Here is a 72089-nt window from a genome sequence, read left to right as displayed (position 1 = left end):
GAAATAGCCTTCATGACGGCTTTAGCAAAGATTCCTGATTATAAAATAAATCAATTTAAAAACATAAATTAAGAAATATTTATATCTTCAAACAATAAGATGAAAAACGAACTACAATTGATAAACAACATATAATTGTCACCATCAAATGTATAATTTCCTTTCTGAAAATTCCTTTCATCTACACATGACCGGAGCAACCAGCGCACGAGTATATGTCGGGTATTTCCATTTCAAGTTTTATGTTAAATTAAACCTACCTGAGTTGCAGATCGTCCGCAGAGTTCACAAAGGGTCACTTAATAGCAGCAGGAAAAATAAAAATCGCTTTTATGATGGTCGACAGAGTCAAGTTTGTAACGGGCAAAATTGGCGGTGGCAGCAGTGAGGATTAAAAATTCGAAGAACACGAAAACGCTAAAAGGTGCACCTGTCGACTATACTGTGAATCTTCTGTTTTAAAATCTGTCATTGTATGGATATTATCTTCTTTTATACCGTTCATACCAGGTGAACCGTGACAAGTGGGCCCACACAGTTAAAAAATAGTCTAATTTTAGCAAAATAATTGAGAGGTCGTGCAGAGATTAGACCTATCCTAAGTAAACAACAGTTTGGGGCACAATGGCACGGCATGACCAGTGCTAACATGTTGCTATTTAACTACACGTGGGTATCAGGATCGGGGCCAGTGGGGTTTCCGTGGGCGTTCATAAGATATAAACGTTTCTTGACATGCTTTCACCTACTATGAATAACAATTCAAGTTCTGTTTATTCGTAATCTTTGAGGCGTTTCATAAAGGCTATAAATATAAAGAGCTACTGTATCTAATTTATCTGGCCTACATATACCTGGTTACGCTGTAGCTTGTGGTCACCTTGATATGGTCGATGGTCGCCATGTCCTGTCAACAAGTGACGTAGATTGACTGGGAAAATGAGTAACGTAACTGTAATAAATTTTAAGCTGTAGGTGTGACATAGTGACGTCAAATTAGAAAAGAATGAAAAGACGTACTATTGCAAAATTATGATCATTAATCTAACAGTTTGCGAAAGGGTAGGGATTGTTTAGATAGTTGCGCAAACGCTAAAAATAGTTTCGGAAATATGAGTATTGGCGACATTCTTTAATTTCAAGTTAATAATGTAGAACAAATATTTCTTTCTGAATATTATTGAACGAGATTTTAATCAGAAATGTGCCTAGCAGTCAGTGTGCAAAATGTTCTACTATACCAGACTTTGGGTATTGTTTTAATTTTTAATCTCAAGAGACGATCGTTTGTTATCTTGGTCAGTTACGCTAAAACTACTCAGAAAATGTGCCTTTGGAGTTCAACATTATTATTTTTGTAATAATAATAATAACCATAAGACGAAGAAGGAAATGCTCATAAATATTAGCAAAGAGGTGTATGACTTTAAATGCCATATAAAAATCGACAAAATCTAAAATGTAAATGCACGATGATAATCCCTGGAAAGCAGGCAAGGCGAGGAACACAGATGGTTTGACCGTCTAGAACTGGCAGCTTTGGCGCGTTGGTTAGAATAATTTCGTTAAAAAGGACATTACCTAGCCAAAACAATTTGGCGATGTCACAATATAAAATGCCAGTCGTCTATGGAGCGTCCGATAAGCGTGCTGACCCTGACGTGTGAAAGATAAATAAAGGAAGAGCGGGTCAGTGTAGTCTAGGATGATCTTGGAAGATGGACCATGAACCGTGACAAATGGGGTGACACAGTGTTATTTGTGTAAATAATTGTATAATTTCGCAATTTAATGCGCATGGTCTAGTTTTAAAACAAGACTGTTTACAGAATTCCACATGCAAGTATCCTCAGTATGACGTTTTATTTCTTTATTAAAATGTTGGAATATTAATGTGGAGTAAATTCCATAAGCCATCTTAATCAAAGGCCCTGTCCCACTATAGCATATAGCGCCAACGTATGGGAAAAATTACACGTATGCAGACAAACGTAAGGGGTATGTTCGTCTTACGTCGCATACCTTCCGCGTACCCAAGTAACACTGGTGTACGTTCGCAATCGCAGAGGCTGAAAGAATATTTTGAGAATGTTCAAAATTTTAAAATTACACGAGCGTTTGAGTCGTACGTTACTCATACGTTTGGCATACGATAGGGTGACCGCGAACGAGCAACATATCCCTGCGCTTTAGCATCTGCAGAATAAATAAAGTGCTATTTTCACAGTTTTAGGCTACACTTACGTACCTCTTTTGTGCATGGTGTGAAAGTGTCTTTAGCAATCATCGGGCTTCCGTTGGGCGTCCAACGACGACCTGGTCAATTTCATGATCGCACAAAGGTCGCACGAGGGATGTAAATGGGATTTAACTCGTCACTGGGAGCTGTTAGAAAATTTATAAAGATTAAATTCCTTCCTGAAAATCACAGTCCTTTAACACCGTTTGAAAGCATGACTCCGTCTTTTATTTAAGTTTGTTACCTTTTCCTGAGATTTCCCTCTTTTAATTGGTATCGAATGGTATCAGGGTTTGATTTTCTGGCGCCTCTGGCATAAAATTGATCCATAGATTATTTTGCGTTATATCAAATTCAAATGAGATACTCAAAAGCACAACACGTTACTGTAACCGTACCATAAATATGTGGAAACGTTATGGTAAAGTTATAAAACGTTCTGTCTTTGGTGTGTTTGGTTGGTAAAGAAACCTCTTATGAAGATAGCCACTTGTATTATGTCAAATTATCGTATTTCAAATTGCCTGAAGTGATTATTCAATAAAGATAGAAATCGTGTTATGGACAGTTGCATGGTGCCTTTAACTAACTGCTGCTTACTGTCTCAGAGTTTAAGTACTAATTTGTGCCAACATTACACATTTTTACTCTTGTTCAACTTATTCATTTGAGTTTAGTTTACTTGGTTACTATGGTTCCTTAAATATAGGTGTAATTGTATGTCAAATGGTTTGTCAAAGCAAGACCTTGACTTACTAAATCTTAACTGTGTGGTATCAAATGAATTGATAAAAAGTAGAGAGCATCCATACAGCGACTGACCTTTGAACAGAAGAGTCACAGACTCAGTCAGATACCCTCTATCACTTTGGCTTTTTCCGTTTTAGCTGATCTCTACTGTTTTCTGTCAGCCCACTGAGCACCATTATACCTGTAGCTATTTGAACACCCTCATACATAAAAGATGTATTTAGACACCAAGAACACGAAGCAGCAATTAATCTTGAATGAATGAATATTTTATCTCTGGTCAATGATTGAAATGACCATGTTAATCAATCCTTTCCAAGAAGAATGTGTCTTTTGATAACGCTTCCTTATTCTTTATGCAAAGCAGTACTATAAGTTCCTTGGTGGACCAAATAAAAACGTTTGTTTTCAGGAGCAGCTACATATCAGCCACACACGAGACGACTAAGTGACGTGAACTTCCTATGAGGACGAGCCACGCCTCAGGTATGTTTTATTCTCAATAGTCATGTGTAAACTTGTTTTTTAAGATTTTCCAGATACTAGCAACTTAGTTTTAGAAGAAAAACAGAATGGATCTGTTTTAAGGCATTGTTATTGTTTGCATTAAAAATTTACATATGAGAGTTATCCAAAAATGTGTCCATATAGCTGACCTGTGGAGACATACGGTAGATTTAACTTGCAGATACAGATATCTCTTTTCAAGATTTATAACAGCGAGCTAGAGAGGGGGAAATACGAGTATATATAATGTTTTACTTATTCATATACCTAAAAAATCTATCAAAACACCTTATAGGAAAAATACCAAAATTAATCTTGCTTTCAATAAATCAATGCTATTCGATAAAAGTAGTGACATCCCCTTGGTGAAGCATTTGGCGGTCTACGGTGACCCCGTAAAACATGCTCATTCTGAATTTTATGCGATACAAACCATCAGATTGTTGAATGAATATGAAAAATAAAAATTTAAACATGTCATAACAACATATCCCGAATGTGTATTTGATAATTCATTCGAAAATTTCTATCTATTTATTTACACACACACACACACACACACACACACACACACACACATATATATATATATATATATATATATATATATATATATATATGTGTGTGTGTGTGTGAAGTTAAACTTCATTTTTCTCATGAATCAGGGATACGCTGTTGACATTGTCATGAAGGCCATATCATCTCTTCGTTCCGTGTTCCACCAATCTATCCATGTCCACCGACGACCCCTGTCTCTTACTACGACAGTTAACAGATGGATGGGAGGCCAGGTACCAGGGCAACACTCCCAGGAGTTAGCCGCAAGGACCAAGGCGGCTTACTCTCCGTTTGAAACATTAAACAAATACGAGAACCACGTGGATATGTTTTCCTTGGACTATCTTGGACTTGGTCAAAACGAGGAACTTAACCGGGTGCACGCCGACGCGATTCTCCGTCACGGTATGGACCGAATCTGTTCCTGCGTTGTCTCACATCCAGTCGATTCTCCCGTTAAGGATACAGAGAGGGCCTTGGCACGGTGGCTGAAGAGCAAAAGTGCTGCCCTCACCTACTCCTGCACAGCAGCAAACATTGGAGCCATGGAGATATTGCTCAAAGGAAACAAGCGACCAGTCTTTGTTGATCACTTTGCTCATGCAACATTAAAACTCGGGGTGACCGTTGCTGGTGCTGCGTCGAGATTGCAGGTGTTTCAACACAATGATCTGGATCACCTCCGATCACTGATAACAAAAACAGGGAGCGGAGTGGTAGTCGTGGACTCGATTTACAGCACTAACGGGGAAGAAGCACCGATGGCCGACTTGGTAGACTTGTGCCACGACCTTGGTTGCATCCTCGTCGTAGACGAGAGCCATGCACTTGGCATAATAGGGGAGCAAGGTGAAGGTTTAGTCGCCCATCTTGGTCTCGAAGACGGCGTTCATGTAAGAACCACATCCTTATATATAAGCCTTACCTGTGAAAACGGCATCATTGCCAGCACCCGTAACGTCACTGAATGTTTCAACCACGCTACAACGTTAGGCATATTCAGCAACACTATTCAAATTTCGGGCGCCGTCAGAGTGAAAAAAGCAATGGAGTTGGCAATGGAGGCAACTGAACAGAGAGAGAATTTGCGAAACCTGTCTAAATCATTTCGACAACAGCTTATAGAAGCTGGGTTCCCAGTTAGGACCGACATCGACCACCCCATAGTATCTGTTGTTGTCGGTGAGATGGAGAGGGCGGTAGAAATACACCACTATCTGTGCTCTAAGGGGATATACCCTTGGGTTTTCTTTTATCCGGCGACCCCAAATGAGGGAGCCATGGTGAGATTTGTTATCAACCAATATTTGACCCCAGAAAAACTCGCCTACACCGTTGAAACAATGAAAAATCTCAGAGACGACCTGAAGTCGGCCACTTGGATAGGCACGCCAAATACTATCCAGGAAAAAGAAGAAAAATAGTTTCACCAAAGCCTATAATACATGGCACAGTGTCAGTGTAAATCTATACATTTACAAGTCAATGTACTGCCCAAGAACTGAACAGTTTATAGGGTTATAGAATAGGAAATTGCTGATACGTTACCGTGCGGGGTTGAGTGTTTTGCATACCTGTCCGACCATTAATCATTTTCTTAATGCTCGAAATACTGCACATACATTTAATGCAGATAACCTTTTCCCTCTTTGTAAATAAGATCCGTTCTCCGTTAGATTCACATACGTTAAGGGAGAAGTGACATATGCGTGGGTTAGTACATGGCTCTTTCTTAGACTAATGAATGCCTAGATCGATTCATCTGGATCGGTTTAACTCCCTGGGGTGTCTCACTAAATTGCTATCAACTAAATCGGCCGTGTGTCACGCCTACCGAATCAGCTTGGGGGTAAAAATAATTACACCCTAACAGCTATTCTGGGCGTGATAGGCATTTAAGCCGATTACGTTTATAGCAATTTAGTGAGACTACCCAGGGAGAAAGATCGATCCAAATATCTGTGGGAATAGTCCCTTATTTTAAGTTGTCCGAACTAACTATTTCGGAAAGACATGCAAAGGCCACCTGCATTTCGCAATTTTTTTGCAAATAATCTTGTTTGCCCCGATCCTTTACCTCATGCTATAAACCTATTAAATGCTTGTGGGTCAGAGCTTGTTTGTCTGCAGCTTTCCACAATCAAAATATTATATAATATGATAATTGCAGCTATGTTTGTAAATGACGCTATTTTTCTGACTGGCGTATCTAGAAAAGCAGTCATATGATAAAGGACACCATATTAGCATGCACACGACCAGTGCTTGAGTAAGAGACAACAGAGGCGTACAATGTGCATCAGAAACATGGCATAGGTAAATATAAGGAAGCAACATTGCGTTTGTTGAGATCAATTTCACGTATAGATGTCGCTATTATACAAAGCGAGCTCTATGATATTTGTTGTAAGGTTGGTTGATCTAATCGGGTTGGAGCTTTACATTTTTGTGTAACTTTGACAGTCATGGTAAGGTATACAAGGGGGTTCAATGAAATAAATCAGTCTCTGGGTCGTTTTTTTTTCTCAACCAGGACTCTTAATATTGGATGATGAAGTGCCTCTTTTGTGGTTCAAGTACGCTTTTGCTAAAATGATGGGCTGTTTTGGAGATTAGATTCACACTTTAAAAGAAATTGACTTTATTGGATTACCTAAGATTAACATTCCTTCGATTTTAAACGCATTTTGCAATAACATTTTCACTATCGCACATGTAGTGTTTTGTTTTATATAGTTGGGGAGGGGTCTGGGATTCCCATGGAGTGTTATTTAGGCTATCACTTAATACAAAGGTAATCCCCTTACAATATAGCTAAAGTAAACTCGCCTACACTGTAGAAACAATTAGAAATAACAGACATGACCTAAAGTTATGCACTTGGACAGGCAGAGAGAAGAATAGAGGGGGACAATAGCAACTACTTTAGCTAAAGCCTAAAATGCAGGCCGAATTTTCAATGTTTATTTACAGCATGTCCAATTTAATATACTGCTTCACAAATGACGTGTTTTTAAGGTTACCCAAATGAAATTATTGAATAATGTCAATTTAATTGATTAGTAACGTAAATTATTTGAGCGTAATGCAAAATCAGTTTCATAGATTTTTGTTGTATTTTATTTAGTAAGAAGGAGGCGGGGGGGGGGGGGGAATTAAAGACTGTTAAAGACACACATGTTCTACTATAAAGAGGCCAGGATGCAATGATCTCAGTGTAAATTATGTCGAATAAGTGTCTCTCAACGGCCATCGGCAGCGGAAGTTGGAAGACTTATACAAAACAGTTTTACGGATTTTGAAGACGAGGCTCCAGGTACTTATTTGATTGTTTTACTATAGGAAAACTTGTAACAGAATTGGCGTGATCGATGCTGATAGGTTAATAAAGTTTTTATATATAGAATATTTGATACACATTAAATGGAACAAAAAGTCGAGAGTCACATGCCACAGTGTTTAACTATGGCAGGTTGCCAAGTAGCTTTGGAGATGTTCTTTTAAAAAAGTATTCAGTAAATTAACTAATGCTAGGAAAGCATAACAAACAAAAGTGGACGTATTTGACGCATTTGGATCATAAAACAAATAAAAAAGGATTGCTGTAAAATGTTTTAATAAGAATAAATGAATAAACACAACAGATTGTAACATAGTTTCAATAAATCTGATATCAGTTACAAATTACACTTTGTTCTTGATACATTTATAACAAGGTTACCCAGTGATAAATTAAATCACTAAACTTTGGTTCTTCTTCATATGCCATCACCCATGCGGTGTTTGACGAACGTTGATATTATCCGGAAGGTTTTTGTTTCTCGCCCATGACTAAAGGTGTTTAGTTGGTAATTCAAAACTGTCAAGTAAGGTCATTCGTTTTCTGCCTCGGGTACTTTTGCCAGCTATTCTACTACTAAGGCTAAGATTCTCCAATCCCTCTTTTTCTGATGGAATGGCCCAATAACTCGCAAAGGAGCTCATCCGCCCTTTGACAGGTTTGTTTTTATTGCTGCTGGGTGTTTACGCACCATCCCTACTGGGTAAGCCCAGTGGGGGAGCCGGTTTAGTCGCCGACAATCCAACCATGGGACAGGTAGTACTGGTTTACATGTTACCAGTAGCAGGCGAGACCCACCCTGAGCTTCAGAGCTAACTTGACACTAACCTCTTCACTGTAGCCTATCTTCATCGTGTCAAGTAACCTCTGACGAAAATAGTTTGACCTAGTTTATATAAGCCAATCAAATCCATGTTTCAAAATTTTTCACCAAAGTTTGGTGAAAACGCTGATTGGTTGACCGTCAATCGGCAATCCTCGGCTGATTCCGCAAGCTCCATACTAACAACAAAGTTATTGTCGAGTGCGGAGACATCCGAGTAGTTCCGAGTGTATTACCGTACACAAAGAAAGCAAGGCGAGTGACTACGAAAAAGAATGTGTTAAGTTATCTCTTGATTCTTTGCGAAATATGAGTAAATCGGAATTGAAACCATAGGGTCTAGCAGTTTGAGGCCCTGCATCATTATCTACTGAGAGACGATGTTATTTGCGTGCTGCCCACAGGTTACGGCAAGACACTGATATTCAGCCTTATCTTTGATTGGTCCGGATTTGAACAAAGGGCGCTTTGACTCGTTCGCGTTCATTGGCTAGATCGTTTAATGAGTCATTGAGTGCGGGCTTTTAAATTTGATTGGCGGGCGGCGGAGGCAATCGAATCTGGTCAGAGGTTACTTGACACGATGAAGATAGGCTACAGTGAATAGGTTAGTGTCAAGTTAGCTCTGAAGCTCAGGGTGGCGAGACCTGACCTGACTATAATATTATATATTAACACGTTTATCCGAAATAAAATCGTTCCTTATTATCGACGACACTGCGACATATAGGGCATGTAGATAAATTTGGCGCACATGACTCGCACACGACGTGGTTGCAACGTTTGAGTAGAGTATTGACTTCCCGGTCAATGCATACTGGACACCTCACTTTTCTCAAAGCTTCGTCGTGTTGGATCTGAAGACTGCTTATTGATCCTGCCATTTCTGCAATTTCGTTCTGTAATTTTGTAATTTTTCCTGTAACAATGTGAGAGATGAAATATACCAGCAGAAGGCGCCTTAACAAAATTGACGAAGATGTATACCAATGCAGGTTGAGATTGATGATGTACTGATTAATTGACCCTTAATGTCAATGCATCAGAAAAATAATCAAAACTGACGCAGTCAAATATGAAAGTCAAATATGCCATTTGGTCTCAGAGGAGAAACGATAAAGAAAACTAAGCTTATGCTTAATGATTGGGAACATAATTATAGATACCATATACAACATGTAAAGTACACGCCCAATACAATACTTACAGTTAATATGGGAGGGGAAATATTTGCTCACAGGAAACAGCACAAACTTACCGATCTGCTCTATTTCGTATTGTAGCCTTGCCATGTCAAACAATGAATCATCACTTGTAACTGCTGTATAGGCTTCATTACATCTAGAGTTGTCTTCTGGTATCTTTTTGAATGGAAATAGAACATTAACATGTTAGTAAGCAATAATATAAATATTGTCCGGAAAACAAAATAAACAAACAAATAAATAAATGAATAAATAGTTAAATAAATAAATAAAATAGTGGTTATTTGCTCTCGGTTGTCATATTATTTGTGAGAAAATAAATCAGACTTGGTGACTGGTAAGTTTAATACGATAACCTGGAAAAGACATTGCTTAATATGTTTATGATATCAACCCAAAGTACATTATTTAGCACACCTTAGGTGGGTATATTGTCTGCACCATATCAACAAACTCTGGTCCCTTTTTAAGCAACAAAAATGGACATCTCGGAAGCCACCGCGCGTGCTCTATCCATGCTATATTTGTCAGTGAACCGCCGTTGTTTTCCCAGTTTCGAAGTTGTCCACCGCAATAAAAACATGTGACGTTGTCCGAAAAACCTGCAAAACCACAATATTAATATTGATTTTTTCTCCACTTTATAACCAGCATTCTATAACTTTTAGAAATGTCAAAATATCCGATAAAACTATTTATCTTTCTTTCAAAATTCAGGCCATAAGGTAACGGTAAAATCAGCAATGATGTAAGTTTTAAACTAAGATGTTTTTTTTTTAAATTTTTTTCTCAAGTAAATAAGATTTGGTTTGAGAATTTAGCATATAATATAATATAATACTTTTATGAGATGCTGTCTTTTTAACATCGCTTTAGATAAAGCTCTCATACTTTGTTGTTGTTACTAGTATATTTGCCATTGTATTGGTACCTATTGCCATCAGTTTCTTCAAATTTTTTTAAAAGTGCGACAAAACCAAACATAATGCTTATTCAGCGACGCAATTAATGAACATAAATACCATACAATAAATTTGAATTACGATTGATATCTTAACTAGCTTTTCATTAAACATGAAAGAACTGCCGTTAAAACAGGTGTCTCACCTCTGTAAAAGAAGCCCGCTGTTTGTAACTTATTAGGTAGTGTGGGAAGATGGAACGGCCATGTCTCAAAAGTTTCCTGACGACTATCAATATCACTGAATCTAGGATAGACTGGACCAGCAAGCAAACGGCCTAAATGACAAGGCAAAGACTGTGCATGTATTATCAACGTTGATCTTGAAACGTAGAAAAAAGAAAGACAAAAGCTACAATATTTGATAGATGATGCAATTTATCTCTTATGGGTGGTGAACCTACATCAAACACATATTCAGTTTATAAAAAACAAATGTTATTCTGATCCATATCCAATTAGTAAAGGCTAGGTTACAGTTGCCTCAAGCGCTGCACGATACTTGTGGTGCCTTGAGTGGAAGGGAGGGGACGGATAGTATAGGAACAAATAAAACACTCAGACATTTATACCTGGTTTGATCACAGCACACCCACGCTTATCATCGATATCAAGTGGAATGTTGTGTTTCTCCTTTTCTCTCACAAAGGGGCAGGAAGGGCTCTGTTGCGCATGCAGGTTGAATGGAAGGAAGGGACCTACAATAGTAGTGAAATGTGTATTGAACATCTTATGGGTTCAGAGTGCTAAGGAGAATTTATGGATATTTATACAAAAATATGGAAAATAAACAAAATATATTATAAATTATCATTATCATTCTTAATATTCTTAACACTCAAAAAGTGATTTATTTGGCTTATTTGAAGAAGTATTAAAAGGACGTTGATTGACTTAAATTTCAAGTATTTTCTTTAGTTATGCGTTATCCCAGATAGTCTAAATTTCAGACACAAATATAATTCAATGTTTACATAATTTAGCACCAAACAAAATATTACGTCTGCACTAACATATCAGAATCTTTCGGCAAAGTGGAACATGTGCCAGTGAAATAACTTTTCAATTCAATTCGATTCTTTTCCAAATCACATAAATACATAATTGCCATGAATGAAATGGAATAAATGTAAACTACATATATACATGCATTTACCGTAAAAATCATACTTACTAATTGCAAAATCTGTAAGCTGAAGGGTGCAACCACAAAAAGGGCACTGAACCTGGCGTGCCTCGCCAATATCACAAAACCCAGCTTTTGCTAGCTCCCTGGGGTTGGGAGAGGTGTATGGGGGCCACCGTCCGAATGTATGGAGACGGTTTTCCTCGAGCTTCATGTCAGTGAATATTGTGGTGCCTTGCTTCGGAGCTATGTTGTTGAGGAAGCTGCAGAAAGGCGATGCTTCAACATGTCGCATGTTTATATCATCTCCTTCACGCCAGTCCTTAATAGTGCACTGACAAGAATAACAAGCCACAGCATCTTCGATTCCAAAATAATGGAAACCTGCGCTAGCTAGTTCGTTCCCAGGCACAGGCACCCAGTCAGGCCATTCCTTAAAGGTATGCAAACGAACAGGTTCTCTGTTAAGCTCGTGTGAATCGCACATTGCTCCCTCTATTTCCGGGGGAACGGAGCGTAAAGAGAAAAATTCGGTGCCCATGACCAGTTCAGCATTCGATGTGCAGAGTTAATTTTATTTGTGATTCGCGTGCCACCTCTATTGGTTGGACTGAAATGAAAGGTAATGCTATAGTTCACACACATGTTTATTCGCTTTATGCCCCTATTTCACACAGACCACGAATCCCACGAATGGCCAGGGATTGACAAATTTCAGCATTCGTGGTTGGATCGTAATCAGTTCGTGAAGGTCTTAACAGATTCGTATATAATCGTAGTCAGTTCTTGCAATTCTTGACCAATCGGGAATTCGTGGCAAAATTTTTGAGCTGTTCAAAATTTTGGCCACGAAATCGTAGTGAATTTCTGGACAATATTCGTGCGATTCCAGCCGAATCCCACGAATATTCGTAACTCTTTGGCACCTGTATCGTAACTGAATCGTAGAGCGTGTCAGAGTAGAAACGTGGTAATTATGTACTACTGCAGTGAAGCATTTTGCCTCATTTCTACTGAGATTTTTGTAAAGCGTGGTTACAGTACAATGCTACAGTTGAGCTCAGAAAGTTCTAAATTGTTATATGTTTGTTATTCATGTCACCAAAACTAACTAACTAACTAACTAACTAACTAACTAACGGTGATAGTTGTAGGGTATTAGAGTTGACATGTCTGTGTTCACAATTTTTAGACAATTAAGAGATAACACCCCATGCTGCAATAAATTACCAAACTATTGTCTGTTGATAAGACAGAGTGTTATGTTCAAGTAACACAATCCTTTCATAAAAGAGGAGGGGTGTTATAAAAAAGTAACCAGTTAAGTTGTTAAAAGTGGTAACGTCCCATTCCCTTAGCTCAGCTGTACTTCTGTAGAGTATACACCATGTTTACCTTAAATTGGGGCAGATTTGAGGTATGGTTTCAGTGTGATCACAGTAAGTCCACTGCGCTGGGGTGTATACTTCGTTTTCAAAAAGTGTATATAATTAATATTTGGGTCCCCAGTAGAGGTTATTATGCATAACCGTTTTGTTAATACAGTCTTTGTCTCTCGTTGACCCTAGTAAGCTGCCTAAAGCCTAGTTCCCAACTACGTTATGGACGCACGGTTTTTATGTTCCTAACGTCCGTCTAGGACGTAGCTAGATCGCAGGGAAGGAATCAAGTAAAGCCTAGGTCCCAACCGAACGTACGAGCTGCTACGTGTGGTCTACGGCCAAAAAAATGAGGAAACGTGGGAGTTCGTGCGTGAGGAGCACGTCCATCGTGCGACTTTTGGAGGACGCAAACAGCACGTAGAAACTTTTCGACATGATCAACAGCCGCTACATGCGATCTAGCTACGTCCTAGCTGGACGCAAGGAACCAAAAAAAAAAAAAAAAAAAAAAAAAAAACGTGCGTCCAAAACGTAATTGGGACCTACACACACTGGACAATAGAAGTGTCACCCCTACTGAACCAATACTATGGGGGAGATAAATGACTGTGTAATGATATGCTCCTGGTATCATTTTATTAACATCAAATTTCACAAAAAATCACAAAATGAGAACAAAATATACATTCTACCAAAATATGCAGTTTCAAGTCAAAAATTAGTACTTAGTGGCATAGCCATGTGACCTAATAACAGGTGCCAGTCTACGAGGCAAGGATTCATATAATTGTCTGATGCGTTCAGGGCTTACGCTGGCCCGAGCATGAAACACTGAATATAATAGAGTTTCTCTGCTGGTTAGACGGGTATTTGTCAAAAGTTTTGACATATCATTCCACACATTTTCTATTATGTTTGCATCCGGACTCTGGGCAGGCCACGTCACCCTGCCAATGTCCTGTTGGTCAAACCAATCATCAACTGCTCTGGGCCTGTGACAAGGAGCATTGTCATCCTGGTGAACAAATGGATAATTCCTGTAACCAAACATGTTAGTGATAGATGGTAGCAAGCCTGACTCCAAAATATCGATATATTTCTATGTTTCCATCAACCACTATCAATTCGCCCATGCCATGGATGCTGATGCAGCCCCACACCATGATGAATATGCTGCTCCGGGTTCAAAAATTCAGTGCATGTGGTTCAAATGCTTTACCAGCAGTTCGCCAGCATCGTACCCGTCTGTCATCAGAGGTCAGACCAAAGCGACACTCATCAGAAAAAAAAATATATAGGACTTATTGTCATGGACTGTCCAGTTCCAGATCCTGTTGACCCTAGTTCACTCTACGTTGCCTGTTTTGTAACGATATAAGAGGTTTCAGTCTTGCTACCCTGCTGTACACTCTATGAGCATGTAACCGACGCCTAGCAATTTTCACAGACACATTCTTATGTGTGAAATTGTTCCACTGTGTTGTCAACTGACATGCAGTGTCGTTTGTTGATAACCTGGACATCAAATTCAGTCGTCGGTCTTCACGGCCAGTAGTTTTTCTTGGACGACCCATCAGACGCAATTTGTCTCTTGATCCAGTGTTTCTATACCGAGACCAGACCCTCTGCACGGTTCTGACTGAACAATTCAATTGTATCGATATTCTGACATTGCTTATATTCCGCCTCTTCAGGTTAATAACTTGCACCTGTAACCGTTACATAATTGCCTGTATCTTGCCATATTGGAGGAAGACAGAATTAACATTTGCTGTACATGTACAAGACCAACAATACAATTCCATGGTATAGCGGTTTTATACTTATTAGTCACATTATAAGTAGACCAGGCATTATAACTACCCAAGATCTGCCTACTTTTATTACTCTGAGTTAGGGGGTGACACTTCTATTGTCAAGTGTGTGTAGGCTTTACGTCCACTTACGTTGTCCTTGCGTTACCCGTACTCTTAGTACGGATAACGTACGTGGTGCATGATGCTAGTACTTTGCATGCACGGAACGCGTGGAACACGTGCGAAAGCCCGTAGAGCGCAGCAGGTAATTCTGCCGTGCGGAGGCTGTGGTCATCACGTACTTTTCACGCACTTTCTCCTTGCGCACTCCTCGCAATCACCAATCACTTGATTCATTCCCTGCGATCTAGCTACGTCCTAGCCGGTGTGAACGGAATGGTAGTTCTAGTAACACAAGTCTGACCGGACACTAAGTCCTGGGAATGAAAGTCCTAGGTCTAGCGTGTCTAGGAATGGATGTCCTGGGACATGCTTTACTAGGATTTAACGTCCGTGGGACAACAGTTACCAAGAAATGTAAGTCCCATTGCAAGGAGCGCAAGTACGGATGGGACCTGTTTTTCTTATTTATACTAGGACTATATGTCCGATTAGGCTTTAATTTTCTCTCACACTTAAATGGAAGTTACATATAATAAATAATAATATGTGTGTATTAAAATGACCTGTGTCGTTACCTTTATTATTTTGATATTCACAAACTGAATGAAAAAATTAATAATGAAAAATAACACAAATGAAGTTGTAATAAATTTATTTTCATTTTAGTAGACCTATTTATTTGTCAGATAAAATTTCAAATTGGAGCCGTTGACGGCACCTTTAAGGGTGCATCACCCTTCAATTTGTAGGATGTACGCTCCCGATTTTGATATTTATTTTCAATACATAAGGCCCTAGCCAGGGATCTTCCTGCTTTCCACCTTTTCTGTCTGATATTCTTAGATTGCGTTTTAGAACCTTTGTACCTATGGTAAGCACCTGTAAAATATATTTAGTTATGATAAGTGTTTTTGAAATGATTAATCATAATTAAATTACATTTATATGATTGGAAATTATGTATGAAATAAGCAACAACAACAATAAAAATAACCTCAGGCAAACGGTGTACTTACAACGATCGTATTATTGATTATATATTATATATATATATATATATATATATATATATATAATTTTTTTCAAAAAAAAAAATAATAATAAAAGCAGTGATGACTCATTGAAATGTATTACCTCATCTGTCGAATGGTGAGCATCATATCGCTTTTTTTGCTCTTGTTGTGCCTTTCTGATGTTTCTTAATGCTGCCTCTCCCACTGTTTTGTTCATCGTCTTTACTCTTGTTTCCACTTCTTTTTGGCACTCAGATACAGTCGGCATATTTATGCTACTGGGCCCTGGCACGCCTTCGTCACACTCTTCTCCATCACTAATACACACGTCTGTTGGTAGCACAGGTTCTTTAAAGACAAAATAAAATTTAATTTTATGTACAGTTACCCATTCCTTAAATTTTATTTATTATATCCATCCGAGATAACCTATAATAAAAACACGACATTGTTCAACATTACTCTAAAGAAAATGAGTGGAAAATAATATTTAAAATTTTGAAATAAAACGTCAAAGAATTCAATATTTAATGGTGAAGAAAGTTTATATTCCTCTTTACCTTCCAAACATCAGATAAAAAGGAAAACACCCAGACGATGCATGGAAGGCCGTATTATACGCAAAGACAACATCCCCCAAAAACTCCGTCCCAGTGGTGATCATCCTGGTACTTTAACAGTATGTCCTTAAGGGTTTGTTAAAACGTTCTAGAAAAAAGGATTAATCGTAAAATTCATCCAATATATAAATATTAAAGAATAATATGTACTCATTTCACCAAACTGATAAGTTGTATAATATGATATAGTATATATATTATATTAAATAGCCAATCTAATCCTTAACTAAACTGTGGGATAAAATGAGTGACAATATACGGCATTACATACATGTAGGCCTATACCATTGCATTGGGGATGGTAAGCTGTGGTTCTCTTGTGTTTAAATTTGGAGGGGTGTGGTTATGGAATGTAACAAATTGTTGTTAAACTCCCTTCCCTGGTCAGTTAACATTTCCCTGGGAAATCCAAAACTGAAAAAAAAGAACACTTGATCATGATTGTTTAGTTAACAACTCACTCTGTATGAGCTTCAGCGGAAATATTACTTTTCAATGACATATGACATGAAGTTAGTATTATGCTAGTTATTTATATAAATCAATAATTTCGGACTCAAAATCCTAGAGATAGTACTCCCCCGGACCTAAAATCCCAAAAATTGTAGCCCCCCGGACCTTAAATACCAGAAGTTGTAGTCCCCCGGGCACTTATTCCAGGAGCATAGGTCATTCCCGGGAATGAATGTCTGTGTGTAAGCTAAAATGGCCTCTGTCAACGAAAATAATTTTTATTTTGAACATTATGAAAATTAACTGTAAATGAAAGCTTACTTTATAATTCGACTTGCTAGTTCTTCGATTTACTCTTTTCTGGGTCGGTGTTGTGCCTATCGGGTATGTGCCCTCTTGGAGATACTGAAATATAACCTCTATGTTGGGTCTAGCACGGGTGCTGCTCGTCCCTTCCATATCCAATGTCAAGTGAGGGTGTGGAAAAAGAATGTGAGCGTATGTAAAGTAGTGCAAGAAAGCGCGTGACATCTGTAACCAATCAAAATTATCCGACGTGGCAAAGTAAAATGACCAGCAAACATGACAAAGGCATAAAAATCACGCAAAAGTTAAAAACGCAACTTCAGTTTTAGAGGGATTCGAACTCCCATCAGATTACTCTAAGATACTGTTATGGACGCACATTGTTACACTGCCTAATCACTACGCCAGGGAGATGAACCTGCAAACCAACGATTTTACGGAGTAATTGTATATGCTCACTTAAGCATACTATTCATGTCAATGGTCTTCACCTAGTAGTAATATAAAGGGACGAACATAAATATAGGGCGGACCTCCAGTAAACGGAATGCAGGTTTGCCAGGAATAGAAGTCCTATCCATATTTATATCAGGAATACAGGTCCCATTAGGACTACTGTTCCTAAAACCCCCTTTACACTGGACGACGTCCTTTCTGCGTCCTTTGTGATATAGATGAAACTGGCATCGCTGTGGTCGTAATAAGGAGGAACAAGCATTGCTTTGGTTGCAGAATAAATACTTAATAATCGGCCAGTTCTCGGCACGTAAATTTTTCTTATTTTTTTTACTCTCAAACGGGCCCGTACCAAAGGACGTAGAAATGACGCCGTCCAGTGTAAAGGGGGCTTAAGGAACGGTGGTCCGTAGGTTCCAAGCGGACCTGCATTCCGTTCACACCGGATGCAAGGAACCTAAAAAACCGTGCGTCCAACACGTAATTGGTACACAGGCTTAATGCACCTAAGTCAGCTGTGCGTTTGGAAATACTATTCATAGCCGTCTAACACAAAAGGGGGGGTTTTTCTGATAGTATGTCAACATTAGTGCCTGATGCTGTGTTATCGATGTCTACTGAGACGTGAAATATAGCATGTTTATATTGGCTATAAACCATTCAGTGGGATTTAACATCTGTTCCTTATTTGTTATAAGTCTGCTAGTATGCACAACATACATCGAATAGACCTGGTGCTGGCTCGCGGACATACATATACCCAACAAACGAGTAGTCGGCCTAACAGCCTAATGCTGTCAACTGGAAGAAAACAAGAATTCCTTCTTACCGAAAAAGTCAAACATTAAAACAATAATAATAATAATCCTCAGGAATGAAAGGGCATTTATCTTAAGATGAGGATAAATGAAAACAACAACAGTGGTCGCCTGTGCTAGTATACATTAACTATCGTATTAAACTGTTCGATTTAAATAAACGCTTAACATCTACAGTACTCACCAGGCAACAGTCTGCTGATGTCTATCGGACAGATATCGCAGTATATGGATGGAGAACTTGGACGTATTTATTTGCAGGCTAGTGGTTTTGATATCTGTATTAAAAAAAAGTTCGTTAATTCAAAGGGCCGAAGGAAAAGATTAAGGCAGTAGGTGGTTGATCATTGAAATTCGAGATTTTTTAAAATTTCCACGTTAAAACACAGCCTGGGTGCAAAGTGAAAGTAGAAAAAAGGGACCGGTTATTAAAAGATTTATACAAGCGAAACATTGCTATCTTTCACTGTTACATATTTGATTAACATTCCTTTAGTAGATATTTTAATCAAATTATTTTGATTGATCCTATTGCACTGTATTAAAATTATTAATTAGAATGCTTTCCCTTTAAATATTTATGCAGTGCCCTTCAGAAATGACCCTCAGATGAATACAACTATATTTCATTTGTCACACCTGTAAGTATAATCTATATGTCTTGATCTATGACATCCCCTATTTAACTACACATGTCATACAAACAATCTGGCATCTCACCTGTAAACTACTTGACCAATTAACATGTCCATTATGAGGTTAATAATGCAAAGACTTAATTCGGATATAGTATAGGCTGGTTAGTACGTAAACTGGATTGGGATTAGGCCTCTGCCATACTGCTTAGACCCAAAAATAGTGATTGCAAAGTGATAAAATTACTAGGTTCATGTGTACGTAAAACGCAGTAACTGAGGTCAGATATATATATATAGACGTGATGTCATGCTGACATTGTGCTGGCCCAGTGGATAACGATAACACAGAATCAAATGTTCATATTGATATACTGTCAGAAAAATCCCCTCTTTTGTGTTCGGCGACTATATATATATTTGTATACAAGCAGGGCAAACTGTCAGAAAAATCCCAGACCCCCACAATAAATTCTCCTGTCCTATGTATAGAAAAAAATCCCCTTTCTGTCCTGCACATTGAGAACATAATAGCCATTGGAAACTAAAACAGGTTTGGGAATTTTCACAAAAAAGGGGATAACCAAGCATCATAAACAAGCTTATTGAAAAGTGCAGTCCTTTCGTGGGTGTATCTTAGTATGCAGGTGAAAACTGCTCAGGTTCCTTCCGCGTCTGTTTAACACCAAACAAGCTACAGACTGTGTGACACCTAGAGGGACATGAGTGTCGTGTGAGAAAATATTGCACTTACGTAAGGAAATGGAAGGGAATCGCCAGGCCCACTCGTACGAGTGCGCGTTAGCCAAGTATTGACCTTCACCAATAATATACTCAGATTAATATTTTAAATCTAATATTTATTTATAATCACCGTTTTAAATACCAATATCAGGGGCGGATCAAGGATTGCTCGAAGGCGGGGGCATTTTTTTATTTTTATTTTTTTAGAAATGACAGGCCTTGGCTACGAAACCGACCCTTGCGTTTGGGCTGGGTTCAGGACCTGTTAAAGAACCCCGAAATGTTTGGTGTTTTTGAGGGGAAAAATGCCATTTGGAACACCCTGATCCCCCCTAATATACCACAGGTGAAAACTAACACACCTGTTTAACACCGCACGGGCTATAGGCTATGTCACACCTAGAGGGGTATGGCGGTATGAGTGTCAGTCGTGTTAGAAAATAATGCACATGGGTAAACAAATGGAAGGGAATCGCCAGGCTCACTCGTACGAATTACGATACTCAGGTAAGGTATATGTTCACATAAGCAGACGCAGAGGAAAAAAAGTCTGATTATTAATTTTCTTTTCAGTGCATACAGGCATTAAGCCAAGAAGTGACCTTCAGCAAGCAAAACCAGTTAATTTATATAGAAATAGTCCGTCATTTAGACTCAGCTTTATATTTAATATCTAAAATTGTTTGGTGACCATTGTTGATGTCAATATGTACATTGTATCTCATTTAGGTTATATTTTAATTTGTGCTCTTCAATGTAAACTTAGAAAATCTCGAGACTCGACGGGTTTTTTTTTTTCAAAATTATTTGATGAAGATTTCTGGATTTCTGGCTTTTAACCCTGACCCAATGTTGACGCAGCACTCTTGTCAGTGGTAAGAAGGGTTTGTCAATTAGTTTTCTAAATAAATTCATCCAAAGTATTATGCATATATATATATATATATATATATATATATATATATATATATATATATATATATAAGCTATACAAATGATAGAGTCTAGTTAAGCACCTTTAGGGAAGCCTCAACGACCCTGCAAAACTGTTTTCTGTTTTGAACGTGAGCTTTGTAGGCTATGTAGACGTTATGACGTCTTAATCTGGCATTATGACGTCGTAAAGGAACCAAAATATGACTCTGGGATTTAATTAAAATCTGGGGCATGTTTTTGTGATGTTGATTTTTACAACCCTAGATTGGTCATACATACACGAGAACATCATTATAATATTTTAATTGATCCTAGAGCCCCCAACACACTTATTAGGAATCAGGAAGAATCAAGCAGAAACATCCGGAATAACTAAATTAAAAACATTTGTAATACATTCGGGGAAAATTTCAAATTGACCTAAATTCTTGTAAGAATGCCGCTGCATGGAATACTCAGAATGCGCTTGAATCCGCCTGGCATGATTCGTGCACATTTCAGTTGTATTAACTCTCAAATGCAGCTTGAATATAGTTGGAAAACTAAGAATATCAGAATGCAGTCAGAATATTTAGAATACACTTCGAATGCCGTACGAGTGTATTTCGATTGCTGGCTGAAATAGGATCGAGATGCATTCGAGTTGCATTCTGGCTCATTCTAGCAGGATTTGAAGTGTCTTGCCATTTCGTTTCTCCCTCGAATGTGATCAGAATGTTTGGAATGTTGTGGGAATGCCGTGAGAATATTAAGAACGCAGTCATGACGCAGTTAGAATAGGCCTACAATTCAAATGCCATTCGATAATTTTCCACTTGGAATGCACTTCGAAAGTTTTTTTTTTTTTTTTTTATGAGCAAAATATTTGGGCCGGCCAGAAGAATGGGTAAAATGTTGGAACGCACTCGGAATTTTTAGAATGCTCTTCGAATATCCAGGAACGCACAAAGAATTGTCTTTGCGACGGCATTCTTGCTCATTCCGCCTGTAGTGTGATGGGGGTATAAGTAACATCATTTGTTGATAGCATGAATGACACAAACAAATGTTCCGTTAATTCCAGCAGTCACCGATGGCATACAATAGGGGCAATAATGGCAATGGCCCCCCTTGGGCGCCAGACATATTATCGACGTCAATGGAAAACTGGTGTTCAAAGGCCTGTATTGTGAAGTTGGAACTCCATATGGACAATCAGACGGTGGGTCATGCTGGGATCAATGGTGCCCGCTCCACAGGGAACACGGCCACCCGCACCCTCAACGATGAGGATCGAATCTAACCGAATGGACACCTTCACCAACGGTAACTGGCCCAGTGGAGCAAATGTCCGACCCAGAGACTTGATCAGAGCTGGCTTCTACTATATGGGCACGGGGGACCGGGTACAGTGTGCCTTTTGTGGTTTGGAAGTAAGCAATTGGTAACAAGGTAGGGTTCATATTATCTTTGCAGTAACACAATTCAATCCCCGTGTATTCTGCGCTAAGAGGCGTTATCAACATTTAATATAACACATATGATGTGAATATCCAAGAACTTGCCAAAGGCACCCTCCAAAGTTAGATGTAACATTGTAATGACAGATCTGCTTTAAGATCACTTTGTCAACTAAATGCTGATTTAAGAAAAGCATTCAAGAACATTAAACTTAGATTTAAAGCACTTACGAATACTCTTCACGTTTATTTTAGGTGAACAACCAGCACAGACGCATCGCAGAGTTAATCCGTCTTGCCATTTACTTTGTGGACTTGACGTTGGGAACGTCCCTTAGGAAGTGCCAAGCGTCGCAACCACTCCTCTTGGGGTTTCAGAATCACAGGGCCAGAAGAATTTTTGTGGGAGGAAACATGACAGGGTTAGAAAGTAATCATTGGCTATCAATTTATTGTCAATTCATTTATTGTCAAAAGCTTTTAAAATATGCAGTACAATAAACCTAACAGTTAAAAGTTTTTGAAGTAGTGTAGATATAGCGGTAGTGTACAAGTGATATCGCAAATCACATGAATTAAAATGTGATTTACTTATGAAGTTGATATTAAAAATTCATGTTCTTTTCCATTAGATGCCACAGCTGGACATAATCAAGACGGACCCAGACACATGGAATTTTTCACAGTAGACGCCAGAGTTCGGTCCTTTGTTAACTCGCTGACATCTCGTAATCTGCGCCCAGAACCTCTCGCCAACGCAGGGTTCTTTCACACTGGTATTTATACATGGCATTTACACACATATCCATTTTAATTAAAATTTAAATGTACCAGTAAAATATTTAATAATCTAAAGTATTTGATTATAATTAATCATACCCATACAAATCGAGTCAAACCTATCCTGTTGTACTTAAAGCTTAACTAAACCACAGAGATATCTAAAACATTTCGTGACAAAAAAGGGAATTAAATTATGTTTTGTTAAAGTTAATTGATACGAGGAAGCTATATGCATGCTGATTATATTCTTAATAACTGATATTTATTTTTATTTTGGTGACATTTAAACAGCAGTTTAAGGCAACACCCGAGGCAAATAAAATATCTAGTTTGTTGTTAAAATTTAGACAGATAAAACCGAGTAAAGGGCCTTTTACATTATTTATGATACACAAGCCAGCCAGGAAGAATTTTAGTAAACTAAGGAACGGAACATTTAGTCAAAATGCCGAGTTTTGATGTTCAGTTTTGAAACCGGGTTCCACACCCCATTTTATAACAATACTACCATAGATGCAGTGTCTAACGAAATAAGTGCACATCAGTCTTTTGGGGTTATTTAATGAGACACGTACTAGTATATATTAACTATAAATTGAATTGTTGTGAGTATTTGTAATGTTGATTTGTTCAGCAGTAGTACGATAAAGGGGAATGAAGTTATGGAATGCAACGGTATAACCTTAATTTTCATATTTGCTGATATCAGGCACTAGTAACAACGTGAGGTATTGCTACTGTGACGGAGGATTGGGCCATTTGTACCCTTAACAGGATCCGTGGGTCGAGCATGCGCTTACTTACCCACGTTGTGGCTTTGTTCGCCAGTGCAAGGGGGACGCATTTATACAAAAGACAAAGAAACATAATTCGCCAAACAACACGGTAAACACAGTTAATCGCATCATTTTATATGACGAAGATAGTAACAACAAATTATTTAGCAGTTACATATATATTTTTTTTATCGAAGCAACACTGAATTGAACGTTAATGTAGGGGTATGTGAAACTTGAGTAACGTGTACACTTTGTTCATGTACATGTATATATGGTCACTGGACCATCTGTTGGTGCTTACTTTGCTGGCAGCAACTGTCACTTACTGCCTCTGGCAGCATCTTCTTTTCCACTGGTTATAATTGTTTCATTATCCTTTCTCATATTTAATTTATTTTATTAGATATAGCCCCCCTCAGGCACAGGTGCAAATACAAAGCCCAGACGGCAAGTAATTATTTTGTTTCAGATAAGCCAACTCTCGATTATTTCAGTTCATTCGTATCATTGGTCTATATTCTCTTTTTTAATATAAAATTGTGCAAATCATCTCAAAGCAGTTGCTCCAATCTCTCATTTACATGGGTATTCAGATCCTTTTATCTTGCATCTTGCATGTCTTCATAGAAAATTATCAACACGATACCAGTCTATAAACTCGATATCATTACTTGAGGCCCTTATCTGTCTATGATCTCCCAAAATATGTCCATGCCATTCAGCATGGCGTGACATGCAGCAACATAAGCTTGGACAATTCACTTAACAAGTTGTTTTTTGGTCTCATCACGTGACCATAACTGTGTTTATATGCAGGTGCGCCTGGCAGTCGCCACGAAGGGGCCCGGGAGATCATAGCCCGTCTGGACACCCCGGTAGCTCAGGCAGTATTAGATATGGGTTTCAGTCGAGATACAGTGCGTCAGGCGATCGAACAAAGATTGCGGAACACCGGAGACGATTTCCCCAGTGCAGCAAGTTTACTGGATGCCGTTTTGAATATTGAGAATGGGATGAACCGGCAAATGGGGCATGGAACGGACTTGAAGATGGCGCAAGGTGCGGCTTCGACGGAGATGCCAGTAAGTCCCCAAGAGAAGCTTGGCCAGAATTCTCTAAACCCAGGCATGTCTGAAGCACTAGGAGCGATGGGAACAGGTACATGTTTAAGTTATTTATGTTCACTTGTGGTTAGAATATATTAAGCGTACAACGAGTGTTACCCGTGCCCATTGTGGATATAACATCCAGCATACATAAACTTGACTTTAAGTAAAATTCTTCAATTTTTCTCCAGAAATCGAGTCACTGCAAGAAGAGAACAAAAAAAAAAAAAAAAAAAAAAAAAAAACTGAAAGAGAAGCACACCTGTAAGAAATGTATGGAGCAAGAAGCTGTCGTATTATTTTTGCCGTACAGACACCTTGCTGCCGTGTGTCTCATGCGCAGATGGGCTTCAAAACTGTAACGTCTGCAGGCAAACCATTGAGGACAAAATAAAGTTAACGGCGTCCTTTTTTAAATTGTCCAATCTTTTACTTCGTGAATACTTTTTTCTCAAATTAGTATTTTCATTTTATTGGTGTAGCATGCATATGAATGGGATATGGGTTATGTCAGAGATGATGAAGGAACAGAACAGGTGATTAAAAGAAACTGAGTATAAGTCAAAGCCATTTTAATGGTGCGTAATAAAGGGTACCGGAGAAGACTGATTGTGCCCGGAAGTGACGTGTAGTGGTGTTAGAAGCGAAGCTGAGTGGTCATTTTAACCTGGAGGTGAACGGGAGAGAAGACGTGTAGTCGGAGGAAAAAGAAGTTTTCTAAACAACATGGTAAGATAACTCTCTTTTTTTTACGCATTTTGGGCAGAGAATACTTATAGAAATAATAGATGCATAATATGAAAAGGTGACACGGAACTTGAAGGTGCAAAATCGTGCTTAATTTGCGGTCAACTTGTTTTGAAATACATGCTGCATCGACCGCCAGCGCGACAAAGAGCGTAAAGGGAAAATAATTCCTGGGAGTCTATAAATCGTTGTCATGTGGAAATTTGGCATTAATATAATCTGATATGTCCATATCTAATTATTTTTGGGTGTTTTATGGTATGGGCTGCAATTATAACGATGTTATAGAGATCTTGAAGGACCTTGTGAAAACCAGGAAGTAGTTCGTAACTAACAACTGAATCGTACCGATCTCCGATTGCTGTGCAAAGATGTATCTTTTTTCAATATTTTGACGAATTTTTAGATCTTCATATGTCCATCTGACATGAAATTCCACACATATGAGCACACTAATACACCTTTTACTCTGGGGTAGGCACAAATCAGTGACAAATGCCAAGACAAAGGTGACATTGTGACAGCCTCTTATCTGAGCTAAAAATCACAAGTACGCGACGGGTATTTAATGGCATCTTACAGCTAAATACTGTACCTGTCAAAATGGTTTTGACTTGCACATTGATTGCTGTGCAGTGGCTCATTTGTTATTAATTGGTCAGTATTAATTATGCTACTTTTAATTTTACAAAGTCGCAGGAACTGTCGTGTGCCTCTTTGCCCCAGTGTAGGCCCACTTTCCCAAGATGGAACAAAGCTGTCCCACCATACATTTCCAGTAGATGAAAAACTGAAAAAGCAGTGGATAGTGAACATCAAGCGTGATGTAGGGAAGTAATTTCAGGAATATATTTTCAGGGTGGTGGTGGCGAGGGGCTATACTTAGTGACAGGAAAAAGTATTCTGTCATCCGTAATGGTTTTGCTGTCATTCTAAGATACATGGGTTTTGATTATTGTTGATTCAATATATAGTAAATGTTATATTTATATTAAACAATTACTACATGTTTTTGTGTAAAAAAAAATGATGAAATTGTTTAAACACTGTCATAATTAGAGTTAAGTTATTCGGATTTTATATTCCAATCAAATTTTCTCATGTATCCCTAAAAGCTTTTAAGTTACATAAATTAGTACATTTCAAGACATTTCAAAGAGAATTCAGGTGAGTTGACAGGTAATAAAGTCTAGCTCTAAGTACTAATAATTGACGCTATTATGCAATACTCAGTTGGTAAAACGATTCTCACAGGTAGATAAGATATAACATGACCAATTTCTAGATGCTAATGATTGCCAGCCTGAGGAAATTGATTGCCAGTCTCTGTTGTCAGTGATTTTTAACTCAGATAAGAGGCTGTCAGAATGTCACCTTTGTCTTGGCATTTGTCACTGATTAGCGCCTTCCCCGATGTAAAATGTATAATAGTGTGATCATATGTGTGGAATTTCATGTCAGATGGACATATAAAGATCTAAAAATTCGTCAAAATATTGAAAAAAGATACATCTTTGCACAGCAATCGGAGATCGGTACGATTCAGTTGTTAGTTACGAACTACTTCCTGGTTTTCACAAGGTCCTTCAAAACCTCTATAACATCGTTATAATTGCGGCCCATACCATAAAACACCCAAAAATAATTAGATATGGACATATCAGATTATATTAATGCCAAATTTCCACATGACAACGATTTATAGACTCCCAGGAATTATTTTCCCTTTACGCTCTTTGTCGCGCTGGCGGTCGATGCAGCATGTATTTCAAAACAAGTTGACCGCAAATTAAGCACGATCTTGCACCTTCAAGTTCCGTGTCACGTTTTCATATCATGCATCTATTATTTCTACAAGTATTCTCTGCCCAAAAAGCGTAAAGAAAAAGTTTTATCTTACCATGTTGGTTGGAAAACTTTTTCCTCTGACTACACGTCTTCTCTTCCGTTCACCTCCAGGTTAAAATGACCACTCAGCTTCGCTTCTAACACCACTACACGTCACACTTCAGGCACAATTCTGACCAATGCTGATCTTCTCCGGTACCCTTTATTTCATATATCACATTTGATCTTGGAGATGTGTGGCTTTGCCAGTCACCTCCAAAAAACTTCACCACAATTTTCAAACAAAGACAAACTGACCACTTTACCCAAATATGCAATAGCAAACTTCAAGCCAGCAGTAAATTGTCTCTCTTCCGTATACTTAACCAAAAGTGTGAAAGGGCAACTTATGTTGATAAAATAACAAATTATGACACCTTGTCAACCCTTGCTAAACTACGTCTTAGTGACCATAAACTCCACATCGAAACTGGGCTGCACACCAGGCCAAAAACTGAAAGGTGCGACAGAATCTGTCGCCTGTGCACCCAAGGGGTAATTGAAGATGAATACCATTTTATATTCCAATGCACAATGTACACAGCAGACCGAGTCACCTTTTTTTAGTAAAACCTCAATCCTAAAAGCTGATACAAGGTCACCACACAGTCAATTATGCCATGTATTTAACAGTGCCAACAGAGATACTTTAGTGTCCCTCTCCAACTTTATAATCAAATCATTCAAGAAAAGAAATGAAGTGGTTGCTCTGCTTTGTAACTCTTAGCATATCCCTTAAAATGTCAGTGTATGGTCCCACTGTTGTGAGAAGTGACTCGGCAGTGGGACTGAACATGGCACAATATTTATATCTGTGTAACTTATTTACTTATCTGTCTTATGTAATTGCCATTAATAGTAATTATCTATGCCATCAAACTGGCCTTAAACAGCCATGTAAACAGCTATGTAACTGTGGTTTTAAGTTAAAACATATCACATATCCTTTTGTGTAACATGTTTATAGTATGTTTATGGTAAATTTTTAATCACACCAAGGTTTATCTCATTGCTTAGATAGAATATTTTATGAGTAATATTACTAGTACGTATGTTCATTATATAAAGATTATTTTTTCCTTCACAAATGGTTAGGCAACATAATACCAACTAGAGAAATGGTAATGCACTAACTGTATTGTATCGTCATTAGTATATCATATTGTACAATACAATATTGACAATCTATGTACCAGTACAGAAATAAATTGAATTGAATTGAAATTGAATTTCATATATCAATAAAGACACGAAAATGGTCACTGGCCTCACCTTGTTTCTACCGAGTTCATTCAGATTTATTGTATCTTTCACATCGTGGGCACGATATGTAAGACTGTAATTTTCCTAAATAAACGTCTTTCTTAGCAAAGTCCGATGAAAGTACTGGTTAATACACGCAATGAATGACAGGAGAGCAGATGAAAAAATGACTCATGATGTTTATGTCACGTCGCCATAACACGATATCAGCTGATTATATTGACTTATTGTCAGAAAAATCCCCTCTGTTGTGTTCGACAGCTGTATATAGCATCACTAATCACACTGTACCGCGTCCTTGGTACTTACAGTGGTCGGAATAATTTTGTTTCCGTTGTACACCGGTGTAACCACGTTCGAAATGTTTTAATCCCTATCTTGTGAATAGAAGGGGGCGGACAAACAATGGAGGGCCGTATAAATCCCTTCAAAATTCGAACGCACAAACACAATAGCTTAGGTGGAATAACACAATACTTAATACGAGTGAACCCCATGACGCCGGTTTCTATGGCCCAGCGCGAGCGTGACAATCCGCTGTAACTAGGTGTAATTAACAGCAGGATACATCAGCCAGAAGGTCCCTATTGTTTGTTGCGGCGATAGGATTATAGCTTGAAGAGGCTAAACCCATGCTAAGGCGTGCCACGCGAAGCGAACTGTCCTTTTGTTCACTAGTTTGGCACGCGCAGCTGGTTTTTAGTGTTGCTAACAAACTGCTAGTTAAATTTGTTATCAGTTATTTCATCCTATATGAAATTTCCGCAGTCAAAAATTGAACTAATTATTGTTTGTTTGGTTGAAATGCATGAGCGTCAGCATCAATCTGTCTCAAAAAATTCCTATTGCATTAATTTATAAATGTATAATTTATTTATGTACTTACGTTTTAATTTGAAATATCTGCATTCAAGCGTTCAAGTATTTATAAAACATGAATGATAATGAAAGAGGAATAAGGAAATAACATATTACTTATATTATGCTTATATTATAATATTGAAATTAAATGAGGTGCATTGACATAGGCGCAATGACAATCCAACTACAACATGCAACAGGGGGAAGTCTGGCTGTATGATCATACAATATACGAAAGTGTAAATCATCAGTTAAATAGGAGGGGGTCTTACTATGGTCGCTATCTATTGTTAAACCCGACTGTTATTGTCTCTCGAACAAGCTTAAAGCATGCCTATACAATTACTGTGTCTCCGGCTGCCGTTCAGAAACACCATGTCGAACGTACAGGTATTTTGCTACAGTGAGAAACATGGTACACTAGCGACTTGTTTTAGATCACTCAAGAAAGGATGCATACGTGCGACACCAGAGGAAAAACAATCAAGTATGCGTCTGATCCATTAATAGTAATTGCACAGTGCATGTTACTAGACCTTTGTCCTAACTCAGTAGTTAGGAATAGGATGTTTGGATAAAAAGCTTCTATTCAACTCGCTTAGACCTAGGGCGTGATGCTATCATCCGATGAAACACGTAACTGAACGTCTTTGATCGAAAGCTTTCAAGTGACAATAACCGAACCATGTGTTGATTATTTATTAAAGCGTAATTAAGTTTATTCAACATGATCTATTTTGTAAACAATACTTGCCAAGATTGAGCTTGGATTGATCACCGTCACTATTTAGCTACTCGCCTATAATGCGTGCTGAACGACAGACAACTTAAAAATATTATCTGTGTAACTGTGCAAATGAACGCATTTAGTTAAAATATAACAAAGCCGGCATTTAATCCATCGAACATATTTATATTTGTTCTTTTTAAACCAGTGTAAGGTTAACGCCAAATCAAAGCAAGCCTTGCAGACTGGTTTTGTTTAAACTGTCGTGCATCAAGTAAAGCTAAGTAAAGCCTGTTTCTACTTCGCAGTGTTCATCCCAGCCATAAAACTGCATGAAGGATAACAAGACTCCGTAGACCTGTGCTTCAGGTTTCCAGGAGTCCCGTGTAACACAATAATATCGAAGGCCTGAGAGTAATACATATATGAGGCCGTGTATGAAAGATTTAACAAATTAGAAATTCAAGAATTTAAACATGCTAGGTACATGCACATCACTTAATAAGTCATTTCACAAAAATCGCATCTAATTGTTTAGATTAACCTTCACTTTTATCGATCTCATCCCATTGTCTCAACCACCTAAAAGAAATATAGAGAACATGAGGAAAAGTAACACTTCAATATTAATCGCGAACAATATCAACAGCGACTAAAGACCGTTGCCTGTCTTTCACACTTTTACACAAACACACGAAGGTTTAATAAAGGGAGTCGCGGCGCGATATCTATCTCTTTCATTCGAACAAGCAAAGGGCTGACCCGAAGTAAGCTTTCTATACTAATGTCCTTTTTATTGTGTATTGTCTTGTCTTTACATTGTCTTGTAAAAGTGACAAAGAATGTGTTGTATTCACACACGAGATGAAAGAACTCCTTTACCTTAAGTTGCATAATGTCTTTCTCAAGGTTATAATCAGTGTGAAGAGGGTGTCTTGCCTCATTTAAAAAGGGTGTTGTTCTTCATACTGGTCGTTGCTTAACTTATGCTAATCTTAAACTTTTATGTACCAATATGGTTTTAATAAATCGCCAAAATTATGAATTTAATGAACATTGTGTATCAATCGTTTTGATACGATTTAAATAAATGGACGAGGAGGATTACGGTATTAAGTTCTATTTACCTCTGGCTTTAACTTCGCCCTGCTATATAAATGAACAAATGTTGCAGATCGTAACAAAAAAATTTTATAGTGTTTTATGACATATATGATTTACACATTTGACAGTGAAACATTCCTCGACTTTAACGAATCACCTGACGTAAACTGTCTACCCGCACTCCCCGAAAAAACTGTTTCTTTTAATTTTGAAATGAATTGCTTTTAAGGCAAAGAAGTCCATTAAACCCTTTAGTCTCAATATCATTGTACAGCATGTTGTAATCGATATTAAAAAAAAGTAAATTTTTGTACTCCGCTTTCATCGAGGATACCTCAAGTTGAGGTAACAATTACGTCGCTCGCCTATGCTACTGAAATATATATTTAAGGACAAATTAAGCTTTGTAAAGTCCCTATTGTCACACACCATGGATACTTTATTTTGTCTTGAATGAAAAAATAGCCTCAAATTATCGTTTTGTGCTTAAACCTTTCATTACTTGAACCAAGATCTGTACTATAGCTACCGAGACGTACATGCATCAAGTTGGGTCTGCTGGGGGAGGGGAGCATTTAAATGATAAACGAGGAAGTCTACCTGCAAAAGCAGCAGCAGTGGTTTAAATAATCGCTATCTAGACTCCTTTTTCTTTGACAGCAACATAAAAAGTGTTTAGGGAGAAAGACCCGACGTTGTTTTGTCTTCAGCATTTCCTCTTCCTTGTTACCTGCAATTACTATCGTCAATTAATGAAATCGAGAAAGCAATTAAGTGACGGCACATTAAATATAGTCACTAGGTGCATTTCGCTGAGTGTTTACAAGATCTAGCAACACATTTTATCGCCACGCGTTCTAGTTTGATTAGTTTAGAAAATTAAACAATTACTCTGGCGGCTCTCCGTCATTGCTATGAATCTGACATCGAATTTAGTCCAAAATATTAGTAAATTCAGAATTATTAGCTTAAACGTAAATTGCCCTAATTTGTCAGATAATCAAAAATGCCGGTGATCCACGCGGAGGGTACGCTTTCCTGAAGGTAGCGGCGACAAACGGCGACGATATTTTTCTGAATAGTGAACCTTTATTAGTTACGAAAAGCCCCCTTTTCAACAGGCGCGTTTTATTAATAACTTCATGTCACAAAGTTAATTTATACAGGCAAAACTTTATTCAAGGAAATAGTTTCACGAAATGAACGAGAGTAAAATATAAGTCGGCACAAATATAAGGCATACAACAATGAGTCATGTTATGGATCATGTTATGGGCCATGTCAGATTATAATGGCATACCTTGATGCAAAACAGTCTATCGTTTCTTCCACCGCGAGTCCCTTTATTCAATGTAACGTATTACTCATTACCCGTTTCATTTGACACTCTCTCTCTTTTTATCTCCCTTCCCCTTTCTCTTGTTAGAAGGAGGGTAAATAATTAAGCACTCAAAATCTGCACCACCAATCTTCAGAAAAACATAAGTCAACGAACCAGTGGGCTGATCCAAAACATCCAACACAGCAGAATGAATCAAATAACAGCTAGCACAAATTTATATGCAGTTAGCTATAGTGTCACTACATACATAATCAGCTGCACGCGCGAAGCTGTTGAACAAAAGGATAGTTCGCTACGGGAGACCGTTTGTTTACATAAGTACTCTAAGGGGGCGTGGCTACCCAGGCGACCAGGGGATTAGGCTAGTTACTATATGCCGTCAACAATCGTTTAGCGACCCTATCATTATACACTCTCTCTATTGTATTTTCCACCGCATTAATCGCAGTGTAATCTTCAAATGGTCCACGGGGTAAATGTACACATTCTTAATCCTAGTACGGTACTACAGGACTCTGTGAGACTCTATAGAAAATACATCGGACGTCCTAGAGGACACGTGTTTCCTAAAAGACGCCAGATAGAATATTTCGTAGAGCCAGAGTGGGATAAATATGCACTATAGGACCCTATACCTTCTTGGGCCCTATTGGAAAATTCCATACAGACGTAAAATTACCTATTTCAAATCCTGATATCACATGTTGTTAAAAGCAAAGCAGGAACTAGTACATTTGGTTATTAGTTAGCTTTTATTGAGGTTTCGTGCATATAGTACATAAAAAGAAAGCGAAAACGGCTCACGTTTTTTTTAAAATAAAAGCACTTAATGTCAGCAGAACAGATATAGACATGACTCATGATGTTTATGTCACGTCACCATAACACGATATCAGCTGATTATATTGACTTACTGTCAGAAAAATCCCCTCTATTGTTCTCGACAGCTGTATATAGTATCACTTATCTGATTACACTATAGTGCTGATTATATTGACGTACTGTCAGCATTTGGAAGTTAACCTATAATACACACCTGTAATCCCATAATACGTGTATCATTTGTGAGGGAGCAATACAGGAGGGAAATCCCCTTTTCATTAAACCTTCCGGGTCCGCCATTTGCTGAGAAGGAATAGACAAGGTAAGTCAACCATGATTCCACGCTGTCGTCTATATACGTTGTACGTTGTAGGTTGGTTCAGTACCCCTGTCCCCTAGCCCGCAAGAAAACGCAGTAGATACTCCAGCGCAGTAGACTACTGCAATCATACTGCAAACCACAGTCGACTACTGCAATCATACTGCAAACCACAGTCGACTACTGCAATCATACTGCAAACCGCAGTAGACTACTGCAATCATACTGCAAACCGCAGTAGACTACTGCAATCATACTGCAAACATGCTTCAAACCTGCTTCGATTTGGGAGCTAATTTGCATATTTGAAACACGCTTCTATCATGCGGCTTATCTACTGCATTAATGCTCCTCTCTGTACAAACCTATGTACTTTTTGGAGTAGAATTGCAGTAGGCTATGCTGCATTTCTATTGCAAATATGCTCCACACCACTACTGCGTTAATGCTTTTTTGCTACTTCGATACTACTGCATTTTCGTGCGGGCTGTGTTTATTGACTGGTTAGGGTCCCATAGCACACTAATACACAGCACTGACCTTATTAGGAGCTATGTTAAAATAGTGTTACATTTACCACTTTATCTGTGTAGAAAACGGCACTCTTTGGTGTAGGGTTGGAAATTCCCATACTGTCAGACTATTATGTCAGATCTAGAGCTGCAAAACCCGTTAATTCCCCAAACACCGGCTGTCCAGGGTTGGAAATTCCCATATTGTCAGACTATTATGTCAGATCTAGAGCTGTAAAACCCGGGATTTCCCCGAACACCGGATCTACCAGCAATGGCATGTTTATCTAAAAGATGGGGAATTTTTTTTTCACACGTTACTGAAGTGGGGTAGTTCTGATAGCGGAAACAACCTAGAACATAAGTTAATAAACCGGTAACAGTGACGCTTTGATAAGATTTGACGCTTAAGTTCGACTGCATGCACAAGAAACAGTGACCAACTCAATGTTTGTTTGACGCCTCCGCGACATCTGTTCAACGAGGGACTTTTTCATCGTCAAAACAATCAATAATGGTGTGTTTGCTTATTCCAACTAATGCTGGCTGACTGCCTAGGAAAATTTCCACATTCGTACTAGCAGGGGCGTATACAGCTGTAGAAGTATAATGCACGTGCTTTATTGCTTTTGCGTGAACTGAAGTCTCGAGACTACGCATTCCCCTTTGATGCCACATGGGTGTCTAGTGTATAAAGAGTGGAAGAAGAGGCAGCAATTTTGTAAGCCAGCGACCCAAGTGAATATGATCGAAAATCCCATTCGATTGTAGGTTAACGTCACCTGAATGTGCACATTTTTTGTATCAATTGTATATGCACCATTGTTCTGAAACCACTTCTGGTTTGTTTTCACAGAACTAATATAAACAATGCAAGTACTAGTTACAAAAGCCCTATCTTAAACTATCAGGTAGCTTATGTCTTGAGTGTATCATACGCACTCTCGCTGGCGATATATATCCCAGGAAAAAATGTACCTGTGCGTTATTTTCAAAGAGCAGCTCCTAACCTGGGGCCACTAGGGGCTTATTAAAGATCAAGAGAAACAAAAAATGATTTTTCCTGCAAAGCTTCAAATAATTTTGACACTTTCTGTTCTTTGGGTTGCTCTTCTTTAAATTGATTTCCGTTCTAATTTCACCTGTCTCCTCACAGGCCATTAGAGTAAGGAAGTTGAACATTTGGTGATTTATAAACTTTTTAACAGGGATGTGCAAAGGCATTTTGGAATTTTTCTGAACTCTTTTCTAATTGTCATTTCGGCTTTCTCCCCCCTAGACTACTATACTAAGGCACTTGAAATTATTTGTAAAATGAAATAAAATGCATGTTAGGAAACTGCTTGGACATTTCGGATTTTAGTGCAACAGGGGGTTGGACGTTCCCTGGGGTGGTAGAATCTTTTCACTCTGTATTTTATGTTAACTCCTCGTAGACCATTAGCCTTGTGAAGCTGAAACTTTGGTGATTGAAAGACCTGTTATCAGGGACGTGCATGGGCATCTCAAAATTTGTCCCAACCCCTTGTTGGAATTAAATTGATTCTTCTCCTGTAAACAAAGATAAGCAGTACTGTTGATTCTTAATTCTTTCTTTCTTTTTTTCAATTTTTTCTAAATTATACGTTCAGCTATGTCCTTCTTGGTCATAAGTGTCCCTGCCTTCTTCTCTCAGACACTAGTGTTAGCAAGTTGGAACACTGGGGATTGGTATACCAATGCTTGTTCATTTCATAATTTTAGTGCACGTCACTGGTCAATAGCTCACTTGAGGGTGCCATCCCGGGAACCACGACACCGGGAAGCAGCACAATGAATCATGCTGGGGATGCTAGGGGTGTACCATCTGCCCATTCCCCCCAGGGAGACTGGATACTAGATTGGGAACCAGGTAAGTCTGTCTGTATCATAACGTGTGCTTAGCCTATTCTATTCAAATATAGCATATAGACGAAACAAAAGGGCAAGCATATACAACATTGGTCAAAAAGGTTGTCCCAACCCCATTTCAACGTACTTTTATTCACAAATGATCACCTCACATATGTAAATTGTTATAAACGGTGCTTTTTATTCCAGATACGATGTTTAACATGATTAATGGTTCAGAAAATAAAAACAAGTGTCGAAAATATGCTCATTTTATACCATTTAGTCAAATTTATAACAGCCCCCCCCTCCCCCAAATCCAATGTTTCACTGTGTTTTCCACAGATGTTAAGAAATGTCTATAACATTAAAAAGACGCCATCAAATGTCACCAAATTTACACACAATTAGCATTAGGGTGTGCTCACGTGCCTTATAGCGTGTGCGTTTTCCGCGTTCTGCAATTATCTCCTGTAGACGGCGCGCCAAGCCTTCAACACATGTAGCAATTCTGTTTTGTGGGATATTATCCCATTCTTCTTAAACAGCGTAGCGGAATTGGACCAGATTATCTGGAGATTGGTTTTCCTGTGTAATGCTCATTCCAATTAATGCCACAGGTGCTCAGTAGGATTAGAATCAGGGCTCAAAAACTGCTGTCCCATCCTCAGAGCCCCGTCTTTCTGCAACAAATGGCTTGCCAGACGAGAGCTGTGAGCAACTGCGTTGTCACAATGATGCTGGTAGCATCCCTGAAGTCACCTCTTGCAAATGCAGTGAGCTATTTGTTGAGAATGTTGCAGTAAAATGCCCCAGTTACGTTTTGTTCCAAAGGAACAATGTACTAATACCATGGGCTTGGAATGTTCTCCAAATGTGGACTGATCTAACACATCAGGCGATATTATCCTGCACGCACATCTCCAAATGGCATTTTTCAACATGTCTACGAACCCTCATTTGACCATCGATGGGATTCAATAAATAACTTGATTCTGCAGTAAAACCATCTGCCTTCCAGTGATTGAGGTAGCCTACCTGTGGGATCACTGAGTGTAGCATTCTCAGCTGATATCTTGCTCCATCTCCAAGAACTGACTTTGGGGTTAACTCCAGGCCTCATTATGACAGCACACCTCTCGTCTGGCAAGTGATTTGTTGCAAAAACACAATGCTTTAAGGATGGAACGACCATCTTTGAGCCCTGATATTAACCTTACTAACCAACAGTGACATGAATTGAAGTGTGCAATACAGAGGAGAATCCATTTCCAAATAATCTGGACAAATTGCGCCAGGCTCTTTAAGAAGAATGGGACAATATACCACAAAACAGAATTGCTACCGTGTTGAAGGCTTGTCGCGCCGTTTACAGGAGAAAATTGCAGTACGCGGTCAACGCACACGCTGTAAGGTACGTGACTTTTAACGAACACACCCTCATACTAATTGTGTGTAAATTTGGTGACATTTGATGACCTCTTTTTAATTTAATAGGCATTTCTTTACATCTGTAAAAATCACAGTGGAACATTGGATTTAAGAGGATACATGTTATAAATTTGACTGAATGGTATAAAACGTGTATATTTTCACTACAATTTTGTATTTTTTGAACTATTAATCGCGTTTGACATGGTATCTGGAATAAAAAAAAACACTCTTTTTAACAATTGACAACTGTGAGGTGATCATGTGTAAGTAAAAGTACATGCAAATGGAGGTGGGACAACCTTTTGACCAATGTTACATATATATATATATATATATATATATATATATATTGTGTCAAATAAGCCCATCAAACATGAAAATAGACACAACATAACGGGCTGCATGATTTTGTTTTCTAAAGTAATTGATTTATAGCAAAATTTTCAAGGCAGTATGGCCTTCTCACTTCTTTAAAGCCAACAAAACCTTTGGATTGTTACGTGAATGAAATAACGGTAACTGTTTTCATACAACATTTATTTTAGGTGACCAACAAATGCAGGAAAAACTTTCCAACTGCCTGCCCAACATCAGACAGGGAAGTGAGAACATCACCAACGAAGTGCCAGGCATAACTCTTGCTGTCCCAGAAACACAAAGTCTTTCTGTGCCAGGAAACACAACAGGACCAGAGGGTAGGCATGAGTTGACGATACTTCGTATAAATTGTAGTTGCAAATAATGATGCACAGAATAGCTTCCATCGCCAATTTCGATGCAATAAATCATAATACTCAACAGAAAGTTAACTTATTTTAATCATGCCCTACAAAATGTTAAGGAAGCACGCATGTAAAAAGATCGGCAACTTGAATGATGCTTCAGTTCCAATATACCATGATGTGAAAAATTACCGAAAGATTTTTTTTTTTTTTTTTTTTTTTTTTTTGTAAATTTTAATGCAGTAATGCCTTATGCTGAGCTGCAAATCCAGCACCAAATTCTTATCATGCAATGCAGGAAACTTGGACATTAGGGATATGTAGCTAGCATTAGACTTGAAGCTTTTGAGAGTTCATATCCACACATTTGAAGTGCTGTATGAGTAAAATAAAAATGAAAAATTCACAAAAAAATCTAATATATGTTTGTACTCAGGCTCATTCTTGTAAGTTACAAAATAATTTACAAAGTTTTCCTTTCATTACCTCCGCCAAGGAGGTTATGTTTTCACCCCTGTCTTTCTGTATGTCTGTTTGTCATCATCATAACTCAAACAGTTTTGGTCCGATTTTGATGAAATTTTCAGGGTAGGTCAGAAATGTGTTAAGTTAGAAATGATTAGTTTTTGGTGGTGATCCGAACAATCAATCAATAATGAATAATAATCAAAAATCGCTGCCTTGGCGGAGATCTGCGCTCTCGGAGTGCTTTTCTAGATGTACTTGCAAAGGCAGTGCACAAAATTGGACTTTTTTATCAATTGGGATTCAAAAGTGCATAATGATTAATTTTATTATCTACAATACAACATTGGTCAAAAAGGTTGTCCCACCCCCATTTCCATGTACTTATATTTACAAATGATCACCTCACAGGTATAAATTGTTAAAAACGGTGCCTTTTATTCCAGATACTTTGTCTAACATGATTAATGGTTCAGAAAATACAAAATAGTGGCGAAAATATGCACATTTTATACCATTTAGTCAAATTTATAACAGGAACCCCCTAAAATCCAATGTTTCACTGTGATTTCCACAGATATAAAGAAATGTCTATTTTAAAATTAAAAAGACGCCATCAAATGTCACCAAATTTACACACAGTTGGCATTAGGATGTCGTTAAAGGTCACGTGCCTAATAGCGTGTGCGTTTACCGCGTACCGCAATTATCTCCTGTAGACGGCGCGCCAAGCCTTCAACACATGTAGCAATTCTGTTTTGTGGGATATTGTCCCATTCATCATAAAATTTAAGAGCTTGTCCACGAGAGAACCAGCCCAGGGTGGCAAGGTGGGGGTCAGCGGATTTCAACCAAATTTGTTGTATGGAGGCATATTAGGAAGTTATTCATGAGTTAGGAAGGAATCCCAAAAATATCCTTTCTTCAGAGAATTATAGCCTATTATAAGTCATAGCTTATGTAGCCTCTTTGAGACTCCATTTTTACCTTGGAAAAATAATGATATATTTTGTGTAAATTAAACAAAAATGGAGAAAACTAAAAAATATTAGACCTTACAATCATTGAAAACAATCATTTGGCTTGCCACAGATATATGTAGAATTCAGATAAGACCCTGCTTGGGCGAGCCACACCCATTTATAACACCCCTCCCCCCAAAGTCCAATTTTGATACTACCATCTTTAATTGCATATATCTCCATCTTCACAAGGTTTACAGCTATAAAACTGCATGAATATTTTAGGCAGATATGGGTCATTCCAAATCAAGTTTCAAAAGTTACTGCTGTATTAAAACAGGTACTGAAAAATACCTCCAAAGTTGGCCATTTTTAAGGCAAAAAATCATGGTGGATTCATTCAAGTCTATGTAGACGATAGGTTTGATTAATTTATTAAACCATTTTGCTCTACAATGATGTTACTAAATTAATAGGGCTGGTGAACATGGAAAGTGGATGTGTACTAATGAATATCAGGTCAGTAGGTCAAGGTCACTGGGCTTCATATTTGTAAATTGCCATATATGGACTTCTTAATTTATATGGACAAAAAATTTAGAGGAAATAAATCATAGATTCTGTTACTTTGGATGGAACTGGCAATTAACTTGAGAGTTTACAAGATAATTTTAATATATATATATATTTTTTAATATCATCAATTTGGTGAATACAAATTAAAATCTTAGTTCAGTAGCGATTTCTTTTTGGTGCAATATTTATCATATAGAGATCAGGATATGCCAAAGTATTTATGATAGCAAAGTCAGAACAAATCTTTTCAATTATCAAGAGTTTTTTTTTAATCATCCACACCACTTTTTGGTGACTATTTATGAGCATACAGTAACTAAAAAATTATTCAATTTAGTTTATTGTTGTCTCAGATGAATAATTACAAAGAAAAAAAAAATCACAGAATTATAATATAGCAATACATGCAAAGCAGTGCAACATTAGTTGTGATCATTACAAACTATATCATAATGTAGCAAAACAAGATAATTTTCTATTCAAAAAGCAAAACTAACACAACCGCAAAATATATCCTGGTGTTATGAAACACCTTTGCAGTTTTGTATCAAACATTACAGCTCATAACATCAAAGTTTTTAATACATTCAAAAATAACTGCCGATTTTTTCTTCCTGAATAGTCTGTAACCCTCCTTACTGACATTTCAATCTCATCTTCATGCTCACAAATGCTAGGTTCTGCTGGCCTGTTTCTTGTGCCCTTCTAAACTCCTTCAGTAAAAACTCCTTTACTTTATTTGAATATAGTTTCAAAGGTTTAGATGACTTTAAAGCTCATCCATTGTGTAACTCAGTGAGATATTCAAGAGGGTGGAGTTCTCTCACAGCTGATGTGCTTTAAGTTTTTCTTTAGTCAGATTGTTGGCCCACTAGACTTTAATTTGATCAAAAGCTGTTTTTTTTTTTTGGCACATTTCATAACTGTGGTCTAAAAAAGGACCTTACAAATACTCTTCAGTCTTAGTAGCAAAAGATTTCAGAGTTAACTTCTCTGGACAAGAAAAAATTTCCCTGTTTGTGATCTTGCTTGGTATAGTCCCAGTTGGCATATTTGCCTCAGAAAAACCCAAATTAACTTTAACATCAGTATCACTCATGTTAAAACTGCTCAAGGAAGGAAGACACCTTTTCTCATGTTGTAGGAATCAAGAAAGCTAAATTGTTGTAATTGGACACTCCAGTCCACGCAGGTTTGGAAGATGTCTGTCTAGCTGGATGTAGAAAATGGCTCCAACTGCAGAAACTAGGGCCTCATGCATCTCCTCAGCATTTGTTATATTGTGGCTTTCATTTACATACATGCCTTTTTACAACAGCCATCATTTCCACGCTAGTTTCAGTTTCTGCAAGACTTTGGACTCTTTTGCTGACCATAAGATCACTGTGTGTCAAATAACACTTCTCAAATATGCCTGAAATATAAATATAGCTTACTATAGACACATGAAAACACTTATCTGAAAGTTAATTGATACATTGATGAAAAATAAATTATTATCCCATTTGTCCATGTTTTATAAGTAAGGCATGGTTTCGAATATTAATTATGATGATCCTAGCAATTTTGCCAAGACCAGCCCTAGCTCCAATCTAATTCCAATTGTTACCCTTAAATTTATTTTACCCAAGTACCATTAAACCTACATAAATACCCACACAAATATAGCTTAAAAGATAAAATTATCACAGGTCCTTAGGCTGCAATTTCATTATTTGAAAGGGGGCATTTTTCTTTTTAAAAAAATGGAGCGTTTACCATTAAAAAATTACACCTAGATCATTTTTCTGAGTGAACTTTTTTCTGGATTTTAGCCTGTATTAAAATAGAAACAAACCCGTTTCTTACCTGAACCAAGTGGCATCAGTATATTCAAATGGCTTTTTGTCTACACTGACATCTGCAAGTTAATCCCATGACATATTTCGTTATAGGCTCGTTTTCCCGTGTGGATGGTTTCCAGCACAAACCAAGCCCATATCCCAGTGCTGGTCACATGGTGTAACCCATTTATTCTCCCAAAGATACTTGAAAAAGTCCAATTGCTGTCATCGGATACAAAAGAATTCACACCTGACAAGAATCAGTGTGCTTTCGTAACTCACGCTGTTTTGCTTCACGTAAACGCGACGAAGATGACTGTTAATATCTCTGTTGCAATTTTTCAATACACTACATGTTTTTTTATATCTGTAGACAGAGTATAAACCACATGATATACGACTTCGTTGAGGAAGATTTGTAAACAAACAGTCTGCGATTTCCGCCATGTTGGATAATGACGTTGTGTTGTTCTGACGTTAGTACATTAGTTTCACATGGTTTTAAAATGTGTTAGATGCTTGTTTTAACCAGAAAAAAATTAGAATAGGTAAAATGAAAATAAAAAGTGCAACTAACAGTGTTTTAAACCATTCGTTGACTTGAAAGAGATGGCTGAAGTTCAGTGCACCGATATACGTGTTCGGATATATTTACGAAAAATGAAGAAATTAGGTCATGTTCTATCTGTTACAACGGACAAGTTGTAGAACAGCAGTAAGTTTTGATTTCATGTATAAATAGATTAATGAGTTATCTGTTAGTCCTGAACACGCTTTACCCCAAAGACCTGTGAAGATGAAGATATTGTCAAAAATAGACGGGGGGTGTTCAAAGCATGTGGTTTGTAGGCCTGAGAAAAACGCTTGGTTTGTTACCATGGAAACAAAGAGAGTGGAAAAAGTGTATATCATTTTAATCCCCTATCTTTAGGTTATAATATATCACCAAACTAAATCATTTGGTGACACCTGTATAAACTTTAAGGCCAATCAATATAACCCTGTTTTTCAGAAGAATTTTTGGTTGATAAACCCCCCGAATTGTCACTGGCCATATCTCTGTAAGTAGGGATTTTTTTCAGGAAATATTGCAGCCTCAGATATTGTTCATATAAAGGTTCAAACACACCAAATATGATGTAAATCCGTTCACCCCCACCTTGCCGCATTTTCTACATTTGGTTTGGTTTTCTCGTGGACACACACTTAAAACGTACTATAAATAAGTATTGTTGGCATTTCACATACTTTGATTTGCTCTATTTAGCTTATGAATGCAATTTTAAAAAATCAGGAAAATATTTTATTGAATTCTTTATATTTATAGCAAATCCAACAAAACACTTGCTGTTGTTTTCCCATTATTTTTTTTTCAAAAACTGAATGAAAAGTGGGGATAATTTAATGAAAAAAGATAATAACTCTGCAATCTTGTGCCAGTGGGATTTTGATTCCCCTTGGTTACAAATGAAAATGAATATTTTCCTGATTTTTTCCACCAAATATTTTAACATTGAACTTTCAAATATTTCCAATATATTATTCATAAAGTATACTAAAAGGAAAAATGTTGAAATGATCACCAAATATCAAATGAATATAGCTTTTTCATAGGGAGTCATTGGGTGGTAAAATACATATTTTTAATTTTGTTTTCATGAAAAATTTACACCTGCACTAACAAAGTGTCAATATATCCTCCGTTATGCATACTTCAAGATAAAAGTCTTATACTCAAATAAAATAACAAATATTGAGTTTTGTGGGGGTGCGGGTCAAAATTTATCTCGGGGGAGTCTGATTTTCATTATGAAATTTTGACTGGGGAGTCAGATTTCTATTAAGGGGAGTCATATTTTAGGGGAGTCAAATGTTCATGGTACACCTGGCATTTTGTAAATAAAGCCGTATTGCTTGAAAATCCATGGTGACAGTGTAGGGCATCGCGAGCAGCTAGCCATTTATACCTTGAGAATCATGAAATACATTCTTTTTGGGTTGATTCCATTGATATAAAGGTCATTTTTTTTATTTGAATATAAGTTATTTAAACTGTAAAACAAAATTAAATGAGTATATTTTCAATGACACTTTAATAATAAATTAATTCTGTCCTTTTCAAGAAAACATATTTTGCACAGCTTAACACTGATGCACTGTATAACGCTAGCTGTCACACACTTAAGAAACGTTTTGCACAGCAAAGCATCGCTGCATTGTGTATGACTAGCTTACACATATTTATGAGTGGTAGTCAAATAAGTCACTCGTATAGGGGTCATAGACCAAACGATCACAAGGCAATGGAACATCTTTGAAAAACCTCAAATGAAAAAGAAATGAAATGTAAAGAACAGTGTGTATAAAACATCTTTCTGCGGAATGACACACAATGAGTTAACAATAGGTTAAATATTTTACTTTTTAGTTAATTATAAGTGAAAAATAAGAGTAATAAATCGGAGGTACACGAAAGGTACACTATCAAAGTTTATGAAATACCAACAGTACAATTTTATAGTACGCTTTAATTTTTTACGGAGGGTAATCATGCTTATTTAACCTTTAATCTTTATAGTTTTTCACTCCATATCTTTCTTCATCATGTTCAAAATCATATTCAAATTGCATGTTATAAGGATACTATTTTTAATTTTTACTCCTCAATGCGGACTGTCAGTATTAAAACGTAGGGTCCTAGGACTTTCCGTACTAAAATAGAATGTCTAGGGGGACTCTATATTTCAGAAAATAGATTCCGGGACCCGTTATTTCGAGACAGGGACTCTGGTCTTGTGCAGCAATTAGCAGGCCTTCTGTCTCAGCTTTTAGTCCGTTTGTCTTGAGCTATTTGTTGGTCTTTTCTTGGTCTACATCTGGCTCTTTGGTCCTTTTTGGGTACTTCCAATGTATTGGCTTTTCTTCCCGGGTCTTCCGCATTTGTAGCTGGTCATGTTGTTTTGCTTTCTGTTTGACTCTGCGGGCATACTTTGTTGTCGCTTCATTCTCGGTTGGTGGTATTTCTGGGATTTTCAGCTTCTGCTTGAATTTTGAGGCTTCCTTTTTGATCGAGTAGAGCTTTTTTCTCTTCTCATGATGTTTCACTAGTTGGAGGAGTGGGTCTTCTGTTGATGTCAGGTAGTGTCCAGGCCTATGGTTGTCATTTTGAAGGACAGTTCTAATTAAACCAGGCCTCTTCCTCCTTCTGCTCTTGGCCTCTTCCTCCTCCTTCTTCTTCTTCTTCTTCTTCATTTTCTTCTTCTTCTTATTATTATTATTACTTTGGAGTGTTTGAGGTTTATAACACTCCAAACATATAACACTTGCAAATATAGAAAGAGAAATATAGAATATAGAATTAGCATAGAATGTTAATATCTAAGTTAATTTTACAGCCAAACTTTATGGACTATCGATACGGTAGGATTGGATAAAATTACTTCTATTTCATACAATATATATTTTTCTCTGTTTCATATTGTTCCCGGTTATAAGCTTTCGTTGCATGTGGGGCATGGGAAAGATACATTTAACCTCAAATCTACGTTGAGTAAATAAAGTAAAATAAATAAAGACTTTATTAAATATTCCCTTGTCATAATGATCAGGTGAAGGAATAAAATTATTCAAGAATAAACCCATTTAAATGACATTGACAGTGAGAATGCCATTTATCCAGATCTGATTCTTTGGAGTATCTTTAAAAAAATGTAAAATACGGTAGACGGCTATGGGCTTTTGAAGATTTGGGCTTTTGAAGATGAGATGTGATTGTCTGAAAACTAGGTACCATAGAAATAATATTTCATCGGTCACCATTTTATTTGCAGATGAATATAACGCACAGGTCAGGAAAGATATTTGTGATGTAGAAAATATTAGAAAACGAAGAATGAAGAACACAGACAATGGGACAGGTGAGATAAGTTTGTTTGTTCCCTAAACTTCACCGAACAAGTTTGAACAATAATGTGTCACAGAAATGATAGTCCGCTAATAACCGACTTACGCTTCCCATCACTTTGTACAGGTAACATTCGTCCCATATACCCCAATGCTCCGATAACCTTCAGTAATCATATGGGACCCCTGTCTTCCATTCCTAGGACTATCATTCCTGTCTCACCGCACTGTATGGATGATAAGAAAACTTAACCACCGCATTCGTAAAGCGACTCTACTTCGGTTAGCACTGAAAGGTTCAAGCCGTATGCATATATGGAATTCTGTAACAACGGTCACAAGAATTTAGAACAGCGTTCGAATTTTGCTGTGCACTCCCCTAGCCAAAAAAGTCCGCCCTAATGCAATGCGTAAAGTGATACAGACATGTGAAATCATGGTATAAACCGTATTTATTTTGCTTTTTTCAGACATTAATTTACAAAATCTTACTGACAAAGAATAAGGTCAGGATATTAAAAACATAATTCTCCGGATTAAAAGTGGAACCTGACACGTGCGTGGGCTCAACAAGTTTAGTAACATATATGGAGTGATGTTTCACACAGTGCGCACAAATAATATGTAATCATTTTTGTGAACCTCATTCATCCATTATCCTTCAAGTACTAAGGTGTACTGATCTAGGGATTCAGTTGGACTTACGTGTCTCTGATTCTGACTTGGATGACCAGCCTACGCTAGCATTGGTTATACGTGGAGAAGCATTATCATATTCAAACGTAAACGGGTGGTCCTGGTCCCCAAATATATTTTCGACAGTATTCCCTGAGTTTCTTTCTATTACTTGGACGCATTGCTCTGCGCTACAGTTTCAGTTAACCGATACCAGCTATAGAAGATAAGCCCAATATTATGAATTAAGTAGAATGCTTTCTGTTGACAAGGGGTAGAAATATGATAATACTTCTTATCAGTTGTTTTCTAAACATTTATGCCACGAAATGTTTTCTACAAACGAAACGTTTCTAAGAAATGTTTTTGGGGTGTAGTTTTGCTCAGTGTGCCTTTCCCAGTCAAATTTGCCTATGTGGTTGTGTGGTTATGGCGTTGTTTAACCCTACGACTCCTTTTCAGGACACAACCCTACCTTCTCACAATCCAGCGGGTCAAAAGTCCCTTTTTTGTAGCTGTTTGGTAAAGATACACTTCCTCTCAAACATAAGTGGTGTTGGGGTATGCCAAAGGACAATCCATGTAGGATTATGTTCTACTACTCGATCATATCCTTAATTTGCAAGATGGTCGGTTGCCTACCTTTCACGCAAAAGTAAAATTAAACCTGCGGGCAACGTTGTCGTAATGTACATAAATGTGATAGGGGTTGGGTGGTATATAACTAACTTTTAAAGTGTTCAGTGCAAGAATTTAGACACAAATTACAGCAGTTTGAAATTAGAAAAAGACATCTATAATTTGTAGGCCACTGCCGATCATTAAGCATCCATTCTGCAAACAAAATGGTGCCTGTGCCTCCTTTCTGCTTCCCTTGAGCCACCAACCTAAAGTGCGTCCCATGTGCTTTTGTTTTGATTATTTTCAAGATTAATTAGTGACGATGGTGTCCAAAGCGACGCCAAAATATCCTACGACCATCCTGACGATAACCATGCCTCTTTTGGCCCTCCAACGACGGCCAGAACGTCATGTGTGTATAATTTAATGTGATTTTTAGTGGCAGATTAGTAAGTTTTATATAACAAAAACAATTTAATTTTACCCAAAATACTCTCATCCGAATAAGAATATACCCCGACATCGAATATATTTTTTCAATACTCATTTATGAATATTGTGATTATTTTCCAGGCTCCGAAGAAGCAGGCGGAAGGTTGAGGACTAATGTAAGCACACGTGACGTCCTGGGCGTTGGTACTAAATCACCACAGCAGGTGCCTTCTCCAACCCAGGAACCCCTGTTTGGGTATATTTGATTTAAACTCTGTCGAATTATTGCCTGTAGAAGAACGTATAAATATCGTTTGCAAATCAAGAACCATAGATGACAGGCAGTATTTTTTCAAGAGTTGATTATGATAAATTACATTTCATCATTCCAGTAGCTGGCTTTCAATTTCTTTTCGTTTGTGTGTTTTACTGACACATATGTCATGCCCATGTCTTTCAGGACCCTTTTGAAATACGAGGAACCAGTCAACTATGTTGTGCACGAGGGGCATAACATCAAAGAATTAAAAAAGCCCCACTACAAGTCTGAGGGTGAGTATTAAAATGAATTAAGTGATGTTGATTAGTTTTCTCTTGGATATACATGTACCTTGAATTAAATATCATTGGTGTGTATGTGGCTCACAAGCACCTATATACCGCTTTGTGTGTCTTTTTCAGATATGGGCCTGGAAAAGGGAACATATGACAGATTTGTTACTGAAACAAAACCGCAGGAACGAGACCTCTTGATATCATACGTAAACGCCCAAAATAGTTTTACAGATAAGAAAAACATCAAAGGTAATACATGCCATGATCACCAACAAGTACTTTTGCAGTTCACTTTATCACCCAAGCTTTGTGACAAAAAAAAAAAAAAAAAAAAAAAGGCCAATAAGGAATAAATTTCTCTTGCAAAACGTGTGGATTGAGCTATAGATTAAATACGTGAGTGAGTTTTATGTCAAAATAAATAAAAACACTGTATGTCTAAAACATATGTTTGACATGGTAAAGTTAACAACGCAGTGTCTGCTCTTAGCAAATATAAATTGTGTGAAACATGCATGGCAAAACATTGATCAATTTCAATATGAACTGCAATTATTTAAAAAAAGTAAATGAGAAACCTATTTCAATGTTTCCCCGTATTTTTGCAGATAACAAATCTGAATATGATGCAAAATGCAGGAAGGATAATTACAATATAGAAAATGCTGCAAAGCAACGGATTATGAAAAAAAGAAACAGTGTGCCAAGTGAGTTAAATGTATTGATTTTACTTTACAGTTCAGTTTTATGTATAGATTTAGTCATATAGCGGTCACCTGCCTCTGTTGACATTGCTGTTGTTGTTGTCATCGTCATCTTGCACTTTCAGCGATAACACGATAAGTACACTTAAATAATGATGAGTATTAAGAAAATGCAGGTCAAGTTCGAAAGTCAGCCTCAATGTCATTATAAAACCATATTGAAATAAATATATATCCACTGTATGAAATGTGCATAATCCATAAGTTGCCTGGTCAAAAAGGAGAAGGTCATAAGTCAACACATGCACAGTAGAATAACCCTGTGGCGTTCGTAACACGAAACCTTATGGATGCATTATATTGTATTCTGGCATTATGATCTTTCATCGGAAATTCCCCAAGCTTATAACAAACAGACTTCTTCATAATGATTCACATGCCCAGTGAATGTTTTAATTCAACCAGTTGTTATTAACATGTATGTTAAATTAATGCTAGAAATAAAATTGACACTATTGCTGTGTCTTAATACATTAAAACATATAACAGCGTTTTCACCTTATCAGACAAAATATTCCTGATAAACTGATGTAAAGTATTCACATTAGTCATTTTCATATTTTGCGGATATAAGAAGTGCTCATGACAGGCACCGCGCGCCACAGGGGTCTCTGTAAACTTCTGCTGTGAACAGCAAGACATTGGTATGTGATAGTGACATACCAAGTGCTTGTATAAGAAATCCGTTTGAAGCGTGCATAGCGCGAGAAATAAAAAGGTTGCTAAAGCACAGAACAATTAAATGTTTTATTTCTCAGTTTAAATATGTTACGCTGTACAACTTGACTTCACCTAAGTGTCCTAGCCTTGACTGCACTTTTTTCTTAGTAATAAAAGACTATACCAATGCTTTCGGACTCGGCTATGAATATTTGTGAAACAGACGCATTATATTTGTTTTAAAATCAAAGAAGTCAACAAAAACGTACCCAGCTTTATCTGGTGTATGGACAGGTACCAGTGGTCGGAATAATTTTGTTTCCGTTGTACACCGGTGTAACAACGTTCGAAATGTTTTAATCCCTATCTTGAGAATAGAAGGGGGCGGACAAACAATGGAGGGCCGTGTAAATCCCTTCAAAATTCGAACGCACAAACACAATAGCTTAGGTGGAATAACACAATACTTAATACGAGTGAACCCCATGACGCCGGTTTCTGTGGCCCAGCGCGAGCGTGAAAATCCGCTGTAACTAGGTGTAATTAACAGCAGGATACATCAGCCAGAAGGTCCCTATTGTTTGTTGCGGCGATAGGATTATAGCTTGAAGAGGCTAAACCCATGCTAAGGCGTGCCACGCGAAGCGAACTGTCCTTTTGTTCACTAGTTTGGCACGCGCAGCTGGTTTTTAGTGTTGCTAACATCCTATATGAAATTTCCGCAGTCAAAAATTGCACTAATTATTGTTTGTTTGGTTGAAATGCATGAGCGTCAGCATCAATCTGTCTCAAAAAATTCCTATTGCATTAATTTATAAATATATAATTTATTTATGTACTTACGTTTTAATTTGAAATATCTGCATTCAAGCGTTCAAGTATTTATAAAACATGAATGATAATGAAAGAGGAATAAGGAAATAACATATTACTTATATTATGCTTATATTATAATATTGAAATTAAATGAGGTGCATTGACATAGGCGCAATGACAATCCAACTACAACGTGCAACAGGGGGAAGTCTGGCTGTATGATCATACAATATACGAAAGTACGGTCAATTAAAAGTGTAAATCATCAGTTAAAGAGGAGGGGGTCTTACTATAGCTCGCTATCTATTGTTAAACCCGACTGTTATTATCTCTCGAACAAGCTTAAAGCATGCCTATACAATTACTGTGTCTCCGGCTGCCGTTAAGAAACACCATGTCGAACATATTTTGCTACAGCGAGAAACATGGTACACTAGCAACTTGTTTTAGATCACTCAAGAAAGGATGCATACCGTACTAGGATTAAGAATGTGTTCATTTACCCCGTGGACCATTTGAAGATTACACTGCGATTAATGTGGTGGAAAATACAATAGAAAGAGTGTATAATGATAGGGTCGCTAAACGATTGTTGACGGCATATAGTAACTAGCCTAATCCCCTGGTCGCCTGGGTAGCCACGCCCCCTTAGAGTACTTATGTAAACAAACGGTCTCCCGTAGTGAACTATCCTTTTGTTCAACAGCTTCGCGCGTGCAGCTGATTATGTATGTAGTGACACTACAAGTAGCTTAAATGCACTTCATGGCTCCATTTTAATTCTTTTTGTCAATTAATGAGATTCAAAGGTTTTTGGATTCAAAGGATCAGCCCACTGGTTCGTTGACTTATGTTTTTCTGAAGATTGGTGGTGCAGATTTTGAGTGCTTAATTATTTACCCTCCTTCTAACAAGAGAAAGGGGAAGGGAGATAAAAAGAGAGAGTGTCAAATGGAACGGGTAATGAGTAATACATTACATTAAATAAAGGGACTCGCGGTGGAAGAAACGATAGACTGTTTTGCATCAAGGTATGCCATTATAATCCGACATGGCCCATAACATGATCCATAACATGACTCATTGTTGTATGCCTTATATTTGTGCTGACTTATATTTTACTCTCGTTCATTTCGTGAAACTATTTCCTTGAATAAAGTTTTGCCTGGATAAATTAACTTTGTGACATGAAGTAATTAATAAAACAAGCCTGTTGAAAAGGGGGCGTTTCGTAACTAATAAAGGTTCACTATTCAGAAAAATATCATCGCCGTTCGTCGCCACTACCTTCAGGAAAGCGTACCCTCCGCATGGATCACCGGCATTTTTGATTATCTGACAAATTAGGGCAATTTACGTTTTAGCTAATAATTCTGAATTTACTAATATTTTGTACTAAATTCGATGTCTGATTCATAGCAATGACGGAGAGCCGCCAGAGTAACTGTTTAATTTTCTAAACTAATCAAACTAGAACGCGTGGCGATAAAATGTGTCGCTAGATCTTGTAAACACTCAGCGAAATGCACCAAGTGACTATATTCAATGTGCCATCACTTAATTGCTTTCTCGATTTCATTAATTGACGATAGTAATTGCAGATAACAAGGAAGAGGAAATGCTGAAGACAAAACAATGTCGGGTTTTTGTGTGACTTTCTCTCTAAACACTTTTTATGTTGCTGTCAAAGAAAAAGGAGTCTAGATAGCGATTATTTAAACCACTGCTGCTGCTTTTGCAGGTAGACTTCCTCGTTTTTCATTTAAATGCTCCCCTCCCCCAGCAGACCCAACTTGATGCATGTACGTCTTGGTAGCTATAGTACAGACCTTGGTTCAAGTAATGAAAGGTTTAAGCACAAAACGATAATTTGAGGCTATTTTTTCATTCAAGACAAAATAAAGTATCTATGGTGTGTGACAATAGGGACTTTACAAAGCTTAATTTGTCCTTAAATATATATTCCAGTAGCATAGGCGAGCGACGTAATTGTAACCTCAACTTGAGGTATCCTCGATGAAAGCGGAGTACAAAAATTAACTTTTTTAAATATCGATTACAACATGCTGTACAATGATATTGAGACTAAAGGGTTTAATGGACTTCTTTGCCTTAAAAGCAATTCATTTCAAAATTAAAAGAAACAGTTTTTTCGGGGAGCGCGGATAGACAGTTTACATCAGGTGATTCGTTAAAGTCGAGGAGTGTTTCACTATCAAATGTGTAAATCATATATGTCATAAAACACTATAAGAAAGTTTTTTGTTACGATCTGCAACATTTGTTCATTTATATAGCAGGGCGAAGTTAAAGCCAGAGGTAAATAGAACCTAATACCGTAATCCTCCTCGTCCATTTATTTAAATCGTATCAAAACGTTTGATACACAATGTTCATTAAATTCATAATTTTGGCGATTTATTAAAACCATATTGGTACATAAAAGTTTAAGATTAGCATAAGTTAAGCAACAACCAGTATGAAGGACAACACCCTTTTTAAATGAGGCAAGACACCCTCTTCACACTGATTATAACCTTGAGAAAGACATTATGCAACAAGGCAAAGGAGTTATGCAAAGTTCTTTCAACTCGTGTGTGAATACAATACATTCTTTGTCACTTTTACAAGACAATGGAGGCGAGCAAGTAGAGTAATTACATATACAATAAAAAGGACATTAGTATAGAAAGCTTACTTCGGGTCAGCCCTTTGCTTGTTCGAATGAAAGAGATAGATATCGCGCCGCGACTCCCTTTATTAAACCTTCGTGTGTTTGTGTAAAAGTGTGAAAGACAGGCAACGGTCTTTAGTCGCTGTTGATATTGTTCGCGATTAATATTGAAGTATAACTCCTTCGCCTGCATGTAAACGTGTTACTTTTCCTCATGTTCTCTATATTTCTTTTAGGTGGTTGAGACAATGGGATGAGATCGATAAAAGTAACGGTTAATCTTAACAATTAGATGCGATTTTTGTGAAATGACTTATTAAGTGATGTGTATGTACCTGGCATGTTTAAATTCTTGAATTTCTAATTTGTTAAATCTTTCATACACGGCCTCATATATGTATTACTCTCAGGCCTTCGATATTATTGTGTTACACGGGACTCCTGGAAACCTGAAGCACAGGTCTACGGAGTCTTATTATCCTACATGCAGTTTTATGGCTGGGATGAACACTGCGAAGTAGAAACAGGCTTTACTTAGCTTTACTTGATGCACAACAGTTTAAACAAAACCAGTCTGCAAGGCTTGCTTTGACTTGGCGTTAACCTTACACTGGTTTTAAAAGAACAAATATAAATATGTTCGATGGATTAAATGCCGGCTTCGTTATATTTTAACTAAATGCGTTCATTTGCACAGTTACACAGATAATATTTTTAAGTTGTCTGTCGTTCAGCACGCATTATAGGCGAGTAGCTAAATAGTGACGGTGATCAATCCAAGCTCAATCTTGGCAAGTATCGTTTACAAAATAGATAATGTTGAATAAACTTAATTACGCTTTAATAAATAATCAACACACGGTTCGGTTATTGTCACTTGAAAGCTTTCGATCAAAGACGTTCAATGAAATCACAAATCATTTGACGATTAAAAAATGGACATGTTCAAGGGGCAGTTTTTGTTTCAGCTAAAGGGACTTCAGGTTCAGGTAGAGGGTTCAGTTACGTGTTTCATCGGATGATAGCATCACGCCCTATGTCTAAGCGAGTTGAATAGAAGCTTTTTATCCAAACATCCTATTCCTTACTACCGAGTTAGGACAAAGGTCTAGTAACATGCACTGTGCAATTACTATTAATGGATCAGATGCATACTTGATTGTTTTTCCTCTGGTGTCGCACGTATGCATCCTTTCTTGAGTGATCTAAAACAAGTCGCTAGTGTACCATGTTTCTCACTGTAGCAAAATATGTTCGACATGGTGTTTCTGAACGGCAGACGGAGACACAGTAATTGTATAGGCATGCTTTACGCTTGTCCGAGAGATAATAACAGTCGGGTTTAACAATAGATAGCGAGCTATAGTAAGACCCCCTCCTCTTTAACTGATGATTTACAATTTTAATTGACCGTACTTTCGTATATTGTATGATCATACAGCCAGACTTCCCCCTGTTGCACGTTGTAGTTGGATTGTCATTGCGCCTATGTCAATGCACCTCATTTAATTTCAATATTATAATATAAGGATAATATAAATAATATGTTATTTCCTTATTCCTCTTTCATTATCATTCATGTTTTATAAATACTTGAACGCTTGAATACAGATATTTCAAATTAAAACGTAAGTACATAAATAAATTATATATTTATAAATTAATGCAATAGGAATTTTTTGAGACAGATTGATGCTGACGCTCATGCATTTCAACCAAACAAACAATAATTAGTACAATTTTTGACTGCGGAAATTTCATATAGGATGTTAGCAACACTAAAAACCAGCTGCGCGTGTCAAACTAGTGAACAAAAGGACAGTTCGCTTCGCGTGGCATGCCTTAGCATGGGTTTAGCCTCTTCAAGCTATAATCCTATCGCCACAACAAACAATAGGGACCTTCTGTCTGATGTATCCTGCTGTTAATTACACCTAGTTACAGCGGATTTTCAAGCTCGCGCTGGGCCACAGAAACCGGCGTCATGGGGTTCACTCGTATTAAGTATTGTGTTATTCCACCTAAGCTACTGTGTTTGTGCGTTCGAATTTTGAAGGGATTTACACGGCCCTCCATTGTTTGTCCGCCCCCTTCTATTCTCAAGATAGGGATTAAAACATTTCGAACGTTGTTACACCGGTGTACAATGGAAACAAAATTATTCCGACCACTGGTACCTGTCCATACACCAGATAAAGCTGGGTACGTTTTTGTTGACTTCTTTGATTTTAAAACAAATATAATGCGTCTGTTTCACAAATATTCATAGCCGAGTCCGAAAGCATTGGTATAGTCTTTTATTACTAAGAAAAAAGTGCAGTCAAGGCTAGGACACTTAGGTGAAGTCAAGTTGTACAGCGTAACATATTTAAACTGAGAAATAAAACATTTAATTGTTCTGTGCTTTAGCAACCTTTTTATTTCTCGCGCTATGCACGCTTCAAACGGATTTCTTATACAAGCACTTGGTATGTCACTATCACATACCAATGTCTTGCTGTTCACAGCAGAAGTTTACAGAGACCCCTGTGGCGCGCGGTGCCTGTCATGAGCACTTCTTATATCCGCAAAATATGAAAATGACTAATGTGAATACTTTACAGCAGTTTATCAGGAATATGCTGTCTAATAAGGTGAAAACGCTGTTATATGTTCATCTCGCAAGAATATCCTTATATTGTTGTAGAGCAGCCTTGGTGGAAGTAAGATATGGCATCTAACGGCCTTTGGGTGTGAACAAAAACTTTTGAATCTCATTAATTGACAAAAAGAATTAAAATGGAGCCATGAAGTGCATTTAAGCTACTTGGTAGAAAAGAGAAATTGATAAAAACAATGTGAAAAAACTTTTTAGAAAAATATTGAAAAAAGTAAAATATCTTGGAAATCTGGTCTCACAGAAACCTTTGAAAGATAGGAAGTCAGCAGTGGTTAAAAGGACACATAAGAGGATTTTCGCGCCAAAATTGATTTATCCTGATTTATCCCGAGGTTAACACTACTTTTCCGCGATTTACCAACCTTTAATCTATCATTCCCGGCACTCGCCATCGCTCTGTAACATTTTTGGAAAATACAATAAAAAGAAAACCTCCGCTTAAGCGGAGGTTTACCAACAACCACCTCCATTTTCATCATTGAGCTCTCTAGACTTCCGGATATCGCGAGATTCTCGTATTGCGACCTAGTTAAAAATAGTTCAAGCTGCCGGGAAAGCACATGGAACAGGAGGCTGAATTAGTTGAGACTCCATCGAAGAAGGGAAGAAAGATAACAAAAAGAAAATGGAAACACTCTTTACAAAAGTCAACACCAGAAAAATAAAATGCGCGTAAAACAGTGTATCAGCAAATGTACGACAGGCAAACAATAAACACCGGCGAGGAAGAAGGCAGATGAAAATTAACCTGCTTGCATGGATGGCCATGGATACGAAGGATCGCCTGGCCGCGAAGTATTTACTGGATTTGTGAGTACCATTTACTCAGTACAATTATGTTTGAGATAAGACACCAGTCAAAATATTTATTAAGCACAGATATTAATGTTTATTTACGTGTGTTCGTTGTATTTCTTAACGATTGTCAGGCTGGTCTGTCAAAATATGCCATGAAATTGTAACTAATCGATATGAGTGGTATCGATAACAGGAATTACAAGTGTTGCTCATATGTCGACTCTGACAGGGTTTGGGTAAGTTTATACAGCAAAGAAAGTTTAAATGGAAATGGACATGGTGGGAGATACTGGTTTCATTACATGTACATTACCATGGCCGGGGCGAATTGTTGACTTACCGAGGGCACATTTCTTGTGCCTCTTACATCTGGGCATACAAAACACAGTAATTAAGACGTATGACCAAGATGCTATTTCTTTAGGCATCTTAATCCCAAAATGAATTTGCAGAAGCTGTTATTGTATATAAGTTTAACTCAGTTTTAAATGGCATGTCAACTATAATAGAAAATATCTTTGAATAGTATTTTGATTTTATATTCTTAAGGCAATTAAGTTTCCTTTTTACATTAAAAATAAATAAATAAATAAATCAGAAAGGGGATATTGCATGTTTATGTTTAGTACATCTGTAAATGGATAAATAGTCCAGAGTAATAAATTAGATCATACAATTTTAACTTTAGAGTCCAACCAGTATTTCGGAGATTAAACCAATATGAAGTGATCAAGAAACTTCAAAATTAAGTTGTAGTTAATACTAGTGCAGTTGAAGATGACAGTATAGATAATTTAAGGTGATCATATTGAGAAAAATGGCATTTATACTTATTTCAGTTGAATTTTATACTTATTTCAGTTATGTTTTTACATGATTTTTCTCAAACTTGATTATCTTAATTTTATGTACTGTTGCTTTTTTTTGGTTGCAGTATCAAGGTAACTTTTTCCTATGGGATGCCTGAACTGGAAGAAGTGCAGATGGAAGAAGAGGAAGATGCTGAAGAAGAGGGAATTAAAGGATCCTGATGATCCAACATGGGACTAAAACATGTCTTTAGAGTAAGCAGAATTTTAATAAGCTGATATTCACTCATCATATATTAGGCATTATAGGTGCATGATTTCTCTTTTATCAATTTTTTTCCAAATTGGCAACACATAATGTAAACATAATGCAAGACTCTATTTCTTCCATCAACTGAAACGAGCTAAGCTTTACCAAAGTATTGTGCACTGAATTATAGAATATGCCTGCCCGTTGTGGCATCCAGGACTAACTATAGAGCAATGCAAACTCTTAGAGACTGACCAAACTCGTGCTTTGAAGATTATTTTCCCTGACCTACACTATGATGAAACCCTGAACTTGGCAAATATGTGTACTTTAGATAAATGAAGAGATCTGTTCAAAACTTTCTTTTACAAAATAACTGAATCCTCTGACAAACTGAATCACATCTTTATTGAGCAATCCAATCGTCTTTTAAGATCAAACAATAGTAACAAAGTGCCACAATTTAAGACCGACAGATTCCGATGCTCTTTTATTCCATATGCACTTTTAAATTTCCAATAGTATTATGTTGTCTTTTATCCTAAGTACAATAATTTTAAAGTTCAATTAGCAGTCTTTTAACTCAGTTTTATTCAAGCAAATATTCACTTTATTTTCATTATAATTTTCTTAACACTATGTACAACTTCAACCCACTGGGTTGCAATCTTAATAAATTATTATTATGATTATTATTATTTTGATTTGCTTTTTTAGACCTTAAGGTTATGAACAACTGCCAGTATGATGTCCTGAAGAAGAGTTTTTTACATGGAAGAGGAACTCCATGGCTCTCCACCAAAAAAAGAGGAACTTTTCTTGAGGGTCCAAAGTGGCGACGAGTTGGATAGTGAGAGACTTTTCCTGACTTTCGAGTGCTGCTTACAGGATATATTCAGTGAACTCATCTTGCCAATGTGACAAAGCATAATCTGCTGACTTCAAACCATCTAGCACTGACATGTATGCTATAATGCAGACAGATTGGAAATCAAGGTGGTCTTTCCTCCCAAAACTAAGTCATATGCCTGATATTGAGAATAAACCATTTTGGTCCAGCATTTACTTCTTAAATCTAGATGACATCAAATGTATTATGGAATATGGTACTGGTGGCATATTGTGACTTCAACTTGATTTTAAACCAGTGTGTTGTCAGATTTTGTAAGATCACCAGTTGCAGTTTTGTGACTTTGTTCCAGCATAAAATTCTGTATTTGGCAAGTGACTGTATGTCATTTCTTTTAAGACCTACAAAAATGGTTTGAGTGAACACTTGTGCCTGTATTCAATTCTCCACAAAGCCATTATTTAGAATTCATGCAGGGAAGCCTGTATTTTTTAAAGAAATATTTATACCTTTCTATTTATTCCCTGCACATCTTGGAAAAGTATGTGTGAATAACTTCTGATGAAACAATTTATGTTTGTGTAAGTGGGGTTAGTCCTTTCTCATGACACATCCCTTTGCATGGAGATTTTTGTGTCAGCTCACGTGAGTCAATACACTGACAGAGAGGGGGATAATTTGTTGATCTGCAATCCTCATGGGTCTGCATGTACATCAGACTCTTAACATGATAGCCCGGCTGTTAATAAGTCTCTCTCTAAAATGTTACCATACTATAGTGTACTGCACAATGTGAAAGTTTGTGAATGCTTGAATGGAAGGCTTATTTATGAAGAAAGCATTAATAAGTACGAAAATAATTATGCATTCTAGCTTGCAAAATCTGTGTATGTCTTATTCATTACATGTGACAGGTAATAATAAAGATGATTTGGCCAAATTCCAAACTTATGTAGCAAACTTTATTCTTGTATTTTTGCCAAATATTTGAAATATAAATAAAAGATGTTTCAATATTTAAACTTTTATTTAATTCATAATCTCTACCCAGTTAATGTTACATTGATACTGCAGCTTATGCTTTGTACATAACAATATGTTAATAATAATAACAGTTGGATAGTACATGTTGTTAATTTACTAAAGGCCTAGTTCTTAGAAAAAACATGTTCGACATTAAAATATATTCTAAAAAAGTTTTCAAGAATTGCATGAGAATTGAATCTTTGGATGTATTTGGCAAAATTCTTAAATTATTGAAGAGTTGACAATGCCCAGAAAATAAAAGTCCTTGAGGCTCTCTGTGATCTCAGTCTTGGCACTTAAAATACGTGGGCATTATAATATAAAACTGTTCACTCAGTTTTGGTAAAAGGTGGTGGATTATGTGGTCATTAGTGCACATTTTTTGTAGCAGTCTTTTGCACAACTTGTCACGCCGACATTGAAGTGAAGCAGTATTGTAAGATTGGAGTGCTTCCTGGTGTTGAGTTTTCCAGATATAACTTGAGGCACTGTAATAGTAAAATTACATAAAATGGTTATAAAGAAAAAATGTATTGATATTATCATAACAGCACTATTCTTTAACAAAAATTAACAAATTAGAGGGCATGATCACTACATGATAACCAGCTTTTGATAAAGAAGTTAGTCTGATTATGGCACAAAATAATTAAATTTAAATAGCTATAGCTGCATTAGATCATAAAGGCCACAAGAAGAAATAACATAATGACACATGGTTTTAAAGAACTGATGTAAAAAAAAATCACACTAATATTCCCCATTTGCAATTAGAATTTTGACAAGCTAATCGATAGTACTAAACCATACCAAATGGCACTGTTCGCCCTCTAAAATAGCAAAAATTTTAAGCGGACCCAGAACCCCACGGCAACTAGATGGTCGGCTTTGCATCCGCGGACCCCCCCCCCCTCCCCCCCACCCCCCCACTTCAAATAATCCTGGATCCGCCCCTGTTACCTGGTGTATTGCTAAAATTATTAACATACCTGTTCTCTCCTTCGTGCTTGAAGGGGTGTATCAACCAGTTCCTCCTCTGAAAGGCTAAAAAATTCATTCCTTGTAATCATATTCATTCCTTATAATCATATTCATATTTATTTATTTATTGTATTGTTCTATTATTTTACTCTTTATATTGCTCCAAAATTAAAATGATTTCCGATTTTTATGTACAGACACAGATGTGTCTGTACATATAGCCATCATCTGCGTCTGTCGTCGCCGTCGTCGCCGTCGTCGCCGTCGTGCACTTTTACCGATAACACGATAAATGGAAAAACGTTTTTGCTTTTGGCTTTAAACTTGCAGAACTGATGAATATTCATAATACGCAGGCCAAGTTCGAAAATCAGCATGATCGGGTCATTTTTAGGGAATTTATGCTGTTTTTTCCCTTTTTTCAGCATATATGCAGCACCGATAACACAATAAGTGGAAAAGCATTTTACTTTTTGGCTTGAAACTTACAAAACTGATGAATATTCATATTACGCAGGTCAAGTTCGAAAATCAGCATGATCGGGTCATTTTTAGGGAATTTATGCTGTTTTTACCCTTTTTTCAGCATATATGCAGCACCGATAACACAATAAGTGGAAAACCATTTTACTTTTTGGCTTGAAACTTACAAAACTGATGAATATTCATAATCTGCAGGTCAAGTTCGAAAATCAGCATGATCGGGTCATTTTTAGGGAAGTTACGCTGTTTTTTCACTTTTTTTCAGCATATATGCAACACTAATAACACAATATAAGAAAAACAGATTGGCCAATTGTCATTATACTCACAGGTGTAGTCAAACTGACTAAAACGCAGGCTGAGTTCGAAAATCAGCATAATCGGGCCTTTATTTAAGAAGTTATGCTGTTTTTCACATTTCCTCAGATTCAATTCTTAGGCATGTTAACAGTCTCATTATTTAACTAATAAGATATGTAAAAGTGTTTGTTTGATATTTCCTGCATCTTTGCAATATTGTTAATTGATTATGTAAAAATGATGGTAAACTTATTATCGTGTATTGTGTAATAAAGTGTCAAAAATGGGAATAAACTAATACATTGCAGTTTGTCAGATTCAATCATCCACTATGTTCAGAATCTCAGAATGGAGGAAATTGGACATTTAACACTATTCTATTGATATTTTTCCCATCTCATCAATTTTCTTAGTTGGTCATATAAAAATGGCAACAAACTGTTCATTTTGTTTTATGTTAAAAAAATGTTAACCCTCAAGTGACCGAGTGGGGTCATTTACGACCCCAGCCATATGATTTAATGTGCCATCTCTTTATTTTTTATTCGAATTTTCTTTCCTTGCATGAGTTTGTCAGTCTACTAATCCTACACACTTTCACAGTTTTTTGTAGGGATCAACCAATTAGTGTGGCGTATACATCAAAAACTCTTGTGGGGTCATTTATGACCCCAAAGAGAAGCATTGGTTTTTACATATTAGTTTTTAAATTTTATTCAAATGTTTGCCCACGCAACACTGACAGGAAAATGTCACATACATGTGCTTCATGCAACCAGCCAGTGTGCCCAAAACATAGGCACAAATAAGTGGTTTGTGAAGATTGTGCTTGAAGTGTTACTAATAGTGCATTGCTGAATCTAATTTCAGTAGCTTTGTTGGAACTTGTTCTCATAACTGGGTCTCTCATTTTGACGGTTACAATTTTCGGGTATTTCGGAAATCTAAATAATTCTGTCGATATCATATTATACATACATTAACAAATTGTGTGGATTTTGTTTTATACACAGATGTGGTAGTAATTACATACATGAAGGTTGATTGAATGTGTTCTGAGTAGTATGACTTCCTTACCAGCATTAGGGTATTCCCTACTCAGCAAGTCAGCTAATTATTCTTATTGAAGTTAGCAGGATGCTATCTCAACATAAATCAAAATATTTTTACTAAAAGTAATTTTGTAATGTACTTTTTTCATTTAGTGTGGCAAATAAAAAGAGAAATATTTCTGAAAGTGGAAACTGACAAGGACTGTCTAAATACCGGTGTATGTTGTTCTTAAAATCTGTGCTTGGTTATTTCATGCAATAAAAGTATTATTACCAAATACTTATTACATTAGATCATTATAAAATACTTGTCTTAAATCCTGGGAGTAGTATGGGTGTGATAAAGCCTCAACAGCCTTTAATAATAAGGATCCCTGTACAGAGCACAATGGGGTCATAGATGACCCCACTTGGTCATTTCAGTCAGCAAAATAGCTTGGTCTCTTGAGGGTTAAAAATGGAAATAAACCCATTTAAGAACAGTGCTGTCTTGTTTACATTTTGGCATTTTCAAGATGTGACTTTGAAGTTCCATGAGCCTGCAGACCTTTGCTAGTCACATTTTCTGAATATCCATGATACTAATATTTTATGATTAAAAATTGATGGTCATTATGCTGTTAAACATTATGTAATATTGCATCAAAATTTGAAGAAACCCCTATTTTGGGCACTGCTCCCATGATGACCATTTAAGAAAAACCATGTCACTTACTGTTTTCAAACTTACAGGAAAGAAACATGGGACTAAAATACAGCTTTAGTAGGCAGTGCAGTCTGTTTGGTAATTTTTTCTGGCAGTTAAACAGTTTTTTTGTGAAAATTTAATTTTTCACATGTTGGCATTTTCAAGGTGTGACTTTGAAGTTCCATGATCCTGAAGATTTTTGCTTGTCACGTTTTCTGAATGTCCATGTTACTAATATTTTATTAATAAAATTTGATGGTCATTATGCTGTTACATATTATGTAATGTTGCATCAAAATTTGAAGAAACCCCTATTTTGGGCACTGCTCCTATGATGACCATTTAAGGGAAATCATGTCACTTACTGTTCTCAAACTTACAGGAAAGAAACATGGGTCTAAGATACAGCTTCAGTAGGCAATGCAGTCTGTTTGGTAAATTTTTCTGGCAATTTAACAGTTTTTTGTGAACATTTAATTTTTTCTTATTGGCATTTTCAAGGTGCGACTTAGAACCTCCACGGGCTTGAAGACCCATGCTAGTCACATTTTCTGAAAATCCATGACACGTATATTTTATTTTTAAAAATTGATGGTCATTATGCCGTTAAGCATTATGTTATGTTGCATCAAAATAGAAGAAAATACAATTTTTGGTGCTGCTGCCATGATGACCATTATGGGAAAACCGTGTTACTTATGATTGTCAAACTTTCAAAAAAGAAACACAGGACTAAAATGCAGCCCGAATTGGAAAAGCAGTCTAATTGGCTTCTTTTTCTGGAAGTTATACATTTTAGTGAAATATTCATTATCTTTTTGGCATATTCATTGTGGGACTCTGAGCTCCTATGGACATGTAGCCGAATGGTAATCAAATTTTCTACATGTCCATGCTATTTATAGTCAATAATCAAAAATTGGTGATAATTATTCTATAATTTATTATGTAATTTTACATCAAAATTGACAATAATCTTTTTGCACTGCTACTGCAAACATTACGAAAAGAAAACTGTGTTACTTATTATTATATTTAACTTATAAGTATGATTTTTAGGATTGGCATGCAGTTCAAATTAGATTGCCAGGTCAATTGGGTTATCATTTATTATTGAATTTTATGCAATTTTGTGAATTTTCATTGTTCTCGTTCTGGCACTTTCTAAGTATAAACTTGAACTCTGATGGGCCTGAAGCCTTATGCTTTTACTTTCATCGGTGTTACCTGTTGTGCAAAATTAAAATTTGATGTTGACTGTGCAGTTAAACATAATGTATTACTGCATCAGAATTGGTAGTCTCCTATTTTGTGCATTATTGTTTTGTGCTTTTCTTAAGTTGTGACTTATGGGCCTGAAAGACCTTTGAGAGGGTCAGTCTGTAAATTTCCCTTGGGTATCACAAAGCTAATTTCAGTGTTATAAAGTCATTTTGGCCTATTTAATAGGCCATTAAATGAGATTACATAAAGCACACTTGTTGATATTTCCCTGTAAACTCCCAAAGGTTAAGCTCTCTGCTAGATTAATAATAAGGAAGCAGTGATAATTATGCAGGTAAATTTTGTTTAATATTGCAAATAAGTTTTTAATATATATATATATATATATATATATATATATATATATATATATATATATATATATATATATATATATATATCAAACTCAAAGATTAAAAGTTTGAATAGCAGCTTCATTGGAATTATATTTACCTCTGCCAAGGAGGTTATATTTTCACCCCTGTTTGTCTGTCATCAACATAACTCAAAAAGTTATGGACCGATTTTGCTGAAATTTTCAGGAACTGTCAGAAGTGGGCCAAAGAGGACAATGATCAATAAAAATCAACAATTGCTGCCTTGGCAGAGGTCTGCACTCTTGGAGCGCTTTTCTAGTTTTGTTATGTTTTCCCTTATAAATTTTTCTCAAACACTTGCATTTGTGACTTTTAACTCTCATCCGCCTGAGGCTCTGACATTTCTGTATTTCCACATACAGTCATAAGATTATGTATGTGTGCATTTATTCCATCTAACGTAAGAAGATTAGATACAATTATAACGTCAGAAAATACAATAGAGGGAGTGTGATAATGATAGGGTCGCTAAACGAATTTGACGGAACATAGTGACTAGCCTAATCCTCTTGTCGCCTGGTTAGGCACGCCCTCTTAGAGTACTTATGTAAACAAAAGGTCTTCCATAGAGAACTATCCTTTTGTTCAACAGCTTCGCGCATGCAGCGGATTATGTACCGGTATATAGTGGCGCTATACAGCTAAATGCAGTTAAATCTGTGAAAGCTGTTATTTAATTTATTCTGCTGTGTCGGACGTTGTGGGCCAGTCCAATGGTTCATTCACTCATTCTTTTCTGAAGATTGGTGATGCATATTTTGAATGCTTAATTATTTGCCCTCCTTCTAACAAGAGAAAGTAAAAGGGGAGAGAAACAGAGACAGTGTCAAATAAAAAGTGTAAAGAGTAATATAACATGCTGTACAATGACTGAGTCGTGAAGGGGGTATTGGACTTCTTTGCGTTAAAAACAAATTCATTTCGAAATTAAAAGAGCATTTTTTGAAGGGCGCGTGGGGGGGGGGGGGGGGGTAAATAGTAACTCATTCCGTAATCCTTCTTGCACATCTATTTAATCGTATCAAAATGTTTGATACACAATGTTCACTAGTGTCATAGTTTTGGCGATTTATTAAAACCATATTTGTACAAAGTAGGTTAGCATAAGTTACACAAATGTAGGCAACAACCAGTGTGAAGAACAACTCCCTTTTTAAGTGAGGCAAGACAACCTATTCAAACTGATTATAACCTTGATAAAGACACAAGGCAAAGGAGTTATGTAAACTAGCGTGTGAAAACATATTCTTTGTCAATGTTACAAGACAATGGAGGCGACCAAGTGGAGTAATTACAATATACCCCTGTACAGTCAAAGAGAAATTAGTTATGAAAGCTCACTTCGGGTCAGCCCTTAATTTGCTTGTTCGAAAGAAAGAGATGAATGTCGCAACGCGAATCCTTTTATTAACCCTTCATGAGTTTGTGTTAAAGTGTGAAAAACAGGCAACGATCTCGAGTCGCTATTGATATTGTTCGCATTTAATATTGGAGTATACGCCTACATGTAAACATCAGACAAGGCGTTGAGATCGATAAAAGTGGGGGTTTATCTGAAAAATTAGATGCCATTTTTGTGAAATGACTTATCAAGTGATGTGCATGTACCTAACATGTATAAATTCTTGATTTTTATTATTTGAAACATCTTCATACACGGCCTCATATTTATATTTCTCTCAGGTCATACTCATTTTATTGTATAACATGGGACTCTAAAGCACAGGGCATTGTGAAAATCAATCTGCAAGGCTTGCTTTGACTTGATGTTAACCTGGATTTAAAAGAAGAAATATAAATATGTTGGATGGATTAAATCGCCGATACCGTTCTATTTTAACTTAGCGTGGTCATAAAAACAGTAACACAGATAAAGTTGTCTGTCATTCAGCACGCATTATAGGCGAGTAGCCAAACAGTGACTATGATCAATCCAAGTAAAATCTAGGCAAGTATTGTTTACAAAATAGATCATGATGAATAAACCTACGCTTAAACGCTCAATGATATCAAAAATGATTCGACGCTTTAAAAATGGGCCGGTTCAAGGGGCATTTTTTGTTTCAGCTAGGGGGACTTCAGGTAGAGGATTCAGTGTAGGTGTTTCCTCGGATGATAGCAGCATCACACCCTAGGTCTTAGCGAGTTGACTAGAAGCTTTTTGTCTAAGCATCCTATTTCTACTACTAATCTAATAACTCTTAACCTCAAAGGTTTATGCGGTAAAAATATTTAAACTAAATGAGGTGCATTGACAGAGGCACAAGTACAATCCAACGCCAACGTGCAACAGGGGAAAGTCTGACAGTGTATTACATAATATATGAAAGTGCGGTCAATATTAACAGTGACATCAGTTAAAGAGGAGGGGGTCTTACTATCTTTTGTTAAACGCGACTGTTATTATCTCTCGAACAAGCTTAAACCATGCCTTATACAATTACTGTGTCTCCGGCTGTCGTGCAGAAACGGCATGTCGAACATATTTTGCTACAGTTACAAACAGAACAAACTAGCGACTTGTTCTAGATCGCTCTAGTAGGAAAGCATAAGTGCGGCGCCCGGGCAAAACAATCAACTACCCGGTCTAACATTCATATCTTAGCGTTTACATAGGTCGCGCAAAGAGCTAAGTACATATGACGCGCAGGGAGCTAAGCAATTAGCCTTGACAAAGTTGTCCGTTTTTAAACAACAACAAGAAAAAAGAACGCCTTGTCATAGTTATGAGACAAATCGCTTGCAACGTGCAACAAGGAGGGTGGCTGAAAGTGTGGTCACACTACATGTTTATGAAAGTACGTTGAATCAAGGAGTTATAAGTTATGGCCCTGATAATGGGTTGACACTCACCGCGTTAGCTGCGACAATGATTATTTCTTCACAGCGATTTATTAATTCAATTATTAAATCATAATTTATTTATTATTTATTAATTTAATTTAATGATTTAAATCATCTAATTTTTATCTATTTTTTATTTGATTCTTAATGTAACCTAATTATTTACTTTATTCTTTAAATAACATTTTTATTTATTAATTTATCAAGCCCGTAGCCAGCAATTTTAAAGGGGGAGTGTCTTTTTCTGAAAAAGTGGACCTTTTACCGAAAAATCCCCATGTACTTATGTCAAACTTTACCCAGAGTGGGCCTTTTTTAAGCAAAAGGGTTTTTTTTTCGATCCTCCCGAACTCCGCCTGGCTGTGGGCCTGTTTATTTATTTATTTATTAAGACTTTCTATTATTATCCTTTTACGGATTCGCTCTATTATTTTATATAAAATGTAACTTAATGTAGTAATTGAGGCAACACGCCAGCTTGTAATGTGAATAAATTGTTTTAATGATGTTTCTTTCTTTGTTATCTCTAAACAGTAATGTATTTTTACACAGGTAGCGATGATGGAAATTTGTGTACGCAGCATCTTTAAACTTTTTGAGACGGGGTGATTTGTTGATCATGCTGATGTACGATGTTGATGCATGTCTATCAAATTCAATTTTTGACAACAGAACACTTCATGTTGAATTAAAAAACTGATACTAAATTAAACTAGCAGTTTTCTTGCAACACTTAAAACATGATCAGCTGCGTGTGCCAAGCTAGTGAACAAAAGGATAGGTGGCCACGGGAGTATAATCCTATCGCCGCAACAAACAATGGGCACTTTCTGGCTGATGTATCCTGCTGTTAATTACACCTAGTCACAGCGGATTGTCGCGCTCGCGCTGGACCACAGAAACAGGCGTCATGGGGTTCACTCGCCTAAGGTATTGTGTGTTATTACGTCTAAACTATTGTGTTTTGGCGTTCGAATTTTGAAGGGATTAGACGGCTCTCCATTGTTTGTCCGCCCCCTTCTATTCATAGTATAGGGATTAAAACCTTTCTGACGTTTTTAAAACGTCGTACAACGGAAACTTAATTTTTATTACTACTGTAAGCAGTTGTATTGTTTTTTATGTCTTTAAACATTATGTTACTTATGTAATATCATTTTATGCACTGTCATCATTTTGAATGAGATTTTCATCATGTGAATTTGAACTCTCATGGTCCTGAAACTGTAATCTTATTGAAGGGGTGAATTGAGACCATCTTCTGGGTCTTTCGGAAGACAGTCAGTTATTAAGTTTATATTGATGTCTATTTTTTTTCTGTTAGAAGACCATCAAAATGGAGGATGGATCAAAATAGATACTTTGGAATACTGTCAGAAAATATCTCTAGGTCCGCTCATGTTATTGACCATTTTACCTGTTGTGCATGATTAAAATTCAGTGTTGACTGACAGTGCTATTATAAGCATTATTTATTATTGCATCAAAATTGACAAAATGACCTTTTTTGCATCTCTATTTTCTGTTTTTTGTCTGTACATTTGACAGCTTTGCTGCCTTGTTATAATTGGCTAAATAAACTCTTATCTTATCTTATCTGACAATATTAATACATTAACAAATGAGTTACGTGTTGTACAAAGAACACCCTCTATCTCAACTAGTATGTAGTACTCGAGTTACATTGTATATCTCATGGGATTCCCCTGCGGGAATATGGTGTGAGGTTCGTCTGCAAGTACTGGTAGATGACCACATTGAGCAGAAAACGGTATTCCTCCTGGTTTACAGAACTATATACCTCAGGGTCAAAGTGCACTACCATGCTTCATGTAACTACGTAGTAAGCAGTGCGAGTGGTTTGGGGACTGCGAGTGCGTTATCCGAGGAAATGTAGCAGTTATTTACGCTTTTAAACTTCCACTGCTAGATATTTTTATTTCCTGCCACCTTCCCATTTTAAAGCACATATAGTGACTATAACCCGCTTACCTGCAAAGATTCTGTGAACAATTCCTCTTCTTCTCGCCCACGCTCACCTTCGCAGTCGAGTGAGACATGCTGTCTGCATTGTTTACATCTCATATCTGAGTCGAGATGCCGCGTTATTTCAAACTGTGTCAAGATGGCTGACGCCCGGGGTTCGAAAGTGGACGGTGAATATGATTCTTTTTTCGATATTGATTAAGGCCATTTACCTGCCATTTTATGCTTTACCCATAGCAATTGTTCTCAGACAAGTTAAATAAGAAGCAATCCATGCACTAAAAATGCGTTTTTAATCCTATTTTTTGTCCCTTTAATTGTTTAGTATTACGCATATAAATGCATATATAAACTCCGTTTACAGCCTCCCCTCCATACATACTTAAAACTATGCCTATTGTATTGAACTTTATCAGGAATGGGAGAAGAGATAAAATAAAATGAGCAAGGATGACGTCTGATTACAAAAATTGGGGGTAAAAGGTACCGCTAATAAAATTTTTACCAAGGCCCTAAAATTTGGAAAAGAAAATAAATAAAAAAAACTTCCTGAAAAAAGAAAAGAAGAGTAAGTGGAACGCGCATTTCTCAGTGAACTTTCAGAAATCGGGAGTAAGAAAATGGGGAATAAAAACATTGAAAGCAATTTCTAATCCCTTTTGGCAAAACATTATTGATTCTTTGAGCGAAATTCAGGAAAATCCCAGTTTAACCCCAGTTGAAATCATATCACAACCAGTGTGTCAGAACTCAAAAATTGAAAGAAATGGAAAAACTATTTTCATAAAATATGGTGTAAAACTGTTTTTTTTTTACACCAATGATATTATAAATGACATTTGAGAGTTCCTTCCTCTAGAGGAACTCACCAAAAATCCACCTTAACACGAACTTTTGGACTAATTCAATATCCAACTGAATGGGTAGCTCTTCCTTGGAAGGAAATTACACATAGCTCCATGTAGTATTACTAAAATAGTGTAGGTGAATGGGAAAATTGAGTACCGATAATTTGCAACTAACATTTAAGAATCAGATCACACGAAACTGAAGAAGCTACAATACAGAATAAATAATAGGATATTCCATACTTACGCTTATTTTATGAATTTGTGATATATATATATAGTTGCAATTGTTTATTTTGGGATTTTAATGGCTAAAATTAATATAATGAGAGTTCTGATGGCCTGAAACATTATAAAAGCCTTTCTAAATATTTTAAACTAGACAAGAAAGGTTCAATTAGCTTGTTACTAAGGTAAATCATTTCCCTAGCAACGGTTGCTAAACAATGCTTTGGCATTTTTGGCACTACCCTTGAAAATGATCAGCATAGTCCAAAGAATATTTGTGCTAAGTTTCATGCTTTTTCCCCCTTCGGAGCAATTTTTACACCAATCTTGACAATTAGCGAGATTTGTTGATATACCGAAATTCTATTTGACGGCTAGTGCCAGTGAATTGGATTTTTTTATTTATTTATTTATTTATTTATTTATTTATTTATTAGGGAGCCCCTGTGAGGATAACCCGTCTTTCATTAAACGGTGCCTTATGCAGTTTAAAACATTTAACAGTTTAATATTTAACAGTAACCAGTAGTTGCTATTTCGAACTTATGTTCTTTCTTTAGATCCTACCCGTACTTCTCCCGCGATAGATTAACCGTTTCCGTTACTGTATTATTTTGTACTCTTTGTGCAAGTAGTTTTTATGATTTGTTTTCTCTGTTATCTCTATAAGAAAGCATATTATCCTAAGTTATCTCTTAAGTTTATCTTAATGGGCTATCTCTATAAAGGAACATGTTTCCTTAGGTTATTCTCATAGGTTATTATAAGTTATGCTAACAGGATATCTCCGTAGGAGAGGAAGTTATCTCAGTTTATCCTAAGGGAATATCTGTATAGAAGAAAAAATTGGTTGACTCGGATTATATCAGCTGTTTGGAGTACTACCTCCGCCTGGGAGGTAATGTTTTCACCCCTGTTTGTCTGTTTGTTTGTTTGCCATTTTGATTTTACTTTCTCCAGCTAAGTCTAGAAAATCGCCGATTTCTCGCTCATATATATATTTCTATCGTCCTTTATATCATAAATAAATGAATATCATCGTCACTGTCTATGCCACTGTTACACGAAAAATCTCATCAAAGTCCGGGTTTTCAATCATTTCAATAACAATAACCCTTCGCAGGTCCCTACCGTAGCGAGGAGTCGCCATCTTGACTTTACTTTTTCCAACTAAGTCTTGAAAATCGCCGTTTTCTCGCTCATATATATTTCTA

At 36.9% G+C, this 72089-nt stretch overlaps 3 protein-coding genes and 3 long non-coding RNA genes across 6 annotated transcripts in view; 2 read left to right on the top strand and 4 right to left on the bottom strand.

Moving 5' to 3' along the window:
* LOC106174622 (uncharacterized) overlaps positions 1 to 721 on the bottom strand; it is a 2185-nt gene extending 1464 nt beyond the window's left edge. Inside the window, exons 1-2 of the mRNA XM_013556279.2 lie at positions 261 to 721; positions 1 to 34 (exon numbers count right to left, since the gene is read on the bottom strand). The exon at positions 1 to 34 is cut by the window's left edge and continues 1464 nt beyond it. Coding sequence (XP_013411733.2) covers positions 1 to 14 — 14 coding nt within the window. The 5' untranslated portion in view covers positions 15 to 34; positions 261 to 721. The remainder of the gene's footprint in view (positions 35 to 260) is intronic.
* Positions 722 to 3167: 2446 nt separating this feature from the next.
* LOC106174626 (uncharacterized) lies at positions 3168 to 6649 on the top strand. The gene is made up of 2 exons (XM_086994787.1): positions 3168 to 3475; positions 4162 to 6649. The coding sequence occupies exon 2, from the start codon at positions 4183 to 4185 to the stop codon at positions 5476 to 5478; it is 1296 nt and encodes a 431-aa protein (XP_086850913.1). The 5' UTR covers positions 3168 to 3475; positions 4162 to 4182; the 3' UTR covers positions 5479 to 6649.
* A 1068-nt stretch (positions 6650 to 7717) lies between these two features.
* On the bottom strand, positions 7718 to 12113 carry LOC106166360 (baculoviral IAP repeat-containing protein 7-B-like). Its single transcript, XM_086996340.1, has 6 exons — positions 11558 to 12113; positions 10956 to 11081; positions 10530 to 10661; positions 9840 to 10024; positions 9476 to 9578; positions 7718 to 9136 (listed from the first exon to the last, which is right to left on the bottom strand). The coding sequence occupies exons 1-6, from the start codon at positions 12048 to 12050 to the stop codon at positions 8898 to 8900; spliced, it is 1278 nt and encodes a 425-aa protein (XP_086852466.1). The 5' UTR covers positions 12051 to 12113; the 3' UTR covers positions 7718 to 8897.
* Positions 12114 to 41387: 29274 nt separating this feature from the next.
* On the bottom strand, positions 41388 to 43150 carry LOC147760024 (uncharacterized). Its single transcript, XR_015331182.1, has 2 exons — positions 42359 to 43150; positions 41388 to 41924 (listed from the first exon to the last, which is right to left on the bottom strand). It is a non-coding gene; the product is annotated as an uncharacterized LOC147760024 (long non-coding RNA).
* A 13216-nt stretch (positions 43151 to 56366) lies between these two features.
* On the top strand, positions 56367 to 59276 carry LOC106171631 (uncharacterized). Its single transcript, XR_015331074.1, has 3 exons — positions 56367 to 56902; positions 57825 to 57954; positions 58667 to 59276. It is a non-coding gene; the product is annotated as an uncharacterized LOC106171631 (long non-coding RNA).
* Positions 59277 to 59837: 561 nt separating this feature from the next.
* On the bottom strand, positions 59838 to 69990 carry LOC147760023 (uncharacterized). Its single transcript, XR_015331073.1, has 3 exons — positions 69806 to 69990; positions 60815 to 60869; positions 59838 to 60313 (listed from the first exon to the last, which is right to left on the bottom strand). It is a non-coding gene; the product is annotated as an uncharacterized LOC147760023 (long non-coding RNA).
* Between the last annotated feature and the right edge of the window lie 2099 nt (positions 69991 to 72089).

This window comes from Lingula anatina, chromosome 9, assembly GCF_051362555.1.
Source record: "Lingula anatina isolate TDL-2025a chromosome 9, LinAna3.0, whole genome shotgun sequence".
NCBI lineage: Eukaryota > Metazoa > Brachiopoda > Lingulata > Lingulida > Lingulidae > Lingula > Lingula anatina.
Note: the sequence above shows the minus strand (reverse complement) of the source record. Positions and strands in the feature narration are given on the sequence as shown.

Coding starts and splice junctions, on each gene's coding strand:
- LOC106174626 (XM_086994787.1), top strand. CDS start 4,183: ATGAAGGCCATATCATCTCTTCGTTCCGTGTTCCACCAATCTATCCAT.
- LOC106166360 (XM_086996340.1), bottom strand. CDS start 12,050: ATGGGCACCGAATTTTTCTCTTTACGCTCCGTTCCCCCGGAAATAGAG. Junction 10,662..10,955: donor GTGTGCTGTGATCAAACCAG/GTATAAATGTCT, acceptor CTTGTCATTTAG/GCCGTTTGCTTGCTGGTCCA. Junction 9,137..9,475: donor ATACGAAATAGAGCAGATCG/GTAAGTTTGTGC, acceptor ACATTGTTACAG/GAAAAATTACAAAATTACAG.